This window comes from Mytilus trossulus, chromosome 2 (genome assembly GCF_036588685.1).
Source record: "Mytilus trossulus isolate FHL-02 chromosome 2, PNRI_Mtr1.1.1.hap1, whole genome shotgun sequence".
Classification (NCBI taxonomy): Eukaryota; Metazoa; Mollusca; class Bivalvia; order Mytilida; family Mytilidae; genus Mytilus; species Mytilus trossulus.
In genome coordinates this window covers 62,395,535-62,467,623 of record NC_086374.1, presented here as the reverse complement: position 1 = coordinate 62,467,623, position 72,089 = coordinate 62,395,535, and the positions used below count along the sequence as shown (strand labels likewise).

The window sequence follows — 72,089 nt, the reverse complement described above, 5'->3', positions numbered from 1 at the left end:
TGGCCATCGCGCCATCATCGTAATCCATCGTGTGACCTTCGTAATCCATCGTGTAGCCTTCGTGATCCATCGTGTAGATTTCGGCTGAGATATGAAGCTTAAATACCCGTCTTCGGTTAACCTTCGTATGTCCATCTTTTGCTATCGTATATAACTTCGGCACCATCGTATAGACTTCGTTATTCATCGTTCTTGCTTCGGTCATTTTTTGGTATTTTAACGAGATCAACTTACAATTTTCGCATTCGAGTGTCCATCGTATATATAAAAATCGGGACACTGTGACGCGGGCATAACTACTTACTAAATATTTTCAGCATATAAAATTCGAATTTTCCAAACGGATTTATTTTCAGTTGCAAATTAAAAGCATTATGAAGTATAGGGATTATTAACACAATTATTAAGAAATACGTTTTCATAAATATTTATGATAATTTGTTAGTAAGATAATAGAAAGACAATACGTTTCAACAAACCGCAGTTAGTGAGTAAAACAAACCAGGCGAATTGTTCCCATTTTTAACTGTGAATGGTTATTAATGGGCGTTACATTTAATTACTTCTTTTTTGTGTTGTCAATCGAAAATAGAAAAGAAATAAATGTGATGTTTGCAAAAAGTAAACAGAAACGAGTTTTGTTTAATTGAAACAAAAAAAAAATAACAGGGATTTTTTTTTAAATTATACAAAATAACGAATTTTTTTTCAACAGCTGTCAATCATATTTATAAATCCACAAGATGTTGTGGTTTATAACTATAATATTAATCATATTGAACATGAACTGCCTTGTCAGTATTGTTCATGAAATTGTAACAAGTCACTGAAATTTGTGAAAACTTGGGTATACAATTTTTTATGTCAAACGTAATTGTGTATTTCAAAGTATATTTCCTGAACTGAGGTATATAAATATGATCCTGCAATGTTGCTCAACACTAACTTCACTGGAAAGCGTATCCACAAATAAAGGTAAGATTTCTTTAATTTGTTTAATTCCTTAAAAAAAATGAAACTTTATTAATTCGTTTTCATAACAGAAAAAATAAGGTAATACAGTTTAGTGTTTTTGATTTGGTTGCTTGAAAACATGCAGGGAATTTTTTTATCACTGTATACTAAATGTAATATAGTCTTTAAATTGTGAATCATACGTTACTCGATTTTATTTTTCTAAAATGCTTGAAATAACTCTAGGATGAACTTGTTGCAAAACGTTTTCGGGTTGCACCAATCCATAAACACCAGCTCTAGTATACACCAGCTTCCAGTCCAATATAGATTGATAAATCGAGGATAGCAGATGCCCAAGAGTCACTGCCTCTGACATTTACTATAAATTATTGTTTAAGTCAATTTAAACACTAGGGTTTCCTACCCCAAGACATAGACGCCTTCATCAAATTTGCATAATTTTATTCTTGTGGAGATAAACTCTCCTAGCGTATTAATTGACAAACCTGGTATAATGAGTTTTTATACATATATACACATTTTAACAGGAAGACTGATTTTGAGGTACCTTAAACCTCTCTAATTAAGCTAACTGTCAGGTGATTAGACAATATCCTATTAAAGAACAAGTCAGATGAATTTTATTCAGATAACTTCCGAAAGTGAAAGCAGTAAAAAGTAAAATCACAAAGATACTGAACTTAGAGGAAAATCAATTCGGAAAGTCCCTAATCACATGGCAAAATCAAAAAACAAAACGCATCAAAAACGAATGGTCAAAACTGTCATATTCCTGACTTGGTACATACATTTTCAAATGAAGAAAATGGTGAATTAAACCTGGTTTTATAGCCCTAACCCTCTCAATTTAATGACAGTCTCGTGAAATTCCGTTATATTTACATTGATGCGTTAATTTAACAGACACAATAAATAAAATAGTCAAAATATGGGAACATCAGTCATCATCGTATAACAATTTTAAAAGGAACATAAGTCATTCAAAAACACATGTTCTCTGTAAACGTGTTACCACGTACTGGTCTTTCATGCATTGCATCTCATCTCGTGCAATTAATTGGTAACTTTTCTATTAGGCTAAACATGCAAACACTCAAACTCGAATATGAGGAAGGAGAATCTTTTATCTATTAGTATCACATCAGTGTCCAAATTAACGTTGATGTAAGTTAAAACAATTGCTTTACATCGTTGTAGTTTGTATTTATTCACTGAATATTTGTTTCCTTCTGTATACAGATAAAGATGAAGCTGCTGATCCTTTTAATTACCATAGCTGTTGCAGCTGCTAGTTATAGCAAAATCGGTAAATTATTTTTGACTTACAAATCAAGTTTTGAACAAACCAATCATATGGTAATCCCCCTCCCCACCCCTTTTGTTGTTAGTATGTATGCTATAGATCATACATATCAATTAGCGTATCATATTTTTTCGTCGTCAGGTCAATGACACAGGAATGGAGATCATTTGAATAATATTTTGATTGATATATTTTCAACTACGCGATATCCAATAACATTTTACCTTTTCAGAAGTTAATCATTTTTATTGTTATCGTGAAAAAAAAAGCCAACCACAGTGCTGTACTTCGTGGACTTTTTATGAACATAATTTATCATCAATTTTGTTGAAAGACATGTTGCAATTTATTTTGTTAATATTTTAAACTAGATGTTGACACAGTCAAACTTGTGTTATAATCCTAATCACTATAAACACAAATAAATTTGCAAGAAAGAAACATAAAAAGGCATCTGGACCAAGCTCAAGATACACATTAAAATACACATTAAAATAAAGTTTTCAATGCTCATATAATTTGAATACAATTTGAGATTAGATTATTCTCTAAGATCTCAGTTACCTTATTTAAAAAGAATCATCAATAATAAAATTATCTTAAATTTTGTAAAGGAAAAGGTTATGGAGGATATGGTGGCATGGGAGGTGGTGGATACGGCAGAATGATGTATGGGGACATGAGATATGGATACGGCGGTATGAGATACGGAGGAATGGGTGGATACGGAGGAATGATGGGCGGATACGGTGGAATGGGTGGATACGGAGGAATGGGCGGATACGGAGGAATGGGTGGATACGGAGGAATGGGCGGATACGGAGGGATGGGTGGATACGGAGGAATGATGGGCGGATACGGTGGAATGATGGGTGGATACGGAGGAATGGGTGGATATGGTGGAATGATGGGCGGATACGGTGGAATGGGTGGATACGGAGGAATGGGCGGATACGGAAAATGGGTGGATACGGAGGAATGGGCGGATACGGAGGGATGGGTGGATACGGTGGAATGATGGGAGGAATGATGGGCGGATACGGTGGAATGGGTGGATACGGAGGAATTGGAGGATATGGTAGAATGTCCCATATTGGTGGCAAATATGGAGGATATTGGCCAGGTGGTAATAAAAATTGGTTGACAAATAGGAAAATTGGAGGTGGCATTTGGCCACGCACTAAGAAAGGTATATTTAGGTGTTATTATCTTTTGTCGTAGGCTAATTGTTACTATGACTCATACTGCAGCAAGACTTCTTTTATTTACCGTTTTTTTTTAAATTCATATTGATATTATTATTTAAAACTAGTCTAAAAGCAAAATTAAGTTAACAGAAAGCATTATTGTCAATAATAATGATAAAGCTCTGTTTTGTTAGATTTGAATAGATAATGTGAGGCATCTTTAAAAAAAAAGCTGGTGTTCTTGTCACAAAAATTATTCCTAACGACAAAAATTGACCGTTAATTATACTGAATTGATCATCATTCTTCCAGTATTTTCAACGTAACAATTGTTGATGAAATGAGTCGTTGTGACGTACCGTAAACACTTTAGATTTCGTTACTTTTCTCTCTATTAGTTTTTTCATTGTACATTACTGAATTTCTTTAACAAGCAATATTCATATTTTTCAGTGAGTGTTTACTAGACCGGTCCATCTGGAATGGCACAGACGATATGGAATTCCCTTTTATATATACATCTTATATACTAGAAGATATTAGTAAACTTCGCAGCACACCTTAATGATATTGTTATTTTTAATCATGTCCTCCTACTTAGTGATAACATAGTTATTAGACAATATCCTATTAAAGAACAAGTCAGATGAATTTTATTCAGATAACTTCCGGTATTTGCTGTATGTAATGCTTTGTTGCCAGACGTCAAACCATCGTTCATAAATCAATGTTACTTAAGGATGCACTTATGTGAGGTATTGGAATTCATTTCAAATTTTGGGACTCCTTGGTGTTTTTACATACAAAACAAGGTAAATAATATTTTTCCCCATTAACACCCATTTATTTTTTTCATATAAGACTAAATAGCTCATGAAAGGTCATTTACCAAAGATTTAGAAGATTCTGGATTTTCTTTCTTTTCTTTTAGAACCAAATGATACCAATGGAAACATAAGGTAGAAGTCCGAGTCAGCCTCTCCTTGCGATATTTCAAATTTCAAATATCTCGAAAAGCAGTTCCATGACCTATCAAAATTTTTGCTTATTTTTATCCTTAAAGAATGCTCTACAAGCTTTTAGCACCAATTTTAAATTTGTTATTTATTAATTTTCACCGGAGTACATCCTTAAAGTAATTTTAGCTGCTGAATCTCCAACAGCAGCAGTTTTTCGATCTTTTGGCAGAACGATATATGTCAATAAAGTCCAATTAACGTTTTAAAATCGGTACATAAATTATATAAAATATATGAACGTTACAATGGGAAAATAGGGATAGGTTCATCTTCCCAAAATATACTTCAAACAAGCCTTTCAGTATTCACTTGAATCTACAGAATGTGTCAGATGAATTTTGTTTTAGGTGATTGCTTTGAACCAGCAGTCAATAATTGCAAATACTCTCAGATCAATAATGAATGTTTTTTGTAGTTTAAATATTCTGGTACGTGGGGTCTATCTTTTTCGTAAGATATTTTGTATGATTGTATCGATCAGATTAGTGAAACGCCCTTTTCAACTGATTTGTAGTCTGTTCTGATAAGTAATATTGTACAATACACATAGTTTAACACCTTTTAATTCTGATTGTGTCTGTCTTCTAATTCCGTTCTCGATGCTTATGCATCCGTCACAGATAACACCTTAACGTTTCCAATGGCACAACTCCATGTTACAATGTTCAACTTTAGAGATGTGCGTCAATATTGTGCAAGTTTGATCTTTTCTTACCTTTATGATATGCAGTTCCTTATCAAACAGCAAAATCAAAAGTTTTGTCTCATCAATCAAATGGATAACTGTCATATTCCTGACTGGGTATCGGCATTTTCTTGATGCATGCTCAGACTGCCTCCTTTAAATAATCAAAACTTATGGGGGTTTAGATTAGTAAAAAAAAATAATAATTGCTCTACAATTTCATAGTATGTCTGTAGGGATTTGTGTTCAACAAAATTCCGAGCAGTGTTCTAACTGTTTAGGTTTGTGGAAACAGGACAACAGCGATCCAACCAAATCTCGGAAGGTTTATTTCTTTGTGTAGTCAATCTAAAAATAGACACCATGAGCTGTTAATTTTAATTAGATGTGATCTGATTGCCAATGAGGCAACTCTCCTTTCAAGTTACAATTCGTGAAAGTAAACCAAAGTAGGTTAAAATACGAATTTCAAGACATTGGCTCACACTTATTAGCAAGCTATAAAGGGCACCAACAATTACCAGTTTAAACCTACGGTCTGAGCTATATAAATAATATCAACAAACGAAAATCACTGACAAACAGGTTCCTGACTTAGTGCAGGTGCAAAAAAATTCAGCGGGTTTACACAATTAAATAGGTGCCAACATTCACCCAATCTAAACCAATGGTGTAAATTCACAACATAGAAAGACACACTACATAAAGGTCCACAAATTCTAACATAATTTATAACGTGGAATTTGTCTCCACTATTTCTTGTATAAACACAGCCGTTTTTGCTGATACACTTAATGGTTTTTACCAAATATTTCAGTTACTCCTTTTATTGATGATTTTCTGCTCACAAAATTTTACAATGGACCCTTGTTATGATCGCACAGGAGTAATGTTGTAAAGTAAACATCATATATAAGCCTGTATTAAGTCAGTTTTTCCAGTGTGTCGCTGACTATCGTAATTGTTTTGTACATACATTACATCAGACCATATTAAGCTTTCCTATTTAATTGATTTATATTTTGTCATTTGAAGAACTTTAATATCTTATTTTTAGATATAGGTTTGATTATTTTTTTATAAACAAACAATGACGTTATCTCGTTGGCAATAATATCCCACCTTCCCATTTCCCAAACCAAAGAAATTATAATATTTTACCTGTATTACTTTGATACAACAGTAATGCATACTTTTGTTTTTCCTGTTGTTTGCTTCTTGCTAGCTTTGTTATCGCTTATCTGCACTCGTTTCGTCTAGCACCTTGAAAGTCGTCATTTATTATTGTATTCTTAAAAAAATTAGAATGAAAACGGGGAATTTTTTCAAAGAGAAACAGTTCCTTTTTCATGATTTCCCTCTCGTTTTTGATCATGACGAATAGTAGTCACCTAGACATTTTAGTATCTATCTTTTTTTTTTCTTTTTAACAATATGGTATTGAATTTACACTTATAAAATTCAAATATATATAGATATCAATGTATCTATCAAAATAATGATAAGATTGCATTCAATTACCATATGTTTGATATAAATAATAATAACAAAAGCTATTTTCTTGAGAAAAAAGAATTAGATTCGACCAAGTATTTGTACATAGTACACAAATCCTTAATTAGACGTTTCAATATCACAATGCACCAATAGCCTGTAATCCTGTTGCCGTTGGATAGTTCTGGTCTTATTATTTTCCGTTATTATTGATATATTATCAAGCCCATGTGTCTTTTTGCGTTGTTTGATATTTTATTGTGCCAGTGTCTTTTTTTAGCGGGCTTTTAAATCTATGGTATTTTGTAAATTACAAATTGGTTTTCTTCAATTACCGTATCTATAATTTTATTAAGACTTGCTGGTAACTTTTGTTTTCGATATCTCGTAGGTGGCCTTTGAAGTTGCGATGCCTAATCTGTCCTGTATTTTGTTTTAGGGTGCAGGGAGGTTATCTGGACTATTAGGATGATACTTAGAGATGGTGAACTTATAATACATTGTGAATTCGTTACCAAATAATCAGAACTGCTTCTTTTCGCAGCGGTTTTCCAAAACGGCTCGTAAGATTTACTTAGGGCTTCATAAAATGTAGCCATCAATCTTTCGTTTGTGTATGGGGTCTATTAAGGGGTATTTTGAGGTTCATAAAGAAAGGATGGTTTACTATAGAAACCTATGGCATTTTATTTTAAAAAAATATATAACTTGAAAACTGTAAGTGATAGACACGCAGTCTTCAGAAATGATCACACGAAAATAAAACAAATCAAATGATATGAAGAGTGAGTCCCTGGGGGTCACCCGAACCCCTTCACTTTAAGAATGTGCTTTTATCTTGTAATCAGTTGAGATCACCACCCCTTAACCATATATATTCGTGTATGGGACATTATAACAAATTAAATTGAATGAAATGAAAGGGAAGTCCCTCAGGGTCACTCCAAGTCCCTCAGGGTCACTCTCAACCCCTTAACCATATATATTCTTGTATGGGAAAATAAAACACATCACATGAAATATAGGGACGTCCATTGGGGTCACCCCAATCCCCTCATGTTTGAAAACTTGTAAATGGTTGAAATTCCAACCCCTAAACCATATATATTCTTGTATGGGACAATAAAACAAATCAAATATAGATGTAGTCCCTGGGGTCCACCCCCAACGCTTCATATTTGAATACTTGTTAACGGTCGAGATCCTTACCACTAAACCATATATCTTCTTGTCTGGGACAATAAAACAAATCGAATAAATAAAGGTGAAGTCGATGGGGGTCACCCCACCCCTAAACCATATATATTCTTGTATGAGACAATCAAACAAAATATAGGCGAAGTCCATGTGAATAGCCCCCCCCCCCCCCCCCCCTCATGTTTGAAAACTTATAAACGGTCAAGATTCCCACCCCTAAAGTATATATATTCTTGTATGGGACAATAAACAAATACAATAAAACAAATCAAATGAAATATGGGACCATGGGTATGACGCATTATGGGAGCTTTGTTTGTGAGACTTCGTAACAGCATACTGTTACAATTACTTCTTGTTTATTTAATTTTGACAACCAGTTTTAAATAATGCTTCAAAATAGTTACCAATTGATTTTGATATGTGAAATATTACGAAGGTTTAACATCACATAAATTATTTCTTAGCTATGTAAAAAATGTCTTCCTTTAACTATTAAGTTATATAGTTGGTCCAAAGTCTGCAGCGTTTGCAGTAGAGAGAATTCAAAAATAAATCTCCAAAAGAGCACAATTGTTATCGTAACTGAAAAGGAAGTTCAAAGGGAGTGGAGGCTGATATAACAGATATGTTGAAAGATTACCGAAAAAAAATTAAAGTTATATTCCTTACTTGGTACAGCCAGATAAACGCTATATAAGAGGTGCATAAGTTAATGTGGAAGATTCGACAAGGACGAGAACGGGCAAACGTTTATAATAGAATTAAAAGGATTTCTGATAGAATAGTTATCAAAGGTACCTGGATTAAAATTTAGTACACCATACGCGCGTTTCGTCTATAAAAGACTCATCAGTGACGCTCAAATCAAAAATATTTATAAACCCAAACAAGTACAAAGTTGAAGAGCATTGAGGATCCAAAATTCCAAAAAGTTGTGCAAAATACGGCTAAGGTAATCTATGCCTTAAATAAGAAAATCCTTAGTTTTTCAAAAAGTTCAAAGTTTTGTATACAGGAAATTTATAAAAAGACCACATTATTGATATTCATGTCAACACCGAAGTGTTGACTACTGGGCTGGTGATACCCTCGGAGACGAAACGTCCACCAGCAGTGGCATCGACCCAGTGGTGTAAATAGTTATCAAAGGTACCAGGATTATAATTTAGTACGCCATACGCGCGTTTCGTCTACATAAGACTCATCAGTGACGCTCAAATCACCCAAACAAGTACAAAGTTGAAGAGCATTGAGGATCCAAAATTCCAAAAAAATGTGCCAAATACGGCTAAGGTAATCTATGCCTGGGATAAGAAAATCCTTGAAAAAAATACTATAATTTCGCTTGATACTGTTGGTCCTTCAACGAGCAGACTTAACCCAGACGCATATAATTTCACACCTGAAGCTAGAATAAATATGAACACATGTGCAATAGATTCTATGAACCAGCAGTATACAATTCACGCCCCTGCAGTGCATATCCGTCAGAGGATGTCATGTTTCAAGTCCCGTCAGAATAAACTCATCCTAGATACAAGGACTAAATTTAGTATATACGCCAGACGCGAACCAAGATCTTCAAAAACTAATAACCATAGGCTTCCAAAGTTAGACTTATTTTTTTTAATGGAGATATTCTCAAGTGGCAGACATTTAGGGATTGTTTCGAGTCATCTATACACTACAACGAAACATTAACGCCAATCCAAAAGTTTAACTATATTAAAGCCCAGCTAGAGGGAAACGCCGCGCAAACAGAAGAGGGATTCGGTTTGACTAATGGTAACTACGAAACCGCAGTCAGCCTTCTCAGAGATCAGTTCGGACAACCTAGCAAACTTAAACATGCTTCCGTGAAAGCACTCATGAATTTACCCGCACTGACAAATGATGCTTTTAGTTTGAGGTCTTACGGAGACAGATTAAAATCATACGTACGAGGATTCGAGTCACTTGGTCAAACACCAGAGATGTATGGTTCGCTTTTGGTACCTGTAGTTTTGGACAAGTTACCGATTGACATAAGAAAATCTATTGCAAGAGAACACGGTTTAGGGTCACACCGTGTGGCCGCATGCAAGTTAAAAAGATGCAAAAATGTGACGGAATGCATAAGTTTACATGTACGTAGTATGTAGACGTGAATGCAAATATTTTTTCAAGACAGTTGAATGATATACGTTGCCATACAATTAAGTCATTATTAGATAATATTTAAAGTTTCTAATGAATTTTTTCTGCACGATGATTTTTTCAGGCAGCAAGAAAGATTCAACAGTGCACAAACTAGGATACAATCAGTCATTAGAAGGACTTTCGTTCGCTGGAAACGACAATTCAAATTGCAACATTCGGAAATTAGATTAAGACTAAGCAATCTTTATATGTGCATCTACATTTTGGTAGTTTAGTACCTACTCTACATTCGTTTACTTAACTTGTGTTTTTTTCTTCAACATGTTAACCTTCCTTTTGTACTTTATCTGGTTTAATTAACGTAATGTATGATTATTATTTTTCTTTTAAAACTTATGTATTAAAAAGATGTAAACTAGTCTTATCTTATAAAGCCTTCTTTTTTATTAGTGCAATATAGTCTAATTTGGACAGTTTTTAATATTAACTTCAAAATCATTATTTAATGTCAGCCTTTCATTTGATATAATATCAGAAAGACCACGGTATTTTTGGACAAGAAATCAATTTTTCTTTCACTTTTGAAGTTCAAATGAAGTAAAACAAGAAATCAATCTGGTTGACGCAACAATGACAATCTGTTACACAGAATAATAGTGGTGCATTTCATTCCAGTGGGTCTCATTCAACACTGATTTACAGAAATCTTGGTGAGAATTTAGTCTTAGATGCTTGATTTTTTTATTAGTTGTTATTGGCTTTGAACAAACTGTCAGTAACTGCGTCGGGGGTAATTTGATTGCTCATTGATGTAAACATAAAAACTCCTTTGTGTGCATATTCATTTTACTGATTATTTACTATTCCTTTCTGTGCATATTCATTTTAAGAGAAGCGACACACAAAATTAGGTCTTCTCGCTTATTAGTATAGATACTCTAACTTTTCTCTTACAGTACTTTGTATATCCCCATCCCTGCTTCGAATTCACTTTAATTATTGTCAGCTTATTCGAATATGTGCATGTTTTCTGGCACGTTTGAAATAAATGCAATTCATCAAATGCTTGAATGTATATTTACACAATCATGTAATTATAAAAATGCATTTAACATGTTTTACAAACAGAAAGAAATGTTTATAAGTGCAACACACGGTATTTTTGGACAAGAAATCAATTTTTCTTTCACTTTTGAAGTTCAAATGAAGTAAAACAAGAAATCAATCTGGTTGACGCAACAATGACAATCTGTTACACAGAATAATAGTGGTGCATTTCATTCCAGTGGGTCTCATTCAACACTGATTTACAGAAATCTTGGTGAGAATTTAGTCTTAGATGCTTGATTTTTTTATTAGTTGTTATTGGCTTTGAACAAACTGTCAGTAACTGCGTCGGGGGTAATTTGATTGCTCATTGATGTAAACATAAAAACTCCTTTGTGTGCATATTCATTTTACTGATTATTTACTATTCCTTTCTGTGCATATTCATTTTAAGAGAAGCGACACACAAAATTAGGTCTTCTCGCTTATTAGTATAGATACTCTAACTTTTCTCTTACAGTACTTTGTATATCCCCATCCCTGCTTCGAATTCACTTTAATTATTGTCAGCTTATTCGAATATGTGCATGTTTTCTGGCACGTTTGAAATAAATGCAATTCATCAAATGCTTGAATGTATATTTACACAATCATGTAATTATAAAAATGCATTTAACATGTTTTACAAACAGAAAGAAATGTTTATAAGTGCAACACACGGTATTTTTGGACAAGAAATCAATTTTTCTTTCACTTTTGAAGTTCAAATGAAGTAAAACAAGAAATCAATCTGGTTGACGCAACAATGACAATCTGTTACACAGAATAATAGTGGTGCATTTCATTCCAGTGGGTCTCATTCAACACTGATTTACAGAAATCTTGGTGAGAATTTAGTCTTAGATGCTTGATTTTTTTATTAGTTGTTATTGGCTTTGAACAAACTGTCAGTAACTGCGTCGGGGGTAATTTGATTGCTCATTGATGTAAACATAAAAACTCCTTTGTGTGCATATTCATTTTACTGATTATTTACTATTCCTTTCTGTGCATATTCATTTTAAGAGAAGCGACACACAAAATTAGGTCTTCTCGCTTATTAGTATAGATACTCTAACTTTTCTCTTACAGTACTTTGTATATCCCCATCCCTGCTTCGAATTCACTTTAATTATTGTCAGCTTATTCGAATATGTGCATGTTTTCTGGCACGTTTGAAATAAATACAATTCATCAAATGCTTGAATGTATATTTACACAATCATGTAATTATAAAAATGCATTTAACATGTTTTACAAACAGAAAGAAATGTTTATAAGTGCAACACACGGTATTTTTGGACAAGAAATCAATTTTTCTTTCACTTTTGAAGTTCAAATGAAGTAAAACAAGAAATCAATCTGGTTGACGCAACAATGACAATCTGTTACACAGAATAATAGTGGTGCATTTCATTCCAGTGGGTCTCATTCAACACTGATTTACAGAAATCTTGGTGAGAATTTAGTCTTAGATGCTTGATTTTTTTATTAGTTGTTATTGGCTTTGAACAAACTGTCAGTAACTGCGTCGGGGGTAATTTGATTGCTCATTGATGTAAACATAAAAACTCCTTTGTGTGCATATTCATTTTACTGATTATTTACTATTCCTTTCTGTGCATATTCATTTTAAGAGAAGCGACACACAAAATTAGGTCTTCTCGCTTATTAGTATAGATACTCTAACTTTTCTCTTACAGTACTTTGTATATCCCCATCCCTGTTTCGAATTCACTTTAATTATTGTCAGCTTATTCGAATATGTGCATGTTTTCTGGCACGTTCGAAATAAATGCAATTCATCTAATGCTTGAATGTATATTTACACAATCATGTAATTATAAAAATGCATTTAACATGTTTTACAAACAGTAAGAAATGTTTATAAGTGCAACACACGGTATTTTTGGACAAGAAATCAATTTTTCTTTCACTTTTGAAGTTCAAATGAAGTAAAACAAGAAATCAATCTGGTTGAAGCAACAATGACAATCTGTTACACAGAATAATAGTGGTGCATTTCATTCCAGTGGGTCTCATTCAACACTGATTTACAGAAATCTTGGTGAGAATTTAGTCTTAGATGCTTGATTTTTTTATTAGTTGTTATTGGCTTTGAACAAACTGTCAGTAACTGCGTCGGGGGTAATTTGATTGCTCATTGATGTAAACATAAAAACTCCTTTGTGTGCATATTCATTTTACTGATTATTTACTATTCCTTTCTGTGCATATTCATTTTAAGAGAAGCGACACACAAAATTAGGTCTTCTCGCTTATTAGTATAGATACTCTAACTTTTCTCTTACAGTACTTTGTATATCCCCATCCCTGTTTCGAATTCACTTTAATTATTGTCAGCTTATTCGAATATGTGCATGTTTTCTGGCACGTTCGAAATAAATGCAATTCATCTAATGCTTGAATGTATATTTACACAATCATGTAATTATAAAAATGCATTTAACATGTTTTACAAACAGAAAGAAATGTTTATAAGTGCAACACACGGTATTTTTGGACAAGAAATCAATTTTTCTTTCACTTTTGAAGTTCAAATGAAGTAAAACAAGAAATCAATCTGGTTGACGCAACAATGACAATCTGTTACACAGAATAATAGTGGTGCATTTCATTCCAGTGGGTCTCATTCAACACTGATTTACAGAAATCTTGGTGAGAATTTAGTCTTAGATGCTTGATTTTTTTATTAGTTGTTATTGGCTTTGAACAAACTGTCAGTAACTGCGTCGGGGGTAATTTGATTGCTCATTGATGTAAACATAAAAACTCCTTTGTGTGCATATTCATTTTACTGATTATTTACTATTCCTTTCTGTGCATATTCATTTTAAGAGAAGCGACACACAAAATTAGGTCTTCTCGCTTATTAGTATAGATACTCTAACTTTTCTCTTACAGTACTTTGTATATCCCCATCCCTGTTTCGAATTCACTTTAATTATTGTCAGCTTATTCGAATATGTGCATGTTTTCTGGCACGTTTGAAATAAATGCAATTCATCTAATGCTTGAATGTATATTTACACAATCATGTAATTATAAAAATGCATTTAATTGTTTACAAACAGAAAGAAATGTTTATATTAAGTGCAACACACGGTATTTTTGGACAAGAAATCAATTTTTCTTTCACTTTTGAAGTTCAAATGAAGTAAAACAAGAAATCAATCTGGTTGACGCAACAATGACAATCTGTTACACAGAATAATAGTGGTGCATTTCATTCCAGTGGGTCTCATTCAACACTGATTTACAGAAATCTTGGTGAGAATTTAGTCTTAGATGCTTGATTTTTTTATTAGTTGTTATTGGCTTTGAACAAACTGTCAGTAACTGCGTCGGGGGTAATTTGATTGCTCATTGATGTAAACATAAAAACTCCTTTGTGTGCATATTCATTTTACTGATTATTTACTATTCCTTTCTGTGCATATTCATTTTAAGAGAAGCGACACACAAAATTAGGTCTTCTCGCTTATTAGTATAGATACTTTAACTTTTCTCTTACAGTACTTTGTATATCCCCATCCCTGTTTCGAATTCACTTTAATTATTGTCAGCTTATTCGAATATGTGCATGTTTTCTGGCACGTTTGAAATAAATGCAATTCATCTAATGCTTGAATGTATATTTACACAATCATGTAATTATAAAAATGCATTTAACATGTTTTACAAACAGAAAGAAATGTTTATAAGTGCAACACACGGTATTTTTGGACAAGAAATCAATTTTTCTTTCACTTTTGAAGTTCGAATGAAGTAAAACAAGAAATCAATCTGGTTGACGCAACAATGACAATCTGTTACACAGAATAATAGTGGTGCATTTCATTCCAGTGGGTCTCATTCAACACTGATTTACAGAAATCTTGGTGAGAATTTAGTCTTAGATGCTTGATTTTTTGATTAGTTGTTATTGGCTTTGAACAAACTGTCAGTAACTGCGTCGGGGGTAATTTGATTGCTCATTAATGTAAACATAAAAACTCCTTTGTGTGCATATTCATTTCACTGATTATTTACTATTCATTTCTGTGCATATTCATTTCATTTATTATTCCCTTCTGTGCATATTCATTTTATTCAATATTAAAGGCGAGTTCTGAGTTTAGAGTAATCAAATTGGGCAACTGACAGGAATGAAGACCTGCATAGGGTTGTCTTTTTTCCTGTATTCATTTTACAGGCATAATATAACCTTTTTTTAAATAGATTATTTATAATTTTGTTTGATATTTTCATTAATTGATATAAAAATAGGAAGTAGTTGTATCGGATCGATAAACATTATAACTTTGATTGATAATTAATTTTGGATTGTATGGTGATTATTTTTCCGATATTAGTATTGATTTTATGACGGATTTATCCTGAATTGTTTATGTGATAAAGGAGGGTATGGATGGGTGGGGGGGAGGTCTGTTATTCTGTAAACAATTAATTTTCACCCCATTTTTCTCTAATCTTTAAAAAAAATAACCCCTTTTTTCTCTAATCTTCCAAAAATTAACCCTTTTATTCTCTAATCTTCTATTTTTTGGCTCATTATTCTCTAATCTTCATTTTTTAAGGGCATTATTATTTAATCATTTAACCCCATCCAAACCCTAATAAAGTACATTATACGTTAAAGTAGTGGTGCTCCAAATTATGGAGGTATTATCATGAGTAGAAAGGGGTCCTACTAAAATGCGCCCGGGAGCGCCCGGTGAAGAAAAAGCGCCCGGGGAAGAGAAAAAGCGCCCGGGGAAGAACAAATAGCGCCCGGGGGGAAAGAAATGCGCCCGGGGAAAATGTATAGATATTTTATTGGCCAGAGACAACTTTGTGTCGATGAAATAAGTTATGTACATCGATTTTTTTTTAAATTTTAGACAATTAATTTGCAAATTCAGATAATAGACATTTATAATAAAGCACTATTAAAACAAGTATGAATTTTTCAAAGTTTACAATAATATATGAATACTGTTTCGAAAGACAGATAATAATAGATCACAGTTTATGCGGAAGATTTATAAAATGTGAAACTTCAAAAGACATGTTTTTCAAAAACAATATTAAAATGAAAAATGTAAAAAAACAACTTAAATTTCACAGATAAATATGTATCTAATCAAAATTAAAAGAGTTACACATAATAAATCAGCAAATAAAGCAGTACTATACATGTACAGTAGTTAGATGAAGGGGGTAAAAAGCAGGAGTTTGGTTTAATTCAAAACTATGCATTAAATTCCTGATAAGCATATATAAAGACATTAAAACAGTCAAAGTTTTAGTTTTAAATTATAAAAAGATTTAAACAACACTTTCGATGTAGCATCGTACATATCCGAATTTATATTAAGGACAAAACTACGGGGCGCCGAATGGGACTCTTGTGGTTTTGTACTCAAAATTCAATTTTGTACGGACAAAAGTGACTTTTGTTCAACAAAAATGAGTTCAGTTTAACAAAATTTGTATCATACTACAAATTTGTAATTTTGTCATACAAAATTATCTATCAGCGGACAAAAGTCACTTTTGTTACACAGACTTGACTTTTGTTACCTAATTTGAAAATTGAGCGACAAAAGTCAATTTTGTATTCAAATTAGTTTAGTTTGGTTTCTGTGAACTAATTTGCATACAAAATCGATTTTTGTTACACAAAATTCACTTTTGTTACACAAAGTTCACTTTTGTTACACAAAGTTCACTTTTGTTACACAAAATTCACTTTTGTTACACAAAATTCACTTTTGTTACACAAAATTTACTTTTGTGAGACAAAATTGACAAAATTGACTTTTGTCTCAACAAAATTGACCAATGTGAGACAAAATTGACTTTTGTCTCAACAAAATTGACAAAATTGAATTTTGTCTCAACAAAATTGACAAAATTGAATTTTGTCTCAACAAAATTGACAAAATTGAATTTTGTCTCAACAATTAACAAAATTGACAAAATTGAATTTTGTCTCAACAAAATTGATTTTTGTCTCACGAAAGTCAATTTTGTCTCACGAAAGTCAATTTTGTCTCATAAAAGTCAATTTTGTTGTTACAAAATTGAATTTTGTCGTCACAAAAATGAATTTTGTCGTCACAAAATTTACTTTTGTCTCAACAAAATTAACAAAATTGACTTTTGTCTCAACAAAATTGACAAAATTGACTTTTGTCTCAACAAAATTAACAAAATTGACTTTTGTCTCAACTAAATTTACAAAATTGACTTTTGTCTCAACTAAATTTACAAAATTGACTTTTGTCTCAACAAAATTAACAAAATTGACTTTTGTCTCAACTAAATTTACATAATTGAATTTTGTCTCAACAAAAATGACAAAATTGAATTTTGTCTCACAAAAGTCAATTTTGTCTCACAAAAGTCAATTTTGTCTCACAAAAGTCAATTTTGTCTCACAAAAGTTAATTTTGTTTCACAAAAGTCAATTTTGTCTCACAAAATTGAATCTTACCTTACACAATTGACTTTTGTGATTTAATTTCCATATCAGGTAACAAAAGTCAATTTTGTATGCAAATATGTTTATATTTGCATACCTTTTAGACAAAATTGACTTTTGTCATGACAAATATGAATTTTGTCTACAAAAATGAATTTTGTCATATCAAAAATGAATTTTGTCTACACAAATGAATTTTGTCATCACAAAATTGAAGTTCTCACAAAATAAGTCTGTAGCACATAGTTTTGTAGGACAAAAATGATTTTGTTATGACAGAATTGAATTTTGTACAAAACCACAAGAGTCCCATTCGGCGCCCCGTAAAAACAAGCAATGATTTTTTTTAAGGAAAAAAAATATTGTTATAAAATATTATTATTTTATTCCCCCGGGCGCTCTCGGGCGCTCCCGGGCGCTTTTTAGTAGGACCGGTAGAAAGTACTGTATACAGACTCGTTTCTTTCCCCTTACTCGATTTAACACTGAAATGGTTTTTGAACTTCTTTGTTCATTCTGGAAAACCTACAAGTTAATAGCAAATGATTGATATGATATAGGCCGTCAATGCGTAAGTGATATGCACATTATTAGTTAACGAATGTTTGAACTGCTTATTGTGTTTAATTAACGGTTATCAATCGCGATGTCAACATATCCAACTTGTGACTTGTGTGTTAGTTGAATATTGTCATATTGTGTATTTTTAGGTTGAAACATCATTTACAATAAAAAGTTACAGACTTTGACGAATTATCTTCATACAGTAGTGGATTTATTGTCAATGAGATTTATAACCATCCACAGACCAAATGACAAGAATGTTATTTGACAGTTAACAACTACAAGCCTCTGTATACAGCCTTCAGCAATTATCAAAACCCATACTGTTTAGTCATGATAGTAAGTTATAAACATGATAAAAGGACTGGGGATAACACAATGTGAAACAAGTAAAAAGAGAAAACTTTTAGCCTGACTTAAGCTAATAACCTTCAACGAAAACCATTTTTCAAAGACAGTAACTATATATGGACAACCACTGGACTACAGGCACCTATCTGGCTTTAAACAGGTCATAAAAATGTGAGTGCTCAACCCTCAACCTCACCACAAGCACAGGATATTAAAATCGTATTTGTCATTAGTTTTAATTTAATATTTTAGTAAATTATGGATTGTCCAGGTTGTATTAGAGTTGGTATATATGCTTTCAAAACTAAGTAAGACACGTGTAGTAGTGTTAAACAAATTGAAACTTGAATGTTCAAGTGGGATGGCCATGGGCTTATGGCCCCTTGCGAATTTCCATTCCTGTATAAACATTAAAATTTGAATATTCAATGCAAACAATGACTTTTATATCCAAGTGTTTGTGTTTGAAAAGAGAAATATCTGGAACTACTACACTTACAATATACTTAGTCCTAGAAATTACATATATATATATATATAAAGAAAATTTACTAAAAAATCTGTGCCCCTAACCTGGGACAGTGATTTCACAGCACAATTTTAAACTGTGAAATACAGTTGTAAAGGGCTTGACACAACTAACAAGATGTCAAAATGCATAATTTATACCTATCTAAAAGTACTCTGTTCTTTCTTGTTATTTATAATAAACAAAATATTTAAGGAGTCAATACTTACAGCCATCCCTATATTAAATATCTTTCAATAAAGTTGAATTAAGTAGTTTTCCTTAAGGGAAATTATATTTCCTTCGATGAATTTTACTAAAAAGGGGGCATAACTCTTCCAACAGTAGTGCTAAGCCCAACAACATTTGAATACTAATATCAGGGAACCAATACCATGTTAGTCCATAACTTATTTTTTCTGTATCTACGAAGATTAAGAGGCCAACTTTTGCACGCAGTGGAATGGAAAAATTGTCCCGAACAGTGTGGTAGGGTTGATATATATTTTCTTCTACAAACTATACTGCTGTGCTCATGTAATGTGTTTTTATGTGTCCTTGATTCTGGTGTGATTGTTTAATATGGTATATTCTTTCAAAATAAAAAAAAATATACATATAGAACAGAAGTAATACTAGTACAGCTTTTTTAATAAGTATGATACATAAAGGCTAACGTTTTCGCAGATAAACATATAGTTTGATTTGAAACAAACGGGTTAATGATACATACAACAATACAAGTTGAAGGAAAGTAAACAATATGGATTTCAAATTAAAAAAAAACAGCTGTTTTTCGTTGACATGTGGGTGGTTGGTTTTAAAAAGTTCCATATTGTGAGAAACAAATCATAGAAAGAAAATTACTTGTTTTCGAAGGTTAGATATGTTCCTTGGTGCAGCTTTATTGATGAATGTTGCTGCTCTAACAAACTTTTTGACTGATGTATTACCACCGAGACCATATGATCCTCCTGGAATATTTGATAGACCTCTGAAGCGGTATTATGATTATATTATCGGTAATAAATTAGTATATATTATATTACTTGCTTAACGTGAAACTATTGAAATTATCTCAGTATTTGTTTATTTAACTATTTTGGCATGAGGGTTGCTGCGCAAATAATTTCAAGAAATGAACAGGCTACACATATCTAGTAAAACAAACAATAATTATTGTAAAAAGTTAAAGACAAATGCATGCCTGCATTTGATTTAGTTGTTCTTTCTTGCAGCTGTATGGCCGACAGTGATTGATGAAAATATCACACACACACACACACACACACACGTATATGGTATGCCTACATGTATGTAGTAAGCTTTGAAATGATTTTATAGGCTTAGAATAACATTAGATTCTTTTTCTTAAGTGGGAGCTGGATCGGCAGGTGCGGTAGTGGCGTCACGGCTGTCAGAAGAACCAGTCTCTGTTCTCCTTCTTGAAGCCGGTGCATCCGAACTAGATACAGAATTCACAATCGTTCCAGGTCATTATGGCAGATTGTTTGGAACAGACGCTGACTGGCAAATCAAAACTGTACCGCAAAGATACTCACATTTTGCGCGAATAGACAAGGTACATAGTACCATCTGATAATTGGTGTTATTTTGATCCGATTAAATTCATTACTTAGTTTTATATATTTCATTCTTCTTCATTTACGTAGATTACTACACAAATACTTTTACATGACCGAAAGTGGCTTTATCGGATTAGTAATGTAGGCAAATGACACTCAAGAAAGTATATGGGGGTACTGGTTTCATCTTTTGTCGAAATATGACTCATTAGTGGCACTGGAATGAAGAAAGTTGAAAGGCTGGATCAGTTACGAAGTTAAAGAGCATTAAAAACCAAGAACAAACTGGCCCTAAAGTCAAGTGTTTTTCAATATTCTTAAATATGCAGTATAAAATCTTGAATCAATGAACTGCAATAAAACATCAATACTCAATATTGCTTTACAGGGTTGAATATGGCATAAGAAATACATTGTCCTTTATTATCGTGTTTTTTGTTTGTTATTTTGTTTCCCTTTATTTAGAGGGGTGGGGGTGGTAAATAATTAGTCTTATCGAATAATGCAACTTCTTACTGGACACTTTGTAACATTCAGTTTTCTGAATGCCATGAATGGACTTTCAGAACCACTGAATTATTACATTGCATTTATCTATTATTGGCAGATTTCAGGTGGGAATAAGCGGTTAATAATCAATTACAACATCATTAAATTAAAACTCGTGTGCACATGTATTATTTTAAAGTAGAAAAAGAACATCTTGAGACTGTTAAATCTATTTGTTACCTTGGAATAACTATAAATTGTTCAGGAAGTTTAAGCCATTCAAAAAAAAATCTTATGGAAAAAGGGAGAAAGGCTTGGTTTAAAATTAAAAAAACAGTCTCTTTAGATAATTCCTGCAGTATGCTTGAAAAACTATTTGATACTTTAGTTGTTCCAATAACTCTTTATGGGAGTGAAGTTTGGGGTGTAAGCCAAGTGTTCAAAGATTCAGATCCATTTGAACATTTACATATTAAATTTATTAAAGAAATTTTAGGTGTACAGTGCAAAACAACAAATGTAGCCTGTTTAACTGAGACAAACAGAATCCCTTTGTACTTTAAAATTCAGCTTTCAGCTATAAAATTTCTAAACCATATTGTAAACTCGCCTAACACTTTAGTCCATAAAATATATAATAATGTAGAGAAAACAAGTAAATGGGTTAACATTGTAAAAGACTGGTTAAATAAATTAGGTTTTGGTCATCTCACTTTTGATACTTTTAATTTAAAATATCACATAAATAGTATCCAACAAAGAATCTATGACCAGGCTTATCAAATTATAAATTGTTCTATCAATAAATGTGAAAAATTAAATTTCTTTTGTCATACGAAAAGAATTAGGAAAAGGCCCCCATATATTGATATATGTAAATTCAAAACTGACCGATCAGTTTTCAGTAAATTTAAACTAAGTGCACATTCCCTAGCAATTGAAAGAGGGCGTTATACCAACATTGAAAGAAGTAAACGCATTTGCTTATCCTGTAACAGACAAGAAATTGAGGATGAATACCATTTCTTCTCAATCTGTCCATGTTATTCATCATTAAGGGATACCTATATACAAAATATTAATAAAAATCTTAATTTCAATTTTATTAAATTACAGTCCACTATAACACTTAAGCATTTGACTGTACTTTTAAATAGCAGTCTACCAGTCATTATAAAAATCACCATAAAGTATATTAATGATTGTCTTTTATTAAGAACATCTGTATAACTTGTATTTCTTTTAATATGCAATGCCAACCTAATTTTTGTTTGTGTTATTTTTTCAATTGTTCATGAACATTAATAATGTGTTAACTGTTGATATTTATAGCCTTTTTTCTTCTTTGTTATGAATACCACTGTCACTCTAATATAATTGTAATCAATTTAACTATTGTACGTTTATTGTCTTAATTTTGTATGCCATAACCATTTAATGTAAATGTGTTTGTGCGAATAAAATATTGTCTTATTGTCTTGTCTTATTGTATGGCGTATGCCTGGAGTCTTGTTGAACTAGCCTTAAACGTTTAGTTACCGAGCAATTACTCTTCTACTTAACAAATATAATTAAATCAGGTTTCATCTTTCCCAAGAGGTAAATTGCTTGGAGGATCAAGTAGTCTGAATGGAATGGTGTTTGTCAGAGGAAGTCGGCATGATTTTGATGAATGGGAAAGTCAGGGATGTACAGGATGGAGTTACAAGGACGTTCTTCCTTTCTTTAAAAAGATGGAGAAAATGAAAATTCCACAACTCGAAAACTCAAGTATGTAAAAGAAAGTAGGAAATGATACAGAGGGTCATTTTTACAATAACATTGATATTGTCATTACTGAATCCGCACTGACAAAGTTTTAACGACATTGCCATTAAATGACACATTTGTTTACGATTATTAACAGGTTATTTAAGATTTGAATGCTTCTTTTTGTAACTTTATTGGGGTGTAAAAGCGTTGACCGAAGTACATTTTGTATGAAGCGCGGAAGCTTTTCATTCTAAAAATGTGCGCATGGTCAACGCTTTAACACCCCTATGAAGTTACAAAAAGAAGCATTCAATACTTATGATTACATTTTTAGCTAGTATCATGAAAATACGATTTACATCAAGTTTTTATTTAATTTACATGTGCACTTTATTATGGGACCTCGTGTCATCATGCATGGTAAGTTTTATTGTGTAATGCAACTTCTTAAGGACTAACACGTGATGTGCAATTAGCCAATCGGAATAACGTATTATAATGAAACATACAGCTAATGTAATTATGTGAGTTCCACACTTACTGGATGTTATTATCTTCAACTTGACTGATTAGTGGTGACTAATCTGCATTGAGTCCATTGTAGAACGATTTTCAATTTTCATTCCACAAAAAGTACAAATAAATGTTCTTAAAGGGAAACTTCGCAAAAAAATCAAAAATTCATATTATGTCCATTCTGTATAAAAATGCTCAAATTTATAAATATTAAAGTTTTATTCCGCTAGATAAGAGATCACCATCGATTTTAAATTTTGAGTATCAGTTCTTTCGTTCCGCCATTTTGTTATCTTGTCCAAATAAAAATCACGATATGTCTATAAACCATACAGAAACAAAACTACAGTAACCGATGTTGTCGTAATTACGTGTCGATATCTTGTCAATCGTACGGTTGTTTTATCTGACTAACTAACTTGATTCGGAAAATGATCTTATATTTTTAATATAGTCTGTTATTTTTAAACTGTTAATATTTGAATTAGTTAAAAAGTCAAAGTTCAAATCATAAATAAGAGTTCCGTGAAAATTGTTTTCGAAAATCTAATTCGTTCATAATTCTTTAAAGTAATATACTTTATTCAAATAATTTAGGATCTTCGCTCCACTGATCACCCGCATGGCTTAAGGTATTACTCCCAAAGGTATTGTGAGGGGTGTAAGGTGACACGACCAGGTATTCAAGCGATTTCCTGTCGGGCCTGCAAGTTCATGCATCGTTTCACTTCTGTAGGTATTGATATGATCAGTGTACACCGGCGGCCGATAACTTATAACTTTCCATTTTGAACTGTCAGGTGCATGTATAATATACATCTCTGTCTTGCGTGTCCGAAAGTGATATAATATACTAGTCATTACTTAACTCATACGCTTGTTTATAAATAAAATTTCTGGTGTAAAGAATATTATTTATAAAAAAAAAAAATGATACCAAAAAAAAAAAAAAAAAATTGAAGATATACAAATATACGTATTTTTTCCAAGGGTTAATCTGGGGGAAAATCAGAGACATATAATTGTATTATATGTCTCTGGGACAATGTTATATTTACTCGTTGTCAATAGTAAAGGACATAGTTGGATCATTCCAGAAATGTTGATTAAAAAAATGTGCGCACTTGTCGACGATTCGTTTATACGCCCGGATAGAAAGTTACGGAACTACAGCGCAATTTAAAATATATACATGTATACATTGAACATAAGAAAGAAACATACATTTTGTGCAAATTGGGGTAAAAGTTTTGTAAATAGACTAGTCCACGTATACCAACAGTATGTAATCATCCAATTCGATAGACTATTGTATACCAAAAGAAGAAGAAGAAGAAGAGGACCAATTTGATTTAAATACAGGTCGATCTATAACTTGCTTTGGTTCATCGAAGTTATGAACATAGTAAAATCACAGATTTATATATCAATTAGATTGTTCTCGAATAAAGAAAGAAATTCGTCATCACCACAACTGTTCCGACATATGCAACTGGACGTACACTAATAATCCCCGAGGGATGTGAATATTTTCTAGGAAAGCTATTGAGTATTAAAGTTTCAAATCATTTTCGGGATTTATTTTCTTTCTTGATATTCAATGACAGCAAATTTAAAGAATAAACTGCTTGTCAGATATTTGTCCGCTTTAGGGGTATTCTTGCCAGTTGAACAGACTTATAATTACATTCAAAAATAGGGAAAGATGACATTAAATTCGTTGTCTTTTGTTTTTAAACATCTTTGGTCAAATAGTTATTAAGTATTATACGTTGTGAGACGAAGACTACTTTAATAAGGACGTCCCCGATTATGATTAAATTTGGTTGACGTTTTTCACACTTGATAAAGAATATCTATTCGTAATTTTTCGATTCCATTCCAAGAAGACCTTAAATTTGCTGTCAATGTTTTAAGACTTCTCAAGTACAAAAGTATTTTTTTTTATTCGTTCATATTATATTCCGCTTCGGTAGAGTTATCTTCAGTGAGTTCCAGTTATTAATTTGTTCGTGGCTTTTAAAAAGTCTAATTCTAAGTGTTCTCATTCATTTATTTGCCTAATAAAGACAAATAAAAATACTTTGGTAAAGCTATTTATAATTTCTAAGTTCTCCTTTTTATTAGACATCAATCAAGGACAAAAGGTGTAAATCATTTCAATCGGACATATGAATTAAGTTTCCCGTCTTTAACCAAAAATTGTGTATTTCTTAGTAAATTAACTTATTTGAATTCAAATAAATAATAGCACCAAACATAATTAAATAATTCCACGGCGATCAATTTTTATTTGTCACCAACTTGAATATATATTTTAAATATGTGTATTGTATGCTCCCCTTGTCTTATAATTCACTGATCCGAATAGACAGTCACACCTGGCAATGTGTGCCCGAGAGGCGTGGTTAAATACCGAAGTGCAAATAACAATTTACCTTTCAACAAGCCATCTACGAGTATTGCTACAGAACCGTGAATACACACATCGTATCAACCAAGTCATAGGAGAGATAGTAAAAGGTCAATAAGAGTACACCAACATATTGTCTTTACAGATTATTGTACTTTACTTTGTTCACCTTATCAGTCCGAAAATACATTAATTAAAAATCAATTTATAACTTTTTGTGTTGTCTACAAAAATAATTCGAATATATACGTTTAACATAGAAAATTTATCTCATGAATATGTACAATTGAACGTATGTGCGTTTTATCTTCTTATTATCGGATGGTTATTAGATAAAGCATAAGTCATCGGCGCGCTTACGATTACGTTAAAATATGATTAAAAACCAAGACTTTTAATGATTGTTTTTTAAATCCCGGCATGCAAAAACCAGGAGAAAACGTCACGACCTACAGGAAGTAGTTAATATTTTTTCATTAAATATTGAATTTCTCCTTTATTACTGCACATATAGCGATAAAACTTTGTGAATATATATATTATGTCATAATGAACATATTTAAACCATAAGTAAAAAATCGTGAATTTTCCCTTTAATGCAATTAATAAAAATATTTAAGATTGAAATTTAAAGGATATAGATTATAAGACATGTGTATCATACCGATAGGAGTGATCAAAATCATAAATTAATCCATTAATATGGCAAAACAAGTGTAACCAAAGAAATAACTAAACAAACTATAGACTTAAAGCACGGACGGCACGAACTCGATAGGTATTTAATAGAAATCTTTATAAAATCAACATTTTGCATGGAAAAATGCAAGGTTTATGGTACATATGAACAAAAGCAGACATGGGGTAAACGTAAATAAAACAGCAACCCAACGACAAAACTAACCAAATAACACAGAACTCCAAAGTAAATTCAAAAAGGAGAACCAAAAGACATCAGACATACATTTTTGTAAAGCGTATCAGTGTGTTATCCTTCAGAACAGACAATTGTAAAACTAATCCGCATAATTACGTTTGTGTACAATACATCGATTATGTCTAACATATAAGCTTCCAAAGCAACTATTTGTTAAGTTACACTCAAGTACATCTCAACATCATTATTGATATAAATTAACTATTTGTATAACTTGAATATAAGTCTTTTAATTGATGTATCAGAGTATCATGGAAGAAAAGGACCAATCACAATCACGCATAAACGTGCCTCAATTCTAGAATTTTTCCATCAACAAGCAGCTGGCGAAATTGGTTTTCAAACTACCGACTGTAATGGATGCAACCAAATAGGTCAGTACCGTATAACGCGTCTTTCACTATAGCTAGTGTTTCATCCGGGCGAGGGGACAAAACCTTTAAAATGGTGCTAGTGAATGAAGAAAGTAAGATAGTATGGTTTTATCGCTATTTTGTGCATTTTTCCTTTGGTCTTTTTTTGTGATAATTTGCATATCATGCTTCTCGCTTGAGATGGAAAAATTATCTCTAGAAACTAAGGAGACCACGTGGCGTTGCTAACGAAATTGGCATGAAATTGACAACGTTGTCAGAGGTAAAATAGCGATAAACAGATTATCATTGGTCATCTCATCTCGATTGCTTTTCTCACTTTCGCTGTTCCAGCTCAAGCGAGAAAATCAATCTCGTTGAGATAATCAACGATAATCTATAAATACATGATTAGACAAACTAAAGACTCCAAGGAGCCTGTATTGCTCAGCTAGGTTTTAGATAGTATGGTTATACATTATGAGACAAACTAAAGACTCCAAGGAGCCTGTATTGCTCAGCTAGTTTTTAGATAGTATGGTTATACATGATGATATAAACTAAAGACTCCAAGGAGCCTGTATTGCTCAGCTAGTTTTTTTAGCGTATTGATACAATGCCACAAGTTTATTTAGGTTGAATGGAAACTGTGTGGTCCAAATTTTTGTGTTGCTGGTAATTTTTGCTGGACAGAGTTTCAGTCTATTATAGTTTTAAAGATATAAGGTAAAATCACTGAAATTGGTAAAAATTTCATCATTAAAGAAAAATAACTCCTACAGTGAGTCGTTTGTCGGTTTGACAACTTCTATAATTTTGACTTATTGATAAATCTGATTTTGTTGATCATTTTTCGTATAATTACAGCTTCTCTCTATTATAGTTTCCACCAGCAAAAGAAATAAGTGTAGAACAAAAGCTGTCATTTAAGGGCAGTAACTCCTTTGAAGAGTTGACTAACGATTTCGACCGTGTAGACTTACTTGTAGGTCTTTTTATACTGATCATTTTTGTACTTCAAAGTGTGTTTCTGGTTTTTTTAATAGTTTTTAAGATAATAGTAAAAAAATAAACAAAATGGTGAAAATTGTATTTTAAGGACAATAACTCCTTTCAGAAGTCAACTGACCATTTTTGTCATAAAGAGCTTTTCTTGCTGACCACTTTAGCGATTTTAATTGTCTCTCTTCTTGTTATATTTTCAAGATACAGGCCAAGAACGCAAAAAGTGGTTAACATCGTTTTTTAAGGTCAATAACTCACTACTTCGGCCATGTTGACTTATTTGTTGATGCTTTTTTGTTTTTGTTTTGCATAACATCTTTTATGTCAAATCACCTGATATACATAAACCCTAAGCATTCCAGCGCAGCGGACAGAGGGGTACCTGCTTTTATTTTACATATCCCATTTGCCAGGGAAAATACAAATGGGTGAAAAAATTACTCACTGCATATAACATTCTATATAAAAACCTGCATCTGTTTTCAATTAATATTTTACACACCTTGAAGCCTTGCATTTTAATATAAATTTATACTTTTCAATATAAATATAAACAATGTTATTTCAAACCTTGTGTACTGTTTCCAGTTCAAATCTTATCTCGTGTAAACAAAAACAACCAATTATGAAATCTTTTGTTATTTAAATTTTGTTCCCGGCTTTTCCAAACTGATTGCCGGTCTAGTTCCATATTAAATGTTCTATTCCATTTAATTCCACATTTTGGACTGTTACATTTATTGATTACTTTTGTAATGATTTTAATTGGTTTTTTTCTGGGGGAATACATTTTCTTTCCTTATCATATATTTTGTTATTCACTGGATTTTTATGTTATTCAAATTTGTTGGATTACTTGCCTTTCCAAGTTCGTTAATCCTATCAGTGGGGATCGATTTCTTTATTAGATTGTATTCGCATATCCAATTACCTTTATATATTAGTTTATCAAATATTATTTAATTACTATGAAACGTTTCCGTTTCGATATTCCAAACATCTTTAATTTTGGCGATATGACTCTTGGTAAAGGAGGGAAGAACAATTTCCCTTTCCATTTTATATTATTGTTACCAAATATGTTCTCTTCAAAAATGCAATTCGGTCATTTGACTATGAAGTTCACACCATGCAAAAACCGCTTTTTGGTAGAAATTTGACATATACTTAATAATAATTCCATTTAGATCTTTACAGGTAGATGTTTACTTGCTGATTATTTTTGCTATTTAGTTTTTTTTTTATCTGATATAGTTTTCAAGATAATGACCAACATTTTTTTTTGGGGGAAAAATTGTCATTTAAGGGCAATGACTCCTTTAAAAAGAAAGGGAAGATACCAATGAGGCAACCAAAAATTCCAATAAACACAACAACATGGCCGCCAAGAAAAACGACAAGAAGACAAACAACACTAACAAAACACTACACAGAAAACACTAACAAAACACAACACAGAAAACACTAACAAAACACTACACAGAAAACACTAAAGATTGAGCAACACAAACAAAACACTACACAGAAAACACTAAAGATTGAGCAACATAAACCCTGCAAAAATCCGGGGGTCAACATACATGCACTTGTCTTTTATTTAAAAAACAAAACGTTACGGATAAGAGAAAATTGCACAGAGGCAAACATATTCAGAATGTCAAGATATATTTTGACCAAAACTGTCAGATGATTCGTTACCGCTGATATGTAAACACTTGTCGTAAACACAGTCCCATCATCTTTTCCTCGATTATGACATTACCCTTGCAACTTGTCACCATATTTGTACTTGCCATGAGTAACATATCTGGGCCAGGTGAACCATAACAAATATTAGATAAAGAGTGCAATTTACATATCCTTTATGTTAAAGAATTAGAACATATCTACAGACACGTCTCGGTGGCAGGTAAAATATATTTACATACCGTTAGACACACCAACTACCACATGATCATGCACGATATTCATGCGCAAAATATGTTGGTAAAGAATATTTTACTCTGCCTACCATAATTAAATGTCTTAAAAAGCAGACATATCTTGGACTGAATACCGATGACAATCAACATTTAACTCATTTGAGCTTACAAAATGTGTCAACTATATTTTTACATGCTTTTAAACACATTTTGTTGTTTCAGGGTTTTGCCCGGTGCAACACACCATCGATAATGGCGAGCGTTGTAGTTCTGCATCATGTTATCTGCGACCAGTCATACGTAGAAGTAATTTACAAGTCAGCATAAATAGTCATGTATCAAAGGTAAAATTTGTATTTTATAATTATTGTTATTATCTGGGTTTAATACTCTTAAAATCCATTTCTCCTTCAATTTGCAAAATTCCTATTGTTAACAGTCAAGTAAGTCATTCATGCTTTATTGTAAATGAAATCTTACACTTTTCATAATTGTTCTTTAAAATTGCGATGATATTCATTGTCATATAAGAAAAAAATAATATATACAGAAATAATCACAAAATGTCCAGTAGTAACTTTTTTTTTTAGTGAAATCAACATTTAAGCTGATGTCATTTATGTATGAGGACTAGTTAATTTGTTAATAAACGTAAAGAAATATTTAGTTGATATGTTGAGTCAATGTAAGATATATTTTTTTTAATCCGTAGATATTATTTCGAAATAAAACAGCGATAGGCGTCGAGATTATAAAGTTTGGACGGAGAACTAAGATCTACGCTAGACGGGAAGTAATATTATCAGCTGGTACATTTGGTTCACCACATATTCTACTTTTGTCCAGAATAGGACCACGAGATCATCTTCAACATCTAAAGGTGAGCTATTGATACACATGCAAAAATATGGGGTTTTTTTAATTGTCAAATAAAGGTGTATTATTAGAAGCCATTACATTATTTAATTTTGTAAAGTCTTTTAATCCATTTTAACAGTGATTTAATTTTAAAGAAAAAAAGCGTTATTAAAATAGCAATACATCAATGTCAGTGACTTCAAAAGTGACATTGTATACTGCTTCGTTAAATATCCCAATAACGTACGATGTAAAGATATTTTGAAAATCATCTTTAAAGTTAAATATGGTATATTTGTTGACAGCATAATGTCAGAACAAGACAATTTAGGCAGTATTGGAAGGTTTATCTTTAAATCCACCGGGTTTGATTGCTGTATGTTAACGTGTTATACTACATTCTTACATTTTAAAGAGAAACATTTTGTGTAATTTTCGAAATCAAGGGGACAAAAGTTGACTCCCTCGGCACTTTTTTTTTAAAGAAATTTTCCTAATGTTTTCCATGAGCATTGTAATATATTATACTATCGCACTGATACAGAAGAATTAAATTGCGACCTGTCTTTAATTTTTTTACAGTGAACATTATAACATTATAGTTTGTTAGAAAAAGTATGGAACACCGTTTTACAAGGACAACTTGTTATTTATGCGATCTTCATTTACTATACAAATACAAGAAAGATATAGAACCAAGGTCTCTTAATGGTAAAATTGAACTTATCTCTATGAACAGTTACTGACGTTATTATAATTTAGTTCACCGTTATTTGATATCTTATTTATAAGATGCCCATGATATATTATTTAGTTGGGCAACACTCAAATCCTTCATTCCTCGATTATGACAACCACTAATACTACTTATTACCAGAATTCTACTTGCCCTGATAGGACGACGAACACTACTACACAGCTACTTTTGCATAGGTACTATTTCTGTACTAAAAATATGTAGTACTGGAAATTTACTTTTAATATTTAGTACTATTTCTTTACTTTAAAATTATAGTAATATTTAGGTACTTTTATTTTACAGTACTTGATTTGTACTAAATATTTTGGTACAGAAATAAAACAATATTCCATGTTTGAAAATCATAATTTAAAGAGATTTGAAATAGAAAAACTTTCAAAATGCTGAAAATGTAACGGTAGTAACCAGAAATCTGTAGTACCTAAATTCCATGTACAAATTATGTACTGTAAAATGCAGGTACCTAAATATTACAATAATTTTAAAGTAACAAAATAGTACTGAATATTAAAAGTAGATTTCCAGTACTACCGATTTTTTAGTACAGAAATAGTACCTATGCAAAAGTAGCTGTGTAGTGGATACTGATTAGCTACCCTTTCAGGGCACCTCAGATCACCCTTTTTTTAGAAGAGTTTTACGATTTTGTCTTTGAATATTTCATTTTTCAAAGACTTTTTTTATACCGCTAAAAGGTCAGACTATCCTTCATTTGTAATTTGTTTTAGGAAAGATTGGTGTGTAATAACCCTGTGTGGGGGTGCGAGAGGCAAAATATTAACAGCTAATAAAATTACGTCCTTTAATGGCACTCGCAAAACGAAAAAGAGACAGTACATGTGATTACAATTACATACATGTATATGAGACAATATCGATTTTTTGGCAATAAGAAAAAACAAACAAAATTATCTTTAGACCCAGTATTTTAAGAGCACGAATCGAAGAACACACATTGTGGATCTAGGAACTGTTGTCTGTAATTCAAACAATTGTTTAATGAGGAAGCAATGGCTATTTTAAAAAAGGTACAAAAAAAATCGAGTTCTTTCCTGTTACCAAAGTGAACCAATTTTAAAAAGTTTCTAATGGGAATAAGAAATAAGTTTAAGACACTATTTGTGGTTTACTAGTATATCCTGCAATAGTTAATCAAATGCCAATTATTGATTTTAGCATTTGCAATACAAAAGGTTTAGAAATATATTTAAATATAGTCAGATATGTCGGTAACATGAAAGAATCTTGAGTAACAGGACAACGGTAATAGGACAGAGTTGGTAACAGAAAGGATTTTTCTGCTTTATTTTTAAGTTTAAGAAAAATACATCATTTTAGATTGGTCACAATTCGAAGATAACAGCAAACAATGTCATTTATCCTTTGAAACTGTATTTGCAAGATGAAAAATCTGCCTAGGTAATCACGGGTAGTAAGGTCGTCATATCGAGGAGCGTTTAGTACAGTGATTTTGTCATAGTTTGGATAAGTTTGACATGGTTAATGTATGTTGCTTCCCTAATCTGTTGCCTCAGTTCTATTCACACGAGCAGATAAAAAGCAAATACGATGCTTGAATCTGTATTGGAGGTCAAACGATCTATATTTGAATTGTTGTTTCACGAAATTAACGCAGAATAAGCAAGATATCGGAATTGCTATGGTTTGGTTATGCGATTGACATGGTTCGGTTAAGAGTCTAGAAATTCGTCATGGTTTTGGTCAAGATTGTCATGGTTTAGATCGAAATAAACATATATGTGTTTCACTTAAATACTGAAAATTTGATTGATAGCGCCTGTTATTGAACGAAGTTACACTATATATTAACTGCCTGAGAAGAAAAAAAGCCTGTTTAACCAAATTAAGTGGATGTAATCGTCAAAGCGTAAATTAAACATTTCATGTTACCGTTTTCGTAAGTTTTCTACAATAATAATTTAAAATTTAAATTTAAAAGTAACTGCTCTTTTAAACTAGCTTTCGATATAATTTTACAAAAAAAAAAGACAAAGCGTTGCTTCTGTTTCACAGATAATCTTTTCTCCGTATGTCCATGCTTGACTTTGCCGGGGATATCATGAGCGGCACCACTAGTCAAATAGCAAAAGACTTCTACTCAAAAGTGGCAGCCAGTCAAAAGGTAATTCTTGTTTTTCCTTTCCTTTTCTAGAAAACTATACGTTTGTTGGTTTTTCTTTATTTTAAATTTTGAACCAGTATATGATGAATGAAATGAGATGTGGGGTTATAGGTCCATGACACAGTAACCCAACTAGAAAACTAACCAAAATATATTAAGAGGACATCATTTTCAATCATTTACGAAACCGAATAGTTGCGCGTGACATGGAAAACAGTTTTAAAACTTATTGGTTTTAAAACTATAATAGGTGAAATAACAATAAAAAGTACTTTCAAAGTTATTACGAATCAATAAAAATCTTTGTAATATTGTAAAAATGCATCGTGTATAGTATCATTAAATTATTTAAAATATTTTACTTTTTATGTACTTAATACAGTTTCTATACTATCTGAAAAAAACTCCTGCATAGTATGAGGTGGTATATTATTAAATGTGATTGAAAAAAGATTTGAAAATCAAAGAAACACGTGTTATATTGTCTGCTACATGTACATTTAAACTGTTAATTATGACCTGACTAGACAAGAAATCATCGTTTGTAATAGGACAGAACGCATTATAAGATGGACGAAGATGAAGCAGATGGTGAGTTTGTTGATATATATATCACAAGAACACATCATTTGAACTTCTTAGAACATTCAATGATATGTTTATGCTATCTATATTTGCCGTTGATCATGTTTACTTATTCGATTTTCAATTTACTAGGTAATATCAAATGTAAGATGACGCAGAAAATACATAAATGAGACAGCAAACCAACAACACAAACATGAATTCTTCAACAATAGGATAAATTAAATAGGCCAAACTCTGTATCTGCCTGTTTCTACAAAATGGGTGAATAAATTGGACAGAGATCTGAAACCATCAAACTATTCTCAGTATAGCGTAAAACAGTAAGGTATGACATAGGACAACTTGTCGCGTCACTAGGTTCTGGACATTTTTGGTGAGTCGCAACTTCGGAATCCAGTAAATATGTTTTTGAAATTAAATGTGTAAAACCCTTCCTTTAACAATAGTTAGTACTTATGAATGCATGTTTGGTGTCCGTGTTAAAAAGTTATATTTTCATGATTTCGTAGTTTATAACGTCTTTTCAATTTGTGTAACTAAATATGTTTAGCATAAAAACAACGCAGTCAAATTCATAATTGTTTTTTTTTTGTTATTTATTTCCACGATAAGGCTCCAAATTTTACACAAATGCATTGAATTGGACTCATACAATTTTTCAGAGGCAATTGCATCTATTTCTAGTTTAGACGGGTCATTTGAAGCTGTTGGTGATACTGATTCATTTCTAGCATTCATAAAGTTTAAATGATATATTGTCTCATTTTCAAGATGATGACATTTTTAGATATGATAACATGCTCTTTTATCGTACTGACGAATTTCTTGAGCACCATGTGCAAATCCATCATATGGGTTCACGATTGCACTTTTACGTTTAGCAGTAGATCTTCGGGGTTGGTCAAAAATTGCATGGCTGCTAAAATAAATAAATTAGTATTGTTTAATTAGTTCTTTAGGATTCAAGTTTATAATATGACTGCAAAAATAAAAGATTTAAAAATTAAGAAAAAAATATTGAAAAATAGAATCCTCTCAATATTGTTTCATATAATGCTATTCAATGAAACTACAGTGTTAAATATATATCGTTATTTATTGCTATACATAATCCAAAGATGGTTACAATATTGGCAGCAGAATTCCATCCTGAAATTTAAAAGAAGCTGTCTTAGAACCATGACTTTTAATCATTTGCTATTTGTTTGAAACTAGGTCCCACTAAATATCAGTACTTTATTTGTGTTTTTAGTGTTTCTGTTACTTGATTTCCTTGTTTAAACCCGATCTGCTGAGTTTTACATGTGTAGCATGGTTAAGGCGAAGAAGAACATGTTTTAGACCGCAATATTTTGTTTATACTGTCTCAAGTTAAGTGTCTGTAATGCCGTGAATATCGTATGTAACTGTGTATCATATTTTGCTGTTTATTTTGGACAGAATTTAGGCTGATGGTTTTCTAATTGGAATTCCTATATTTGAATTTTGTCGCAGCCTTTTATATTTTACTAAGAAATATGTTGTTGCTCATTGTTGAAAGTTGAAGGCCTCTTGATGACAAATAGCGACCATACGTCGTTTGATCTCAGGTGGATAGTTATATCATTGGCAATCATTCTGCATCTACTTATAACATATTACTACACCGTATGTGCGTTCTTATGTCCTTTTGTGTTTCAAATGGAACGAATTTTATTAATTTTGATAGTAACTCTTCATTATACACGACAAGAATTACATAACTGAACCATGTCGAACATGAACTTAACCATAACACGAATGAACCAAACCATGACATAGATATTTCAGTAATTTTGAATTGATTGCAAAAGTAGGTATTTTTCAGAATAATTGACCGCAGTGTTATATCACGAATATATATGTGATGTAACACACTGTAAGATAATAACTTTTTTTATGCACGATAAACCAATTAGCAAGTTTTAAATTTTGACATACGCAAGCTTTGTTCTATGTCAAATCATTAACCATATGATACAACTTTTGATGTAATAACATATTTACTTTATACAAAGGTACTTACCAGCTTGAATTAATGATCAGAAGTTCCGTTTACAAAATATCCCAATGTTTACATTTTTGCATTGATTGTCATCAAAAAGACTTAACACCGTCATGTCAAACTTATCCAAACTATGACAAAATCACTGTACTAAACGCTCCTCGGTATGACGACCTTACTACCCGTGGTAATGAGAAATTCTAAAATAAATTCCTTGCTGTTACTATCTACTATACTAGAATTGCACAATGTTCTCTGCTGTTATCAAAGGGAAAAACTCTATTTTTTTATTCAATATACTGTGTATTAATTTGAAATTTATTGGATAAGTAGGTGATAACATAAATTAAATGAAATGGTTGGCATATAGTAGATAAACTTTTCGATTCTTTAGTGAAATTGTCTTTAGCATCCTTCCTGTTACTGATGATGGTTATGCTGTTACTTTTTATCAGGTAACATGACAGAATGTAACAGAAAGGAATTACGCGATAGTTTTTGTCCTTTTTATCACATTAAATGTAAGTGTATTTCCTGTGACATATAACATTTAAAAAGATGATATAAAAACACACCTAATGTTGTGATGCACACATAATATTATTCTCAGAAAGTGTAAGAAAAGGCTACAACAGGATAGAACACCATAAAGTATTTTTCTATAAATTCGTACCTTGGATGGGCTTGAATTTTCAAACCTGGCCGACTTTCCATCTATTTCTTTGTACTAATACATTCAGGAAATGACGCGCTTCAAAATACATAATGGGAAAATAACTCTTGGTCTTGTAAACGTTTCCACAGGTAAAAAAAAACTAGTGGTAACAGGAGGGAAATCACCCCTGGGGACAATTTGTTTTTTGTCTTAAAATTTGCAAAATTTTATTACATGCTCTAGTATAAAATAAAAAGACAAATTAGGGGCAAGTTTATTATATAATATATCATATATGTGAGAATCGGACGCCTATTGAGTTAATTTGGATATTATTTGAATGATTTAGTTTTCAAAAAAAACACAGGGGACAACACGATTTTAAGGGGGGATGAACATTTAAATTACAATATTTTATTGGAAGAAATACAAGAATGAGTGTTTAATTGGCAGGAGTTGGTGCATTATATAATTTAGTTTATACTGAAACTTAAAATTTTCAAAAAAGATGGTTGAATAAAAAAATAATTGCTGGTGAAGTGGGGGACATGGAAAGTAGACTTTTTCAGATATTGTCTCATATAACAAAATCGTATACGGACTGAACAGTATTTCCGGAAACGCGGATTCAACCCCTTATATATATATTCCATCCCCCCGACAAAAGAAAAATATAAATTTTGCTCAGGGTTGAATTCGCTTTACAATATATATGCACCAACTCAAATACCATCTCAAAACAAAGCATGACAAATTACAATTATCTGACGTTGCGAAATCTCAACTTTTAAAGTTAGTAGTTAAATATATTTTTACAGATCCGAAATTGTTTCGTGATACATGTATCATTGAGTAATAAATTCAACAGAGCCATGAACTCTTACAATATTGTGAAACTGTCCTATAATGATCACATTTCATAAGTTGCAAGTTTCAAAAAAAATATATCAACTATCTCTCACAGAATCAGGGTGCACCAAACCTATTTACGCACACACACTCTCATAAAAAATATAAAATTGCTAACAGATAAAAGATATCAGAAAGATACAATTCACGGGGTTAATTTATGAAATTATCTCGATATCACTAACATAGATCCTAGATAATATACTCCTCATAAAAGTTCCAAAACTGGACGTTAACTACAGATTTCCGTCTTTATACCATGCAAAAAAAAAAAAAAAAAAAAAAAAACATTCTCTCTACATTTTTCTTAATTTCCTCGCTAATGAAACTGTATATCACTATCATGTTTCCTAAAAAAAAATCCACTAAATACAAAATGAACCATATTCATACGATCTCATCAACATATTTCAAAAAAAGTAAAGATCGATGTTCAATATAAACATACAAAAATCGGCATTTCTCATAGAAAATAATTATTGAATTACAAATCTGAAAAAGCAGTACCAACTTTCTGCTATTATGTTACAAAATTAAATAAATTAAATATTTATGACTAGATAATTCAAACTTGATACTCATGTAAATGAAATTGAAATAAAAATCTACATGTATAAAAATGCACAAGTGTTTAGCATAATGTCATGTATACGCAATATCAACAATCGTTCATTATTTTCCTCAGAATAATAGAAAAAATCAACCAAACATACATAGTACGAATTGTTCAAGTATTTTAAAAAGATATGTAATATCAACATATGCAATAAGCAGTTAATAAACAGTTATCATGTACATGTATATTATATATTCAAACAAACTAATGTCCGTATATTCCTAAAAACATAAGTTCTTATTGAATAACATTGAAATTGGGCTCCGCTCTCACGTACTGAATTTCATCTGACATCATAGTAACGGATTGTCATGAGATAAATCCCACGGACAAACACATGAAAAGTTCGCCAGAAAAAGTCGTTGTACCTTCATCATAGGGCATTGTCATGAGATAAATCTCACGGACCATTAGTTCAAGAAAAACATCGCTGTACACAGATTAATAAATTGTCATGAGATAAATCTCACTGACAAAAAGTTCCAGTAAATCACCACTGTAAACACCCGGGTAACTTGTCATGAGATAAAACTCATGGACAAAAAGGTTCAAAATAAACATCCTCGTCAAGCATTAAAGTATAAATTGTTCAAATTGGCATTGTCTTGAATTTTACAACACATATGTACAATATGAGCATTCCATAAAATTAAACCCTGCATAAAACATTAAAAAACGGTGTATCATGAGGTAAACCTCACGGACACAAAACGACTTAAAGAATTTGTGGAAGTGGGCGGTGATTTATCAAATCACGGGTTTTCTTGTCAAAATCGGACCGTCCTTTAGCCAACGGGCATTTTGAGCCGGTTCTCCAATAAAATGAACTAAATAACCCATTGTTCCGTCCACAATTTTCCTAGCAAGTATTCGTTTAACTTTGTAAAAACGATTTTCATTACTCGAAACAGTTTTGTCTTCTGGATCGGTAAAACTTTCATCTTCAAAACGAGCTGGTTTCTTTTTTAATCGGGTTGATTTCCGGATTGGGGACTGAATACTTTTCCCTTTGCATTTTTTTGTTTGTTCGTCTGTCATATTGTCAATGAAAAACTGTCTATTTTCAGTATATCGGGCACACAAAAAAATTTTGACCACCCACGTGGTTTTCCCACTTCAGTGAAAATTATGGGTAAAAAAATATCAGTTCACATGGTTTCAGTTCAGTTTTACACAAATAAAGTCCTTTGAAATTATATTTAGGGTCATCCGCCATGTAATAATCCTGTGTGGGGGTGCGAGAGGCAAAATATTAACAGCTAATAAAATTACGTCCTTTAATGGCACTCGCAAAACGAAAAAGAGACAGTACATGTGATTACAATTACATACATGTATATAACAAAATCGTATACGGACTGAACAGTATTTCCGGAAACGCGGATTCAACCCCTTATATATATACTGAGCCAAAAAAGTTTAGCAACACTTTTTTTTTCAATTTTTATTTTGTTGTTTCTGCAATATTTTTTTTAAACATCATTGATAGATTAACTTGAAACAAGAATTTTACCTAAAACATAACCATTCTGACTCCAGAAAAATATTAACAAAATTCAGAATTAGCGAACACACTCTTTTAATAGAAAAGGGTAGACATCTTAAGATCCCTAGAGATCAGAGATATTGCAAATTCTGTAATGAGATAGAGGACGAAAAACACTTCCTTCTCAAATGCCCTAAATATAAATTTTATAGAGACAATTATTTTAACTTAATAAAAACCAATTCAGAGTGGAAAGATAATGTTAAAGATGGCATGCTTAAACTTAAAATAATACTAAACCCCACATCTCACAGTCAAATTAAAAATACAGTTTCCTTTATAAAACAGTCATTAGAACTGAGGATGGGAGACCCAAAAAAGTAATTTGATCTGATACATTTTGTATTTTAATATTGTATTGTGTATTTTTGTATTTTTATATATATGTTATGTTTGTCACAGATCATGTTTTTGATTTATGGCAATAAAATTTTTTGATTTGATTTGATTTGATATAATCCTTAAATTTACCTGTAATTTTGAACAGTCTTAGTTTTTTTCTGGATGATTGATTTCGCGCCATTTTAGCTTTCCACGTGAAATTGATGTTTTACCTTCTGTACCTGTACTTTTAAAACAAAATTTTATTTTTCTGCTCACTAACGTTCAAAAACACACCATTGGTAAGAAAAACACAAAAAAAGTTTGAAAAAATTGCATGGGCCGTCAACCTGGCCTTCCGAAAATGACCGTCAGAAGGCTATTGGAATGGTTGATGCCAGAATGAGTGTTTCTGATGTCGTGGCTTGATTAAATGTGCATAAGTCAACAGTTTAGAGACTAACAAAGCGATATCGACAAATTGCAACTGCACGGAATAGGTCGATATGTCGTAAACCATGAAAAACTATCGTCAAGGGAGGAGCGCTACTTTCGCTTTGCATCAACATGTGATAAGTTTTTTCCGGTCACAAGAGTAGTGCATTGACTGAGGACAGTTGCTGGTGTGTCTGGCAATCCTTTGTTGATGCACTTAGGGCATGACCGAGAAATTGATTTTGAATAACACTATACTCATTTTCGTATTTTGACCCTCCCACGCTCCATACAAAGAAAATTCTAATGAATGTGAGTGATAAACATTCATGTTGCTTCTGACATGTCATAATTTATTTTTTTCATTATTAAAATCATATATTGTTAAAATTTTGTAATAAAATAAGATTTCATATTTTTGTTGCTAAACTTTTTTGGCTCAGTATATTACAGGTGATAATATAAACTATGGCGTACGAATCTCGCATAAACACCATCATATATGCAGTTATCAAATACCACCTGCGAGATGCATTTCACATACATGTCAACTGAACAATTGACCTTGCAGTAGATGAGCTTTCTTTCATCTTGAGGAATGAAAGCAAATAATTACATACAGGTTCTGTTAAAATAGAGATAACTACAGCCAAACAACACAGAATGATCCTGCGTCATGTCATTTTGTACAATCGCACCTGCGGGTTTTTTTGTCCGTTGCTTCCGTGATATTTAACGTTCTTAATTTGTAGCCATTTCATGAAAACTCATCGGCGTATCTTTTACATTTGTTCTTATTAATACATGTAAGTACAGTAACATTTTTCTTGACATATTACTTGACCTGTTTTGAATGATCACGATGATATTATTGTACACATTTATTTGAATTGGAATGACACAACACAAGAAGAAAAAAAAATAATAAGACAAAGTTCAAATTCTTACTTTAGATCCCAGTGCGAGCAAACTTGCCTGTTGGTGAGAACTACCAAGATCAAAATTCCTTGATTTTAACATACTCGATTAACACAACACTTACTTCAAATAGTAACAAGGATGACATTGAAGATAAATTGGAATATATACTCCATAGGAGAGGTATGTAAACTATTCGCCATAACTTCCATATACATTTAAATTGGAATCATAGATAGATATTTTTGCATTTTTAAGGTTTAGGTTTCTAATTATACATGTCATTAGATTTGCAAAGAAATGTAATGTTTAGGCAGAGTAAGTCTATACAACTTTCGCACAAAAGTCTTTGAAGCGGCATTTTAGATGGTATGGGAGTGTTAACAAAAAACGATAGATTTTTTCATACTTTGCCCAGATGTAGTATATAATGTGATATGTTCTAAAATATAATAAAAATTGATAGTGCTTGTTTATAAGCTACAGGTTGTGAAAAATTTACACATTTTGTATGGATTATACAGAGAAAAAGCATCATTTTGGTGAATAGAAAGTAAACTAAATGAAAGAATTTTGAAATAAAATATGAGAAGATATATAGCTCTTATAAAATGCTTTCAGAATATCAAAAGAAAAAAAATGGGGTCACCGTACGTCTTTCCTGTGTAATAACCCTGTGTGGGGGTGCGAGAGGCAAAATATTAACAGCTAATAAAATTACGTCCTTTAATGGCACTTGCAAAACGAAAAAGAGACAGTACATGTGATTACAATTACATACATGTATATAACAGAATCGTATACGGACTGAACAGTATTTCCGGAAACGCGGGTTCAACCCCCTATATATATTACACCCCCCCCCCCCCCCCCCCGAAAAAAGAAAAATGTAAATTTTGCTCAGGGTTGAATTCGCTTTACAATATATATGCACCAACTCATATACCATCTCAAAACACAGCATGAAAAATTACAATTATCTGACGTTGCGAAATCTCAACTTTTGTTGATACATGTATCATTGAGTAATAAATTCAACAGAGCCCCTAACTCTTACAATATTGTGAAACTGTCCTATAATGATCACATTTCATAAGTTGCAAGTTTCTCTCACAGAATCATGGTGCACCAAACCCATTTACGCACACTCTCATAAAAAATATAAAATTGCTAACAGATAAAACATTTCAGAAAGATACAATTCACGGGGTTTATTTATGAAATTATCTCGATATCACTAACATAGATCCTAGATAATTCACTCCTCATAAAAGTTCCAAAACTGGACGTTAACTGAGACAATATCTGAAAAAGTCGATTAAACAAAAAAAAAATCTTTAGACCCGATATTTTAATAGCACAAATAGAAGAACACACATTGTGGATCTAGGAACTGTTGTCTGTAATTCAAACAATTGTTTAATAAGGAAGCAATGGCTATTTTAAAAATGGTACAATAAATCCAGTTCTTTCCTGTTACCAAAGTGAACCAATTTTAAAAAGTTTCTAATGGGAATAAGAAATGAGTTTAAGACACTATTTGTGGTTTACTAGTATATCCTGCAATAGTTTATCAAATGCCAATTATTGATTTTAGCATTTGCAATACAAAAGGTTTAAAAATATATTTAAATATAGTCAAATATTTCGGTAACATGAAAGAATCTTGAGTAACAGGACAGAGTTGGTAACAGAAAGGATTTTTCTTCTTTATTTTAAAGTTTAAGAAAAATACATCATTTTAGATTGGTCACAATTGGGAGGTAACAGCAAACAATGTCATTTATCCTTTGAAACTGTATTTGCAAGATGAAAAATCTGCCTAGGTAATGAAAAATTCTAAAATGAATTCCTTGCTGTTACTATCTTCTATACTAGAATTGCACAATGTTCTCTGCTGTTATCAAAGTGGAAAACCCTATTTCTTATTCAATATACTGTATATTATTTTGAAATTTATTTGATAAGACGGTGATAACTTAAATTAAATGAAATGGTTGTCATATAGTACTGTAGATAAACTTTTCGATTCTTTAGTGAAATTGTCTTTAGCATCCTTCCTGTTACTGATGATGGTTATGCTGTTACTTTTTATCAGGTAACATGACAGAACGTAACAGAAAGGAATTACGCGATAGTTTTTGTCCTTTTTATCACATTAAATGTAAGTGTATTTCCTGTGACATATAACATTTAAAAAGATGATATAAAAACACACCTAATGTTGTGATGCACACATAATATTATTCTCAGAAAGGGTAAGAAAAGGCTATAACAGGATAGAACACGATAAAGTATTTTTCTATAAATTCGTACCTTGGATGGGCTTGAATTTTCAAACCTGGCCGCCTTTCTATCTATTTCTTTGTACTAATGCATTCAGGAAATGATGGTCTTCAAAATACATAATGGGAAAATAACTCTTGGTCTTGTAAACGTTTCCACAGGTAAAAAAAAAACAAGTGGTAACAGGAGGGAAATCACCCCTGGGGACAATTTTTTTTTCTCTTAAAATTTGCAAAATTTTATTACATGCTCTAGTTATAATATAAAAAGACAAATTAGGGGCAAGTTTATTATATAATATATCATATATGTGAGAATCGCCTGCTGAATTAATTTGGATATTATTTGAATGATTTAGTTTAAAAAAAAAAAACACAGGGGACAACATGATATTAGGAGGGTTGAACATTCAAATTACAATATTTTGTTGGAAGAAATACAAGAATGAGTGTTTAATTGGCAGGGGTTGGTGCATTATATAATTTAGTTTATACTGAAACTTAAAATTTTCAAAAAAGACGGTTGAATAAAAAAATAATAGCTGGTGAAGTGGGGGACATGGAAAGTAGACTTTTTCAGATATTGTCTCAACTACAGATTTCCGTCTATATACCATGCAAAAAAAAAACAAAAAAAAAACATTCTCTCTACATTTTCCTTAATTTGCTCGCGAATGAAACTGTATATCACTATCATGTTTCCTTAAAAATCCACTAAATACAAAATGAACCATATTCATACGATCTCATCAACATATTTCAAAAATAGTAAAGATCGATGTTCAATATAAACATACAAAAATCGGTATTTCTCATAGAAAATAATTATTGAAGTACAAATCTGAAAAAACAGTACCAACCTTCTGCTATTATGTTACAAAATTAAATAAATTAAATATTTATGACTAGATAATTCAAACTTGATATTCATGTGAATGAAATTGAAATAAAAATCTACATGTATAAAAATGCACAAGTGTTTAGCATAATGTCATGTATACGCAATATCAACAATCGTTCATTATTTTCCTCAGAATAATAGAAAAAATCAAGCAAACATACATAGTACGAATTGTTCAAGTATTTTAAAAAGATATGTAATATCAACATATGCAATAAGCAGTTAATAAACAGTTATCATGTACATGTATATTATATATGCAAACAAACTAATGTCCGTATATTCCAAAAAAAGAAGTTCTTATTGAAATAGGGCTCCGCTCTGTACTGAATTTCATCTGACATCATAGTAACGGATTGTCATGAAATAAATCTCCCGGACAAAAACATGAAACGTTCGCCAGAAAAAGTCGTTGTACCATCATCATAGGGCATTGTCATGAGATAAATCTCACGGACAATAAGTTCAAGAAAAACATCGCTGTACACAGATTAATAAATTGTCATGAGATAAATCTCACGGACAAAAAGTTCCAGTAAAGCACCACTGTAAACACCCGGGTAACTTGTCATGAGATAAAAATCATGGACTAAAAGGTTCGAAATAAACATCCTCGTCAAGCATTAAAGTATAAATTGTTCAAATTGGCAATTGTCTTGAATTTTACAACAAAATTCGTTTAATATGTACAATATGAGCATTCAATAAAATTAAACACTGAATAAAACATAAAAAAAACCCGGTGTATCATGAGGTAAACCTCACGGACACAAAACGACTTAAAGAATTAGTGGAGGTGGTCGGTGGTTTATCAAATCACGGGTTTTCTTGTCAAAATCGGACTCCTTTAGCCAACGGGCATTTTGAGCCGGTTCTCCAATAAAATGAACTAAATAACTCATTGTTCCGTCCACAATTTTCCTAGCAAGTGTTCGTTTAACTTTGTAAAAACGATTTTCATCACTCGAAACAGTTTTGTCTCCTGGATCGGTAAAACTTTCATCTTCAAAACGAGCTGGTTTCTTTTTTAATCGGGTTGATTTCCGGATTGGGGACTGAATACTTTTCCCTTTGCACTTTTGTATTTGTTCGTCTGTCGCATTGTTTGAATTGTTATTCATCAAATGTTTTCCTGTGTCGTTCTCTGTATCATTTGAATCATTGTCATTAGCGTCACTGATGAGTCTTTTGTAGACGAAACGCGTCTGGCGTATATACTCAATTTAGTCCTGGTATCTATGATGAGTTTATTTATTTCAGAATGTGACACTGTCGTATTCGATAATTCACTTGTTTCAGAGAAGTCCGATCCAGTATTTTGGTCCGTGGTTGTATTTACATGTATTTGTGTTTCAACTTGATCCATGAAGTATTGTGCAGGATTTGGTTGACGCACGTACGCCGGTTTTATCCGATTAATGTGAATAGGATTCGGAAGGCATTCTTGTGAATCTTGGTCCTTCAAAACTACCATATGAGGACTGTGAATTTTATGAATGATATATGGCCCAGCATAACGGTATTTCAGTTTTTGTCCCTGTCCTGTAGGTTTTTTGTTTAGATAAACATAATCATGTTCTGCGTACTGTAGAGGGTTCAATCTGTCATTTACACGTTCTACCATTTTTATTTGAGAAGTTAACGCATGTTCTTTCACTTCTGATCGAATTATTTCTAATCTTGCGCATAAATTTTGAACATATTCGTGACAATCGTTTGGAAGCATGTTTATATCCTGTCTAAAATGTCCGGTTAATGGAAAATTAGGCCTCCTGCCGTAAACTATCTCAAATGGAGAATATCCTAGACTGGCGTTAACGGAATTGTTCATTGAGAAAAGAATACAAGGTAATAAATCTTGCAAGTTCTTACCATCTGCAATGTATGGAGTCATGCGTTCGGCTAAAGTTCTATGCGAACGTTCGCACGCACCCAGACAGTGATGTGCAAAACTCGGGGTGTACTCATGATTTATGTCTAGTAACCGGCAAACTTCTTTAAAACCTTTACTGATGAATTCGGAGCGTTGATCGCTGATTATAGTATCAAATACACCAAACTGCGAAACCATCCTGAATAAAACTTCAGACACTGTAATAGTATCGGCGGTAGGAATAGCTTCGGCAAATACAAACTTACTAAAAAGGTCAATTGCCGTGCAAACATATTGATTTCCTGTTGGAGATATTGGATTTATTGGTCCAAAAATGTCGATTTGCCACACTTGAAACAGCGAATCTGGCGTACGGTATGCGACAATTCCGGCATTGGTGTTGATTTTTGTCAATTTCCTTCTTTGACATGCCGGACAACTTTTTATGTAGTCAGAAATTTTCTGCGCCAATTTTTAAAAGAAATATTTTTCCTTTATTAAGTCAATTGTATGTTGGATTCCGCCGTGTCCGCCAAGAGATGAGTCATGATACATAGAAATAACGGTTTTCACTACAACTGCTGAAAAAAATAGTTGGTATTTTTTTAGATTTTTAGCGCGCTTTGATTTTGCAATCCGAGAATGAAAAAGTATCCCGTTTATCAACATAAAATCAGGCGATTGCAAAAGTAGTTTTCGGGCCCCTTTTTGTGATTTCGGCAGTTCTCCCTTATCGAAGTACGAAACAAATGTTCCGTAGTCTGAATCTTTCCGTTGTAGATTGCTTAAACTTTCTACACTAAAGTCAGATTTCTCGAACAGATCTATCATTTCAACTTGACGTCTCATTTGGTTATCCTGATCCGTATTCACATCCGTTGTAAGATTGAAAATATCCGAATCATGTTCATTTAAAACAGTTGATTGATCATCACTACTACGATCTGTTGATGGTACGCTTATATCGGTATCTACGGTAGTTGTCGGACTTTGTATTTCACTATTTTGTTTCATATCATTGTCGGAAACGCTCTCTATATCTGTGTTGTTTACTGAAACTGGGTTATTTTCGGACGAATTTATTCTCAAATTCGGAATGGAAAGTAATGTTCTCTTTGAAATAGTTTTGCGTTTAGTTTGTTTTGTTTGCAAGGAACATCATCCTACGTATCGGCATCATATTCTGCTGTCGTTTGTAAGTCGGGTTTGTGTTGATGATCCGGATTTAATGAATTGAAATTTGATGTTAAATTTTGATCAACTCGAATATTGTTTATCTGGTCGTTTTCACTAGAATCCGAATGTCTAAATGATGGAAATTTGTATCCACCTTCAATGTTTATATTACCTACTATTTCCTCCTTATACGGGAAGTATGGGTCTTCAATATCAAGACTAATAAATCCATCGGAAATCTCCTGCCGCGGAATACGCGATAGGGCATCGGCAACCTGCATATCCCTTGCTGGTTTATAGCGAAGATCAAAATTATATTGTTGGAGTATGGCGATCAAGCGCTCATAAATTGCTCCCTTCAGCTGTTTTTGAAACAAAGGCTTTAAAGCCTGGTGATCGCATTCAACGATAAATCTACGCCCACGCAATTATACAGAACAATCAAGAATTGCAGTCACCATTCCAAGTAATTCAAGTTTGGTGGGGCTATAAGATCTTTGCCAACGACTTAATGATTTTGAACCAAAACGGACCACTCTGATCATGCCCTCCTCATGTTCATCAGTATGAATCTGGTAAAGAACGTATCCTATGCCCTTACTGGATGTATCAACCGCCAAATGAAATGGTATATTGTAATTTGAAAATGCAAGTATTGGTGAATTTAAAAGCAATTTTTTTAGTTTTTGAAAGGCATTTTCTTGCTCCGCAGACCACCGAAATTTCACATTTTCATTGGTTCTATTTCTGAGCTAAAATTTGGAATGTATTTTCTAAACCAATTTAGTAGACCGATGACATGGCGTAGTTCTTTAACAGATTTTGGAGAAGGATAATCCTTGATCGCTTGCAACCTTTCCGGTGGGGGCTGAATGCCTTTGCTGGAAATTAAATGCCCCAGAAAAACGCATGACTGCTGTGCAAAGCTACATTTCTTGGGTCCTAGTTTAAAACCGGCTTCTTTCAAGCGGCCGAAAACAGTGTTCAAGTCATCGATATGTTGTTTAAAAGTTTCTGATGCTATAAGAATATCATCCAAGTAACATAAGCACACTTTAAATGTCAATCCCTGAAGAATGTTATCCATCAATAACTGAAATGATGAAGGCGCAGAACTTAAACCCCATTGGAAGTCTACGAAATTTGAAAGTTCCAAAACATGTATTGAACGCAGTGTACTTTTGGCTGTTTTTATCTACAGGCATTTGGAAAAATCCTGAGCTTAAGTAGATTGAAGCCAGATAATTTGGACTTTTCCCAGAAAATGATTCAGTTAGTTCGGTCAGATCAGGAATAAAATACGAAAAATCTTGAACTTGGGAGTTAAAATAGCGAAAGTCGCAACAAAATCTGTACTAAGCACTGCTCTTTTGTGAATTTTCTTGTTGTTTCTTGTTTCGAACTTGTTTTGAAACCAAAACAATGGGACTGATTATTGGAACATCCTCAGTTTCACTGACTGGCGCTATTATATTTTGACGAAGGAGTTCATCAAGGTGTTCACGTAAGGCCTCTTTTTTATCAGGCGGAAGTCTATAAGGTCTTTGGTTTTTAGGTTAAAAGTCGGATTTCATGCATATTTTATGATTAACAATGTCTGTGTATCCTAAATCTGGATTTTCATCCGTTACAAACAAACACTTATTTGACTGCAGACACTGACTAAGTTTTGATTTATCTGTATCGGACAAGTGACTAGGCATATCAAAGTAAGATAAAAATTTGCTATCATCACTTTCATTCTCCGTTTTATGACTTAACTGTACATTTTGCACACTATGCATTTTACCATTGTCCTGTTCTAATGACGTGATTGAATAATCAGTATCTAATACTTTAAAAATTGCTAAAACTTTCCCTCTTTGAATTGTGATAGGTTCATTAGTAACGTTCATTAGTTTTACCGGCACTGAGTTTTTCTGATCAACTGACACTACAGCCTTAGCTGTTAATAAACCTATTTTGTTCATATAGTCACTACTAGTACATATGCCCTGCGTACCGTATAATACATTCTTTCCAAGTTTACTCCAAATAAAAAATTCTGAATTTGCAGGGACAGAAATTCGTTTTGACACTTAACCTTCACAGTCTTAGTATTTATATACAATTTACCAAAACAAGCACTATCTTGTTAGTAAATAAATAATTGGTACCTAATATCAACGGATTCGAGGTTTGAGATAGTATGTACACATGTAACCAAGTTTGCCAGTCGGAACTTTGATCTTTATACGTGCTGTACCAACAATGTTTATTGACGCATTATTTGTCTTGAAAAACGTAAACAGTGTGATGCTGAATGCCCATACTGACTACAGAGCTGACATTGTAAGCTTGGGTTAGCCTGACCTTCCCCATCCCACATACAATCGCGCCTAAAATGTTGTGGCCCTTTACAAGCGTGACAATAAAAGGGTGGACGATCTTCGGGCCGCCTGTTCGACTTGTAATTCCGCTGTTCTTTAGGGTAATCAGAATGACGGAAATTTTGATAATTTTGCCTGCGATTTTGAGGTTGCTGTCTGGGCTGTTCTGATTGAGCTGAAAGTTTTTGTATTGCACTTGTCAAATCTTGAATTTGAGATTTCAGTTCATGTACGACTGACAGGTTTTGTTCGGCAACAACTGCTTTAGGTGTAATTTGTTGTTTGATGGCAGAAACAGATATCTCATCATGTAACCTGTACCCGTAGGCTTCGCCCATTTTGGCAGATGAAAGTGCACCATTACTGTCTTTGTGGTTACCTGCTCTTACAAAGAAAGCTAACTTTTCGGGAAGACCCTTGATGAATTTGGTGAGAATTTCATGATCAGCTTTGTGTAATAATTGAGCTTTTTCTACAAGCTGGCAGTAAAAGTCTTCGATTGCCTGACCCGTTGACAACTTTATGTGTTCAAAAACCTCATTTTCTAGCATGATTGTTGGACTTTGCCAATCGAGATTAACATATTTTCTCTTAAACAGTTCAATAAGTTTTTCCCAGGAGCTTTTGTCATTGAATGTTAATGAATTAAACCACGTGAGGGCCGGGCCCGTTAACTGAAGGTGAAAAGCTGCTATTCGCCTTTGGAATTCATAAGGCATGATATTATGCAGTGTAGCGAAAGAGTCAAATTCGCGCAAGAAAACAAGTCCATTTTCATAGGGATATCCCCCGAATTTCCTACACGGAGCTAATTTTTCCATGACAGCTGTATGTACTATTCTAGGTATACTTGTATGTTCTAATCTAGGCGTACTTGTAGTGTATTATGCACTTGTGTTATAAGTCAAATTATTTTGATGCAATCTGTTAACCAAATTTTTTTGTGGTGTTAAAATTGGCATAGAACGATCTAATTCTTGGTTTTGAGAAGGCCTAGTCGGTGCCAATAAATATGAACTTAAAAGTGAATCGTCGGTAAATTCGTCGTCCGTTTCAACTAATGAATGTAAACTTAAAGTAGACTCGCCATCACTCATATCATTTAAATTGCTATTAGATTTCGGCGCCGACATCAACGAAGATAAAAAACCAACACTGTAATGAGATAAATCTCACGTACAGATAAAAAAAATTAAATGTGCATGTTAAATAATACGCCTGTAATGAGATGAATCTCACGTACAGAAAACTGGGATTCATGTGATGAACCATGAGGCAACTTGAAGAAAATCATAATCTGCATACAAAACACAATTTTATCACACAAAGTTTATTATTTATTCAATAGTAACATACCAGATAATGAGATCAATCTCACGTATCTGAATCAGGAAAACTGGAAATGTAGAAACTTATTGACAGTCAGCAGGCAGACGCAAGGCGATGCTAATAACCAATAACCTGGCTAATTCTGGTATAGGATGAATTCCATCGATATAAAGTGCGTAATTTCAATATTGTCAATGAAAAACTGTCTATTTTCAGTATATCGGGCACACACAAAAATTTTGACCACCCACGTGGTTTTCCCACTTCAGTGAAAATTATGGAAAAAAAATGTCGGTTCACATGGTTTCAGTTCAGTTTTACACAATTAAGTCCTTTGAAAAAATATTTAGGGTCCTCCGCCATGTAATAACCCTGTGTGGGGGTGCGAGAGGCAAAATATTAACAGCTAATAAAATTACGTCCTTTAATGGCACTTGCAAAACGAAAAAGAGACAGTACAGGTGGCACGGTAGTATTTCCTGGCCATAAGGGATAATGATAGCCTTTTTAGAATTTTCACCACTTTCTAACACTGCAAAATATTATACATTCACAGTTAACTGAAGTACTTTCATTTTACCATTCAGAAATGAATTTGGATATGTACCATGACCGTTTACTTTTTTTCCTATTTTTAAAATCCTAAGGCCACTAGTACTTTTAGGTCTTTTATGGTGCAGTGAATGCAAAATTTAAAAAAATTCTCAAAAATTCATTTTCATCTGTATATAAAATTATTTCATATTTTTCTACACCTGATTCGTCACTCATTTTGGGAAAGTATGTTCAGTTGATACTGAATTTTTTGTCCAATCACACTGTTTAGATACATTTACCTAAGAGCAACCTAAATTCTGGAAAGCAAATACTACCGTGCCACCTACATGTGATTACAATTACATACATGTATATAACAGAATCGTATACGGACTGAACAGTATTTACGGAAACGCGGATTCAACCCCCTATATATATTACACCTGCTAAAAAATTAAAAAATTAAATGTTCAGTAGATTTATCACAAGATGGTATTTTGCTATAAGTTTATTAACGTTGCCTAGGCCGATGTGTCCAATACAATAAAATACACAAGTATATATACAGAATATAAACAGCGTCAAGGTTTCTATTAACTTGACCATTATAGTTTTAATTCTAAAGATACAGGGATGAATATCTATTAAGTTGACTCTAATTGACATGTTTTGACCAACCTGGAAATTGATGTTCGAAGAATACACGTATGTCCAGTGTTATAACTAATTGTTATTGCTATATGTCACCACCTGGTCTGCATGTAAACATGTTATATGCAACCCAGCGGTCAATTGAACAACCTTTTACAAGGTCATGTTTTTCTTAATAGATATTCCCCTGTATTTATTTTATTCAATTTAATAAACATTTTAAGAATATATAATCATCAATATAAATACAAATATATTTTATATATATTTATATATATATATTTAGCCTATCATATTGTCACATTCCTCCCTTTCTTAAGAAATATAATTTATATTTTAGTTAAAATCGGTGACAATATGAATGCTTGCAATTTTCCTAAAAACAACAAAAATATTCATAAATAAAATCATTTCAAAAGTTCAACAACATCTAAATGTTCAGCAATGTATAGTTCATACAATTCTTGTGTGAATAACTAAGTTCGTAACATCAAATATCGGAACTTCTTATTTCCAGAAAAAGGCGCAACCATCAACTACGGACCGTCTTCATAACCCCGACTCCAGTGAACTGCTCCTCTGATCGTCGTTGTCAACTCCAACAATCCATCTGTTTATCTGCAACGCCAATTCCCGTCATTTAGAAGTTCTGCAACCAGTCCAACTTCATGTGATCCACCATCCGTACTTCATGTGATCCACCATCCGACCTTCATGTGATCCACCAGCCGTACTTCATGTGATCCACCATTTGTTCTCCATGTGATCCACCATCCGTATTTCATGTGATCCACCATCCGTCCTTCATGTGATCCACCATCCGTACTTCATGTGATCCACCATCCGTCCTTCATGTGATCCACCATCCGTTGTTGATTTACCCCTAACTGACCTAGCTTACCTACTCTGTTAATTCAGAGATCCTGACTAGGTTGCTCAGTTATCACCGGCTGAAACATTACAGGAAAATCTACCTGTGATGCTGTAGAACGATTCACTCTACCAATAAAAAGTTATGTGATCGTATAGTTGTATGTACATCTTAACGTCTGCGTTGTGTCATATAATCAAAGCCAATATCCAATACTGGATAATGGTTCTTAGTGGCTGGTTCTTAGTAATGGTGCAGAAGCTATTTTAACATCTCTGTAGGCAGTACCATCGCCCTCAACATCAGTTGACACCATTTGATCGCCACCAAGGTATCGTGTGACTATTTGAATCTCTCTATTACTAAATTCTCTTGGCTAAACACCTATTATTAAACTTAAGAATATATTAATAACAAAATATCTATAAATATAACATTAAAATAAATCAATGCATTTACTAAATTTTATAGTTCAAAGTCGTCCTCAAGTTTTAACTGCTTCAATTTTGAAAAAATAAAGTATCGATATGTTATCTATTTAAAGTAAGAATAACAAAATTAAACTCAAATACAAAAATAATAAACTGATAAGATTAACTTCTCTCTAGTAAAGACTGAAAAAAAATATTTAGATAAGGTTTGACATTCAACCAACACTTTCCTTCCTTTTTCATAAACAAAGCTGTGATTCAGATATTACTGATATTTATAGGATTTCTAAACAATCAAAATTTTTTCAGTGGTCCATCTGAAGCGAGAATTAGAATGATTAATCAAAACAAAATTATTTTATATACACATATATTTATTTAAAAACAATCATCACGAAGCCTACGTCTACGACATGTTAGTCGTTCATTTTATTAAGATAACTAGAAATGTTTGAGAGAAAACTTAAAATTAATTCGTCTTTCTTTTCAGACTTTTTAACAGTTCGTTTAGTTTTCTTTGGTATTCTTACTTCATCAACAGACATTTTTTGACTGCGTTCTGAATTGTACCCATCGGAACTATTATTATCCGACATTTCGCTTGAACCGGAAGTGACAGAAGATTTGTCTTCCTCGTTTTCACGTCGGTTTCTATTTGCTATTTTTTGTTTAAGTTCAGCGAGTGGAATATCATCCTCGTCGGAAGATGTTTCTCGTTCTTGTCGATAACGATTTATGAGTCTTTCTCGTGGATTAGCAACCGGAAGTTCACTATCACTACCGTCACTATCATCGGGAGGTACAACATAATTTGTTTTCCTTAATTGCCTACCTTCTAGATTTGTTGGAATAACCCATTCTTCAATCTTAGCTTTTTTAAGGTGTTCTAAATGGACTTTCTTAGCGACAGACCCATCTAATTGGTTTTTAAGGACAAATGTTACTGGAGAAGTTTTTTCAATGATTCTGTAATAAGGTTTCCACTTAGTATCTAATTTACTTTTTCTTAAATGATTTTTGAAATATACCGGATCCCCAATTTCTAAATTAATTTCTTGTCTATTTTTATCTGCGTTTTGTTTTTGTTTTTCTTTAGACTTTTTCAAGTTTCTATGAACTAAAATGAAAGATTTGTGTTGTTGTTCTAGCAAAATCTTGTGCGGATCTTCACCTACATACTTTCTTCTAGGTTTCAACAGGTTATCAATTGGAAGAACTGGGTCTCTATTGTATAAAAGAAAAAATGGAGAAAATTTAGTTGATTCATTTTTTTGAAACCTAATAGCTGCTATTGTTTGATTTAAGCATACGTCCCAAGTAGACGCATCACTTTGCAATTTCTTTGCCATGACGTCATGAAGCGTCCTGTGAAATCTTTCTACTTTCGCGTTTCCCTGTGGATGATAAAAAGAAGTTGTTATGTGACTTATATTTAATTCTTTCAAAGTTTCTTCAAATATTTTAGAGGTGAATTCACCGCCATTGTCTGACACTATAACTAAAGGTACAGAAAAGTTTGGGATTATTTCCTCAATTAATAAATGAACAACATTTTCCGAAGTTTTATTTGGAACAGGAAAAGCCAAAGGCCACCCACTGTAATGACAAACAAAGCTAACAATATACTTATTTCCTGACAATGATGTAGGATAAGGTCCAGATAAATCTACCCCTATCTTAGCAAATGGAAATGGTGGTATATCAGATATTTGTAATAAAGGTTTTGTTTTACCTGCACTTTGAGATTGACAAATAACACAGGAACTAATATAGGAATTAAGTTCTTTATATAACTTTGGCCAAAATTATTTTTGCCTAATTGAATCGTGACATTTGTCAATTCCTAAATGACTTAGATTATCATGATAACTTTTGATGACCTCATTTCGTAATTGTAATGGAATATAAAGCCTTAACTTTAAATCATCATCAGGGTGAGAAATGTAATAAAGTATATCATTGATAATAATATGTTTATTATCAACACTTTTTGAAGCCTTACCTGTGTTTATTTGATTAATAATTTCCGAAAGTTCTATGTCTAAAGATTGTTCAATTTTCATGTCATAACCAGGAATCGTGCATTCCTTAACGCTAAGTTGATCATCTTCTTTATAGTCACAACTTGCAAAATCTTTTGGATTGAACTCATTGGAATTCAAAGTATTAATTTGAAAAGCCTTGTCACTTATATCTACTTCAATTGTTTCACTTTGATTTTGATTGTCTTCTTGACCCGGAGGCCTTCTTGAAAGATAGTCAGCAATAGTATTATCAGTCCCCGCTAGCCATTCAATCTTACAATTGTAACTTGCAATACCTAAAGCCCAAAGCTGTAATTTTTTGTTACATTGTGGCGAAAGCAATAAGTACTTTAAAGGCTTGTGGTCAGTTCTGATAATAAATTCAGCTCCATGAAGATAATGATCTAATTTTTGTAATGCATAATGAATGCTAAATGCTTCTTTTTCAATAGTAGACCACCTAGACTGTGTATCTGATAATTTATGAGATAAAAAGTAAATAGGTTTTTCTTTTCTTAAACATGATAAATGAGTCTCTTCTTCTTCGCATGGTTGCGTAAGACATGCACCTATGGTATCATTAGAAGCGTCAGTATATAAAACATAAGGTTTCTTCAAATCTGGATATGCTAATAAAGGAGTTACAGTTAAACTATCTTTCAAAAAATCAAAGGCTCTTTGACATTCATCATCCCATTGAAATTTAGCATATTTTTTAGTTAAAGCAACTAAAGGTATAGAAATCTTTGAAAAATTAGGGATAAATCGTCTATAGTATGAACACGCCCCTATAAAACTTCTTACCTCCTTAACAGTAACAGGGTTTGGTAATGTTTTTATTGCCTCAACTTTGGCATCGTCCGGTTTTACACCGTCGATATTGATTTTAAAACCTAGATAATTAGTTTCTTCCTGCAAAAATTGACATTTCTTTAATTTCAATTTCAAATTATGTTGTCTCAATCTGTCAAATACTTGTTGAATGTGATCAAAATGTTCTTCTAAAGTTTCAGAAAATATCAAAATATCGTCTATATAAGAGATAGCAAAACTTAGATCTTGTAAAACTATTTCCATCAATTGACTAAATACAGCAGGACTATTTTGCAATCCAAACGGCATAACATTAAATTCAAAAAGTCCCTTATGACAAACAAATGCTGTTTTTGATTTATCTTCTTCCGCCATCTTTATTTGCCAGAATCCTGCCCTGAGGTCAATTAATGTGTAAAACTTGGCAGCCCCTAAAAGTGTCAATATATCATCGATAACCGGAAGTGGATATCGGATTGCTAAAGTAGAAGAATTCAGGGATCTGAAATCTATGCAGAAACGTGTAGTTTTATCTTTCTTATCAACTAAAACAACTGGTGAGGAATAGTTACTGTTAGATCTTCTTATAATGTTTGCTTCTAACATGTCAGTTATTGCTTTATTGACTATTTCTCTTTTGTGTAATGGAGTTCGATAAGGTTTCAATTGAACCGGAGGATTATCCCCTGTATCGATTCTCATTTTCACAGTGTCAGTTTGACCTAATTCAGTATCCTTGAAAGCAAAAACATCTCTATTGTTATTCAACATTTGTAACACCCTACCCCTATGAACATCAGGCACATTAAGATCAGTTTCAAAAACATTTTCAATTTCAGAGTGCTCTTGAGTAGATTCAAGTCAGACAACATTTTCTTCTAAAACTGGTGAAGCCCTTCCTATTGCTATGCCCCTTCTAAACTTATAAGTTTTATTTGTAGTATTTATTATAAGAACTGGCATATGACGTTTTTCATTAAAGTTTGCAACTGAATTAGCAACCATTAACCCTGGTTGATAACTCAAATGCCCCTTAGTAATTGGTGAAATTTCAAAAGATTTAGAACTTGAAGTTGTATAATTTTTATTACCTTTTACATAACAGATATTACTTGTCTGAGGTTTAATTACAGTAGTTTGAGCAAGCCTAACAATTGAAGCTATATGAATATCTTCCACTAGTGGTACATAAGTTTTATTTATCCTTAAACATCCCAAATCAAAATAAACTCTAACACCAAATTTTACTAACCAATCACGACCCAAAATTGCATTTCTGTTCATGTCAGATACTACATAAAAGGTATGATTCATTTTGTTCCCTTTCATGTTAAAGTCTAAATTTATACTCCCTAAAACATTTAAAGAAGCCCCGTTAATTCCTTGTAAATTGACTTTCTTTTTTTCTAATTTTGGTAATCCCTTAATTGAATTGTAAATCTTATTATGCAATAAAGATACTGAAGCTCCACTGTCAATTAAACTTCTAACTTTCATATGTGCAATTTTAATCAAACAAGAATTTGGATTTCCCGCTAAATTAATTTCAAATGTTTCTACTTGTTCAGATTCATTTTCAATTTTGCTTTCTGATACATTTTTAAATGATTTTCGTTCTTGATAAGTTTCAATATTTCTAGTTTGTATATTTGAATTTCGCGCTCTAACCTTTTTATTTTCGCTGAATTTTGAATTTCGCGCTCTAACCTTTTTATTTCCGCTGAATTTTGAATTTCGCGCCATATTTCCTTTGTTTACTTTTTTAAGTCAAATTTTCTTCGTAATTGTGTTTCAGCCATTGCTGAGTTTACTGCTTGAGCCAAAGTTTGTGGATTTTCACGCATTATTTTCATTCTCAAATAATCCTGATACAACCCGTTTATGAAAAAGTTAACTAATTGAAGTTGAACTATTGGTTGATTGATATCTTGTCCCTTAAAAGCATCTGTTGCCAAAGTTAAAATTCGTTCTCCAAATATTGGAACATTTTCGCCAATTTTTTTATTAACCTTATTCAGAAGTTCAAATGCATATGATGCATCAGGAATATGCCCATAACGAAAATTCAATTGAGTTTTTAGATTTTCCCAATTATTATTCACCTGATCGGTTTCTCTTAACCACCTAGCAATGAAATCACTTACTGGCCCTACAGATGTTTGATAACATATCATTTTACAATCATTGCATATTTTTCTATTGAACGAATCCATTGAGAATATATTTCTGAATTTGAACCATCAAAGCCTTCAACTATCGAATTGACACCGTTTGCAGTTAACTTTTGAGTAAGACTTTGAACTTGTGTTGCTAAATTTTGAAAAACTAACCCTACATTAAATTCTTGTTCAGCCATTTTTTGAGAATATAATAATCAAGATTATCAAATAAAATATCACACGTACCTTAGTATTTTTCAGAATTCATCCTGGTCACGGCACCAAAAAGAGTCTTATAACAAGATGGTATTTTGCTATAAGTTTATTAACGTTGCCTAGGCCGATGTGTCCAATACAATAAAATACACAAGTATACACAGAATATAAACAGCGTCAAGGTTTCTATTAACTTGACCATTATAGTTTTAATTCTAAAGATACAGGGATGAATATCTATTAAGTTGACTCTAATTGACATGTTTTGACCAACCTGGAAATTGATGTTCGAAGAATACACGTATGTCCAGTGTTATAACTAATTGTTATTGCTATATGTCACCACCTGGTCTGCATGTAAACATGTTATATGCAACCCAGCGGTCAATTGAACAACCTTTTACAAGGTCATGTTTTTCTTAATAGATATTCCCCTGTATTTTTTTTATTCAATTTAATAAACATTTTAAGAATATATAATCATCAATATAAATATAAATATATTTTAAATATATTTATATATATATATTTAGCCTATCATATTGTCACAGATTCCTTTATAAATTACACAATTTCTGAGTTACTCCACTTAATACGCTAAGTTATTCCTGCATTGAAATTTCCTGACTTGATCGAAAATCTAGACCTATAATTGTGTTCTGCTATTTTACAATCCAAGATGGCGGAAGACTTTTTTTCCTGTGACTTTTTTTCCTACATTCTCCCATACTACCTTTTATGATTTAAATATTTGTTTTAATTGGAGGCTTTGTTTTATTGTACCGTCAGTACAAATCACGAAATAATAGATATTTACTAGTAAATTTGAGAAAACAATGGACATACACACAAAGACAAAAACTGTATAGTGAAATTAATCAATAAATATTGGAACAAAAATGGAGACAAAAGATGTCATTTGAAAGTTAAAAATGACATTTGACATGTTTACACATTAGCAAAGATATAAACCCAAAAGAAATACGAAGGTGCCCTTGACAGGTTAGAACCAACAACATTGAAAAGTGTGCGTCAATTCCCCGAGCGTCAATTTAGCTGAATCTGACGCCTCTTGTTGAGATAGTCCCGTGCTCTATGCAATAACTCTGTGAAGGGTCCATTGTTGGCCTATTGTTCGGGAAAATGTCTACCCTATCCAACATATTGTTTTTGTTCAATGACAGTCTAGATTGTGTCCTTCAGTGCAGTTGGCTTATTTTGTGGAACATACCTAGTTGACTTCTCTTTGATATTTTCTTTTCCTGAATATGCATGGAATATTTTCCATAACACGTTAAGCTCACTGTATAGCCAATCCATGGAAAATTGCGTTTTTTTTTATAATAACAACTGGACATCATCCTGGTCATATGTTGAATAAACAGTCCCTTAACCATGTGACAATGTAATTTGAAAATTAAATTGCAATGGCATGGAAGTCTCTTTAAAATTCATTGTAGATACCTTCGATTGTTTTTTTTTTTGTTTTGTTTTTTAACGCTGCTTTCACATTCGTTGGCTATATTAGGTGACTTTTTTTTGTGCGGAGGAAGACGGAGTACCCGAACAGATACGCCGAGGTACCTTCGAGCTTTATATTTTAAACATAGCATCATTTATATTCCTTTTATATATAGATCAACCTCACCAGCGTTCTTCGTCGTTTGGAGTTAGAATGTTTATATATTGTATATAGAAAAACTCTTAACGAATGCAATCCTATCTATTTGACGAGTTTTGCAATAACAAAAACATTTCAATTTTTATTGAGGACGATACAGTTCAACAATTGATGGACATGTGTTTTCAAAGATTCCTATTAAAGGCCCAACGAAAGCCTACCCAGATATACAGATTGAGTTTCTTAGAAGTCCAGCAGACATTGGCGGAAACCAAGGTGCTTTAATAAACGAGGTAAAAACAAAAGAATAACGTAAGGTTTGTGTAATTACAATTACAAAGATGTTTAAAAAAACTTCCATCGCTATGTTTGGCAGACAAATGCCATGTGGTGTTCAAAAGTGATGTTTTATTCTATAATAACTAAATACAACAATCATAACCGCATGTTGTCTCCGGTCCAAAGTTATCATAATGTGTAAAAATATTTAAACAAAACAAGCAAAAAGTCTGATTTAGCTCGTATGTTTGTATGTTTGTTTTAGCATTAATATGAAGTTATAAGATTTGAACTATTCTTTTTGTAGCTTTTAGGGTTATAAAAGCGTTCAACGTGCGCACATTTTTTTTCGGTCAGTGTATTTTCAACCGAATAATACTACAAAGAGAATTCTTAAATTCTTAAATACATTGCGCAAAGAATTCAGTATTATAAGAATATTAGTCCAGCAATATTACAACTACAGCTCTATATTGTTTACCAAATATGACAATTAGCTACATTGTAGAAAATGGTAGATATCTATGTCATCATTTCTGTTATTACTCTTTACATATATATTCGGTTATACATGTATTCTACCAAAAAATATGCGTTCATGAGGAAAATGCCACTAAAAGATTACGTGTCGAATTGATGATATTTTATTTTATCACACCTCACATGCCTTAATTATGCCAGTATTTGTAACATTAGAAAATAATTGGTTTATGCCAAGTTAATTTTTTTTAGATTGACTCAATTGAGGCCGAAATTTGCATTTAGTTTTAACATATTTATTAATATACACTTATAATATAAGTGTATATTAATAAATATGTTAAAATAATAATTTGATACAAAAATTATCGTTATATTAGATAAGACGTGAGCTTGAACCTAGAAAACCTGAGTATGGATTTTCAATAATTTTATTCTCCCTACATCCAGAGAGTACAGGGTTTCTAAAGCTAAGGAGTAGGAACCCAATGGTGCCACCGATGATAAATCCAAATACATTCTCTAAACCTGATGATGTACCAAAGTTAATTTCAGGTAAACGTTGATTTATCTATCAAACGCTGATTTAAAAAAAATAGATTTTGCAAATCCAAGTTCACATGTGTCTGTTCATTTATCAAATACTTAAGAACATATGCTACATGTAGTACAGTCGGCAATTAGCAGCCCATATCAGCATATTCCTTTTGATACGCCTTTAATAAGTGCTCCTCGTGCAACCCGGGCTAATATAGGGTTATCAATATTTTGCTCGAATTGATGGAAGATTTAAACAAATCATATTTTTTTCTATTTGATTCTCTGATTTTCTACATCAGGTTAAAATATTAAAAGATTAAAATAAAAGATTGAAATAGTCAGTCGTTAAACGATCGGTTTTCTAAAACGTGTTCGCTTCATCAAAATAAAAAATGGTTTCCTTTGTAAAGTGCCATACATGTTCGATGCTAACCCAAAAAGACCTATCAGGATCGAAGTTATGCATTATTTAATAAAAATGTAATACTTGGCAAGCGCAAACAATGTAACCCTTGTTTAATTTCAAATACACCATGAATAACTTCGAACATATACCACTTATATGAAATGTGTTTTTAACCTGCTTTAATTAGATAGTTCTAAGATGGTATGAAACATGAGGATTATTATGTTTTTAATTACAATGTTTTTGGGGGCTAAACTATTGGAAGTAGTGATACATTTACATAATAGTTCTTGAATAACTGGTCATTATCGTGATATATGGACTGCCCACAGGACAGAGATATTGACTAAGAGAGTGATAATGACTGAGCCGAAGGCGAGGTCATTATCGCTGTCACAATCAATACCACTGTCCTACGGGCAGTCCATATATCACGACAATGACCAGTTATTCAAGAACTATAATGTTTATTTCATTGAGGAACTATGTTTTTTTTTAATAAACTCAAAATGTCCAAAGCAAACTCAATTAGTTGTACAATTGTTATGTCAAAGAGAGAAGATCAGTCATAGTAATACTACCGTTAATATTAGTGCATTTTTTCAGTATATGAATCAAGTTCTCTATATTTTTATAATTTACCAAAGCATATGGTAAACAATTCAACAACGTAAATATTATATTGAAAGGGAAAATGTTTTATTAAAGGGACATCTCTATAAACAGAGAAATCACGCTCCAACGGTCATTATCAGAAAAACCACGCTCCAACGGTCATTATCAGAGAAACCACGCCCCAACGGTCATTATCAGACGGAACCAGGCCCCATCGGTCATTATCATGTAAAAATCCGTTAACGACCGGTTTTCTGGTCCGTTTTGTTCTGTAAATGACCGATATAATTTATTACTGAAGAATAATGAATGTCATGTGACCCCTTTTTATACGACCGCAAATTTTGAAAAAATTTCGTCGTATATTGCTATCACGTTGGCGTCGTCGTCTGCGTCGTTGTCGTCGTCGTCGTCGTCGTCGTCGTCGTTGTCGTCGTCGTCGTCGTCCGAATACTTTTAGTTTTCGCACTCTAACTTTAGTAAAAGTGAATAGAAATCTATGAAATTTTAACACAAGGTTTATGACCATAAAAGGAAGGTTGGTAATGATTTTGGGAGTTTTGGTCCCAACATTTTAGGAATTAGGGGCCAAAAAGGGCCCAAATAAGCATTTTCTTGGTTTTCGCACTATAACTTTAGTTTAAGTTAATAGAAATCTATGAAATTTTGACACAAGGTTGATGACCACAAAAGAAAGGTTGGGATTGATTTTGGGAGTTTTGGTCCCAACAGTAAAGGAATTAGGGGCCAAAAAAGGGCCAAATAAGCATTATTCTTGGTTTTCGCACAATAACTTTAGTTTAAGTAAATAGAAATCAATGAAATTTTAAAAACATAATGTTTATGACCACAAAAGGAAGATTGGTATTGATTTTGGGAGTTAAGGTCCAAACAGTTTAGGAATTAGGGGCCAAAAAGGGACCCATATAAGCATTTTTCTTGGTTTTCGCACCATAACGTTAGTATAAGTAAATAGAAATCTATGAAATTTAAACACAAGGTTAATGACCATGAAAGGAAGGTTGGTACTGATTTTGGGAGTTTTGGTCCCAACAGTTTAGGAAAAAGGGGCCCAAAGGGTCCAAAATTAAACTTTGTTTGATTTCATCAAAATTGAATAATTGGGGTTCTTTGATATGCCGAATCTAACTGTGTATGTAGATTCTTAACTTTTGGTCATGTTTTCAAATTGGTCTACATTAATGATTAAGGTCCAAAGGGTCCAGTTTGATTTTGACAAAAAATGAATCGGTTGGGTTCTTTGATATGTTCAATCTAAAAATGTACTTAGATTCTTGATTATTGGCCCAGTTTTCAAGTTGGTCCAAATCTGGGTCCAAAATTAAACTTTTTTGATTTCATCAAAAATTGAATAAATGGGGTTCTTTGATATGCCAAATCTAACTGTGTATGTAGATTCTTCATTTTTGGTCCCGTTTTCAAATTGGCCTACATTAAGGTCCAAAGGGTCCAAAATTAAACTAAGTTTGATTTTAACAAAAATTAAATTCTTGGGCCTCTTTGATATGCTGAATCTAAACATGTACTTAGATTTTTGATTATGGGCCCAGTTTTCAAGTTGGTCCAAATCATGATCTAAAATTATTATATTAAGTATTGTGCAATAGCAAGTCTTTTCAATTGCACAGTATTGTGCAATGGCAAGAAATATCCAATTTCACAATATTGTGAAATTAGCAATTTTTTTTTAATTAGAGTTATCTTTCTTTGTCCAAAATAGTAAGCAAGAAATATCTTATTGCAAGATTTTTTTTTAATTGGAGTTATCTTTCTTTGTCCAGAATCAACTTAAATCTTTGTTATATACAATATACAATGTATATTCACTTTTTACTACCAACTGATAAATTTAAATAATCTTTACCATTCAGTGATAACAAGCAGTTTTTTTACATCTTAATATTTTATGATGTATTTAAATGAGTAGTTATTGTTGCAAACTCCATTAGAATATTTTAATTGAGATTAGTTTTGGAATAAGGGAAAGGGGGATGTGATTAAAAAATTGGGTTCAATTTTTATACTTTGAAATTTCATAAATAAAAAGAAAATTTCTTCAAACATTTTTTTGAGAGGATTAATATTGAACAGCATAGTGAATTGCTCTAAGAGAAAACACAAATTTTAAGTTCATTAGAACACATTCATTCTGTGTCAGAAACCTATGCTGTGTCAACTATTTAATCACAATCCAAATTTAGAGCTGAATCCAGCTTGAATGTTGTGTCCAAACTTGCCCCAACCGTTCAGGGTTCAACCTCTGCGGTCGTATAAAGCTACGCCCTGCGAAGCATCTGGTTATCCAATAACAGAAGCTTATTCTCGACCGATATAGATATGAAATAATAGGTTTTATTTAAGTTAAATCAGCGTTGATCAATTCATTTTGACTGTTCAAAATTGTCTTGTGCGCTAATCCGGAAAAAAATACAATCAGATGCTATATATCAAAATAAAATATGAACCTAAATGGTTCTTTCCGTTCCATTACATTTACGTTGGACGTCAATCATTTTTTATAGGAATCCGTCTCGTGCGAAGTTTTGAAAAAACCAAAGCATGGAAAAGTCTTGATGCAAGGTTTATTCGGATGGGTACCACAAACCATTGTGATAAGCTACCATTTAACACAGATGCTCATTGGGACTGTATTATCAGACATTTTGCAGACAGCGGTTGGCATCAAACCAGTACTTGTAGAATGGGTGCAAAGTCGGACCCAACCACTGTGGTTGATCCTTATTTACGGTAAGCAATTTGTGACAATAAGAATGTCTGTAAATAACAACTTACTTTTGTTAGCAACTTAATGTTCGACATATTTGTAAGTGCAATTCACTTATACTTTTTAGCTTTATATGAGTAGCTTCGTTTTCAAATTCTATGAAGTGTATTATTAATTTTTAGTTGGTAGTTCAATTTTGAAACGTAACTGCTGTAAAAAAGATACCAATGAAAAAAATATTAATAATCGTAAATCAAAAGATAGAAAAATATGTTGCCAAAAGCAGAAGACAAAATGACAAACAGTTTAACATAAGACCTTAATTAGAAAACATGAATCTCATCAACACATGTGCCCCGGAAAGGTAAACAGCTCCTGCTGCATAGTTCAACCCGCTCTGTTGCAGAGTTGAATAGAAACATGAGAAAGCCAAGAAAAAAACAAAGCATTTTACCAAGTTTTAATTTTTAATGAGATCCATTATGATTTTTTTTTGACAGAGTTAAAGGAATAAGAAATTTGAGAGTGGTTGATGCATCAGTGATGAGAAATCTTCCATCTGGCAACACACATGCTCCAACTGTGATGATTGCTGAAAAGGCAGCAGATCTTATTAAACGAGCACGAAAATGTTAAATAAAAAACATACATGTTGATTGTTTTAAATTTGTACCTCGGATAAAAATTAATTACAAAATTGTTTCAATGGCACAGAATTAACACAATTGGAATATGTTTTCCAATGTAAAAAAAAAACACTGTTTGTTGAAGCACCAAGAAAAAGCCAGCAAATAGACTTAATTATTGAACGCCAAATCAACATGAATTCAATTAATTAGACCTAGGTCTAATTGAATTGAACCTAGGTGCAATTCAATTACACCTTGGTCTAATTTAATAACACCTAGGTCTAATTCAATTATACCTAGGTGCAATACAATTGTACCTAGGTGCAATTCAATTGTACTTAGGTGCAATTCAATTGTACCTAGGTGCAATTCAATTGTACCTAGAAGCATTTCAATTGTACCTAGGTGCAATTCAATTGTACCAAGGTCTAATTCAATTGCACATAGGTCTAATTGAATTAAACCAAGGTGCAATACAATTGTACCAAGGTTTAATTCAATTGCACCAAGGTGCAATACAATTGCACCAAGGTGCAATACAATTGTACCTAGGTCTAAATCAATTGCACATAGGTTTAATAAAATTGTACCTAGGTCTAATTCAATTACATTTAGGTTGAATTCAATTACCTATTGTTCAATCAACATAAGCATAATTGATTTGAAGATACGTGTAATTCTGTTTTCCCATAGTAAAATCTCAAACAAAAGTATTGGATGCATTGATGGAGGACCAAGAGAGGACATCGTCCTCTTGATATTACTGTAAGTGATAAAAAAACAACGACCCCCCTTCAATTTACTGCATACATTAACTCCGCAAATGTCCTTACAAACAGAGATATATTGCTGGGTCTGCCAAATACACTACCACTTCTAGCAAGTGAAACGCAACGTTAACAACAATGAACGACTTGATGTGAATAAAATTCCTAGTTTTTCTGACAAAGATATATACAGTTATAATTTAGTTCTGACAATGAAATGCAAAAGCCAAGTGAGGTCAAAAAAGTATTATGAAGACGGACATTCGGTGGAGTAAAATTATGTTTCAGGTGACTGCAGTCATTGTGTTGTAAGATTTAAAGTTTTACCCTCAATCCCAACTTAAAAAAAAGCACAGAATGCTGATCATGATGTATGGGTGTGTTTGTTAAAAGTGACGAAACAAGTCAATTCTGCAAATTGTAGCTGCACTGCTGGGTAGGTACATGCATTCATTTAGGGATTTTCAGTCAACAACAAAAAAATGTATTTTTAAATCATTGGAGAAACAGATTCTTACATAGTTACTCGTGGATTATCGAATTTATCCAATCTCGATAATTAAATTATAAATTTTAAAGTCCTCGCCTAGGCTTGGACTTTTAAATTGATAATTTAACTATCTCGATTGGATAAATCCGATAATCCACTCGTATAAATGTAAGAACTATTTACCAACTGATATAAAAGTTTAAACAAACTGACATAGAATTATTTACCAACTGACATACAAGTATTTACCAACTTACATAGAATTATTTACCAACTGACATACAAGTATTTACCAACTTACATAGAATTATTTACCAACTGACATACAAGTATTTACCAACTGACATATAAATATTTACCAACTGACATAAAAGTATTTACCAACTGACATAAAAGTATTTACCAACTGATATAATCAAAGAGCTGAAAGCTCTGAGGAAAAATGACGCCACTGTCTCTTATATTGGGATAGTTTTTATGCAAGTCTTGATTTTCACATACCTAAATTAGTTCAACAATGCAACTGACATGTCTCGTAAGCATATAATTGATATTTGTATATGTGTGTTTGTGAAGTGAAAGTGAGAACTGCCTGTTTTTTTTAAGACAAATGAATAGGTCAAGACTACCTGAATTGTACAAATAAATACCGTAGAAAGGCTTGTATATTTCTCACTGGTACATAGTCTGAATCCGGGTCCGTTCGCACTCATTCACGTTTGCGCCCACTCATGTTCGCCCCCTTTCACTTCACACCTTACATGTTCGCACCCAATCTTAATTGGTTTTGTGTTTAATAACTCTATAAGCAAGTGTTTTCTTATAAGTATAATTGTTGTCATTGTCTCAAAATACAGTGTTGAATAAATCTTAATCATGTTTTAGATAGGGTATTGTTAAAAATAATAATAATCCTTTCTAAATAAAGTGGTATTTTGTCAATGTTTTATTTTGTGTTGAATAACTTAATCATGTTTTGGTTAGTGTATTGCTATAACTTTGTTTCATTGACTTGTTTCTAAATGAAGTGAGATTTTGACTATATATGTTTTTTTCTGTGTGTTGAATAAATTTTATCATGTTTTGGTTATAATAGTGGATTGCTATATTTTGGTTCCTATATTTTATTGCTTCGTTGTTTCAGATCAAAAGGACCAAGCTGTTAAAAACAATTATCTTTTGTGTTTTTCCTTTTAAATCTTCAATGTTTTACTCATACCAAGCTATAAAACAACAATCATGATTTTCCAATTATTCAACTTGAATTTGAATTAAAATTGGGCGCGAATGAGTAGAGTGCGAACGGACCTAGGGTGCGAACATGTAGGGTGCGAAAGTGTATTGGGCGCGAACAGACCTGATACCACAGTCTGAACCCCCTTCTCCCACAAAATATTAAGTAAATAATATTTTTGTTACTGTGATCAAAGGTCTAATAAAACTCAAGTAATTTCAAACATTTGTCAAAGAATTCTAGTCAAACCGGCATCTGGTTAAATTGGCACCTGGACAAATCAGCACCTGGTTAAATCGACACCTGATATAGTCAATTCGTCACCCATGTTAAATATATATTTTTAACAGTTTTTTAAGCAAAAAAGTAAAAAAAAGAAAGGGGTTGCCAGAAATTTTTTCAGTATTTAAGCAAAAAGAGTTAAATACTAACTTTCACATATGTTTTGGGTGTTCATGTACATTTTGTATATATTCATTTTTCTCAACTAAATGAATTTTTTGGTGTATTTTTAATGAGATATATATGAGTAGTCCAAATAATTATTACGTCTGGCAAGGCTTTCTTAATTTTATTCTGGGACACCATCCTATGACCGCAAGGCTATGCTAATTATTTTCTGGGACGCCTTCCTACGAACGTTGTAGGAAGGCGTCCCAGAAAAAAAAATATCCTTGCCAGACGTCAATCTTATTTGGACTAATACATGAGATTTTAGATATTTTTATGCATTATTTTAACCAGTTGAGCATTTTACAGGATTGTTGGTTTAATGCTGTTTAAACTTTACTGAGAAAACACCTTAAATTTGCTAGTTATTTGGCATGAAAGTTTGATTTATTGAAAGGGACTCATAGTTTTCAATTTTATTTTAATAATTGTCTAATTGTTAAAACAACAGTCAGTTGGGTAAGGGCTTCGTTGTTTACCTTTATACACAACAACATATTCACTTTGGTTTCCTTGTTTACCTAAATACACAACAACATATTCACTATGTACTTGGTAACAGTTATTAATTAATTGAATAGAAAATATTATAACAAATATTATTGGATGCCGAGTTGACGTCAAATAAAATAGGTGCCGATTTGACTATATGCCAATTTAACCAGGTGTCGACTTGACTTGTACGTTTCAATTCCTCTGCGATCGTTTGCGGTATTTTCTTAACAAAACCTATTTTCCATCTTCAAAGAGAAGAAGAAACTGCTTGAAAATGATTCTGGAACGCTTCATGATTGTAAAAATAAGTTTAATTCACTCAAATAACAATTTTGAAACTTGCGATGTTTAAACAGGAAGTTTCAAAAGCACGTGTAAAAGAAGAAAATAACCGGTGAGAGTGGAAATCCGTACATGACAGATATCACTATAGTACGACTTTCAAAGTAAAACAGTTCCATCCTTTTGTAAAACAGTCTTTAATATACCTATCACATTAATGTTTGAAGGGTCTTAAGCTTATTCAAACCATTGAAGTCGGTATGAAACACCAAAACGGAATGAACAATAACCGATTACGTTTTGTAGTTTACAAATTCTAAACTGGTTCCCGTCAGAATACAACACTTTGTTCGAGTGTAGTGGAATACAATCAGAAACCAGTTAGTAAATATGAAACCGAGTGTAAACTGGTTCCAGGCTGATAACTACACAATGATCATGCATAATGATAACACAAGCAGATTCCAGTTTGTATGGAAAATAGTAAATACGAAACCAAGCGCGGTAGGCAGAGAAATGTAATGAGGTTCAGGTCGGCAGTAATGGAACAATGAATGCGTCATTTTCCAAAAATTATTTACAAACTGATATAATTATTTACCATATGATATAAAAGTGTTAACCAACTGATATGAAATTATTTACCGTTATTATTAGACACTTACAGTTCAACATTAAAAATATAGTGTGCATTATCTATTATTTTTTTTATATATATATGGTGGGTCTGATTGATCTCATTTGGATGTTAACATTTGTGGACATTCCTCAACTACTGATCCATAGATGAATGATGCTTCAGAAACATGTCATACTCCAAAAAATTGGTATCAAACATTATTTTCATCTGTCTCTTTAGGTACCAGATTTTATAGTTATCAATGATCCAGGAAAATGAGGTCAAGGTCGGATGAATCAAGGCATAAACATGTTCAGCTTACAATAGTTCAATACACCAAATTAAAGCTTTATTGGTTTTTATAAAATCTCAAAGATGTCACCATTCTATATGATAAAATCTCAAAGATGTCACCATTCTATATGATAAAATCTCAAAGATGTCACCATTCTATATGATAAAATCTTAAAGATGTCAGCATTCTATATGATACAATCTCAAAGATGTCACCATTCTATATGATAAAATCTAAAAGATGTCACCATTCTATATGATAAAATCTTAAAGATGTCACCATTCTATATGCCATGTATTGATTACTTTCAAATATGTTACTTTAAAGATATACTCAGTAAGTGCTCAGGGATTATCAATGCGTTTCAAAGAACCACCTTGAAGAGACTGAATAAGGTTATAATTCCTTTTTGTAGATAAGACATAACCCTATCAGATACTGTCAAGATGAATAACAGCAATCAAAGTGATTTAACACTTGTTTATTGGTTTTTCTATTCTAATCAGTTTGTGGTATATCTGATAAGTTTATTTATTTTTTAGCTCACCTGGCCCGAAGGGCCAAGTGAGCTTTTCCCATCACTTTGCGTCCGGCGTCCGTCGTCCGTCGTCTGTCGTCCGTCGTCCGTCGTCCGTCGTCGTTAACTTTTACAAAAATCTTCTCCTCTGAAACTACTGGGCCAAATCAAACCAAACTTGGCCACAATCATCATTTGGGTATCTAGTTTAAAAAATGTGTGGCGTGACCCGGTCAACCA

At 32.4% G+C, this 72,089-nt stretch overlaps 3 protein-coding genes across 5 annotated transcripts; 2 read left to right on the top strand and 1 right to left on the bottom strand.

Moving 5' to 3' along the window:
• Positions 1–2,223: 2,223 nt before the first annotated feature.
• On the top strand, positions 2,224–3,299 carry LOC134705926 (uncharacterized). Its single transcript, XM_063564641.1, has 2 exons — positions 2,224–2,284; positions 2,896–3,299. Exons 1-2 carry the CDS (start codon positions 2,224–2,226, stop codon positions 3,297–3,299), a joined length of 465 nt encoding a protein of 154 aa, XP_063420711.1.
• A 14,722-nt stretch (positions 3,300–18,021) lies between these two features.
• Positions 18,022–66,725, top strand: LOC134707732 (glucose dehydrogenase [FAD, quinone]-like). Of its 3 annotated transcripts, XM_063567749.1 has the most exons (13): positions 18,022–18,152; positions 18,292–18,484; positions 19,884–20,026; positions 20,381–20,586; positions 22,660–22,849; positions 26,943–27,071; positions 30,200–30,321; positions 30,690–30,857; positions 41,785–41,932; positions 61,156–61,298; positions 62,145–62,319; positions 65,869–66,094; positions 66,572–66,725. In XM_063567749.1, exons 3-13 carry the CDS (start codon positions 19,891–19,893, stop codon positions 66,705–66,707), a joined length of 1,779 nt encoding a protein of 592 aa, XP_063423819.1. In that variant the 5' UTR covers positions 18,022–18,152; positions 18,292–18,484; positions 19,884–19,890; the 3' UTR covers positions 66,708–66,725. The 3 variants fall into 3 exon arrangements, with proteins under 3 accessions (XP_063423819.1, XP_063423820.1, XP_063423818.1); XM_063567750.1 differs by lacking the exon at positions 18,292–18,484; XM_063567748.1 differs by lacking the exons at positions 18,022–18,152; positions 18,292–18,484 and adding an exon at positions 18,495–18,667.
• LOC134707733 (uncharacterized) lies at positions 57,871–58,762 on the bottom strand. The gene is made up of 2 exons (XM_063567751.1): positions 58,717–58,762; positions 57,871–58,677 (listed from the first exon to the last, which is right to left on the bottom strand). The coding sequence occupies exons 1-2, from the start codon at positions 58,750–58,752 to the stop codon at positions 57,871–57,873; spliced, it is 843 nt and encodes a 280-aa protein (XP_063423821.1). The 5' UTR covers positions 58,753–58,762.
• Positions 66,726–72,089: the final 5,364 nt, after the last annotated feature.

Coding starts and splice junctions, on each gene's coding strand:
- LOC134705926 (XM_063564641.1), top strand. CDS start 2,224: ATGAAGCTGCTGATCCTTTTAATTACCATAGCTGTTGCAGCTGCTAGT. Junction 2,285..2,895: donor TGCTAGTTATAGCAAAATCG/GTAAATTATTTT, acceptor AATTTTGTAAAG/GAAAAGGTTATGGAGGATAT.
- LOC134707732 (XM_063567748.1), top strand. Junction 30,322..30,689: donor TAAATAGTCATGTATCAAAG/GTAAAATTTGTA, acceptor TTTAATCCGTAG/ATATTATTTCGAAATAAAAC. Junction 41,933..61,155: donor ATATATACTCCATAGGAGAG/GTATGTAAACTA, acceptor ATTTTTATTGAG/GACGATACAGTTCAACAATT.
- LOC134707733 (XM_063567751.1), bottom strand. CDS start 58,752: ATGGCGCGAAATTCAAAATTCAGCGGAAATAAAAAG. Junction 58,678..58,716: donor AATTCAGCGGAAATAAAAAG/GTTAGAGCGCGA, acceptor GAAAATAAAAAG/GTTAGAGCGCGAAATTCAAA.